Source organism: Cololabis saira, chromosome 19 (assembly GCF_033807715.1).
Source record: "Cololabis saira isolate AMF1-May2022 chromosome 19, fColSai1.1, whole genome shotgun sequence".
Taxonomy (NCBI): domain Eukaryota; kingdom Metazoa; phylum Chordata; class Actinopteri; order Beloniformes; family Belonidae; genus Cololabis; species Cololabis saira.
This window is the reverse complement of record NC_084605.1, coordinates 2,365,923-2,438,011: the sequence shown is the minus strand read 5'-3', so window position 1 is coordinate 2,438,011 and position 72,089 is coordinate 2,365,923. Positions and strand designations below refer to the sequence as shown.

The window sequence follows — 72,089 nt, the reverse complement described above, 5'->3', positions numbered from 1 at the left end:
ACGGACCGTTCCAAGTGCTTCTGGTGACGGAGACAGCAGTCAAGGTTGCAGAGAGAGCCAGGTGGATTCACACCGGTCACTGCTGATGGGTTCATGATCCACACGCACGCCATGTACCTGATCGAGAGGCTACGGCCGTACCATCCCCTTAGGCGGCTCCGATGCGGCTTAAGGGTGGCGACCAGTGTCCTGCTGGTCATCTCCATAGGGGTGGGGTTGATTCTGCTACTGTTGGAGAGACTGCACGACCACACGTCACAGGCTAACAGCACAACAATCTCCCCTCCTCCTGACTACGATTCTGATGTGGCACCTACAACTCACCGGCTGGCGAGGAGGTCTGCTGTTTACACGACCAACATGACGGCGCAGCTAGAGGACAACATGTGGTACCGTGCCATGGTCGCTGTGACGAGGAAGCTGACCAACGAGATCAATATGACACATGTTGTTGCACACCTGAATAACGTTGCATTTGCAGAAGAGCCGAGATTCCACAGGGGGCGGAGGTGATGGTTTTTGATCCTGGTTTTCCATTTCAGGGTGGCAAACTGCGCTGTTCCACCTCTCTGCCCCACTCCTGACTATTCTTTTGGGTTTGTGTGTTTTTCTGTGTTGTATTATGCCATCGGTGAAGAAACTAGTGGCTTCGGCCATCCCCACCGCACCTGGGCGGTTTGCACAGGAGATGGGCCGGGATGATGAGTGGGTTCCTCCTTTCTGTACCTGTAACCTATGATCCTTTGCCTGGGTTTTTTTTTTACTCCCAAGTTGGAGACTGGGTGTGCTAGCGTTTGGCTGGTGCGGGGCAGAGCACCGGGGTCACGGGGTAGGTCATTGCAAAATGTCCTATTTTATTATGGTTTAGCATAAAAATGCTAAAAAGGGTGGAATGTAATGGGAAATTTTGGTATAACATATACATTTTGATCTTGTATACTTTCACAATCCTGTTTTGTTGTGAACATTCCTATGCTGCCGAGGGCCGAGGTCATGCTCCTTTGACACAGAGCCTAGCATGATTGTCAGGGTGATATATATGTTTTGTCTTTGCTCCCAGCCTGGCTGAAACTATAACATAGCGTGTGCTGAAAACATCGGCAGGGCATTACAGGCTGACTGAGCGTCTGATCAGATCCGCACTGTGTGATCCTCAATTCATTGAATGTTTTTTTCTTTTATTAAAGCTCCAGAAAGACAGCTGATGTGTCCTGACTACTTTTTGAACACTTTATTGAACGAACAACAATTTTTGCCACCACAGAGGACAGCAGCTGGATGAGGGGACAGCAGCTGGATGAGGGGACAGCAGCTGGGCACAGAAGTTTCAGGTCGGTCCGAAGGCGAAAATTGAGATTTTCTTAAAATCTTTAAACACAATAAATTTAGACCGGATTTTAGAATAACCCCAATTTGGATTATCTCTAAAACAGAAAATAAAAGAGTAGCACTGCTAAATTTTAATTTTAATTTACCCTTTAACTTTAACCGGATTCCAGATGCAGCTAGAGGGAAAAAGCCGATTTGACTTTGTCAACGGGAAAAGCCGAGATTCCAACTTTAATTATTTTTCAAAATACATTTTTTGTTCTCCAGACAGTCAAAATTGTTATGCCAGACATTAACAGACAAAAACACAAACTTCTTAGTATTAATAGGCCCTAAGTGCCCCCAGACCCGGTCTGGTCACTCTAGATTCCCGGAACCCAGAGCCCCCAAGTTCCAAACTTGGAGTAAGTCTACCACTCTCTGACACAAAGCCTCCGCCTGTAAGGAAGCCGAGTATCCGGCACGTCTGCCGACACTACTGTCGATTCAGTAGGTAGCGAGGAGACTTTTGCACAATTTTCGGCCATTTCTTTCCTCAAAACTCACCCGAAAGAACAGCAAGGTGTTTCTGTAGACACCGAGTTCGCTAGACCCCAATCGTTTAGGCGACTCGTCTCAATTCTCCGGACGTCAGGCCCTCTTCTCGACCTAAACTTGATGGGAGAGTACAGGTTGTTGCGTGCACTTTAGTCACCTTCGGTCCAGAGGAAAAAAGAAAATCCGTTCACAGATGGGGTCCCTTCGTGGTCGCCAAATTGTGGTGGCAAAAATTGTTGTTCATTCAATGAGGTGTTCAAAAAAGAATGTCTTGACACGTCAGCTGTCTTTCTTGAGTTTTGATCAAAAGAGCATTCATGAATGGAGATCACACAGTGCAACTGATCACAAGAAGCATTTTATGAGTCTATGAATTTTATGAGTTCATGAGATTTTATTTGATGTTGTACGGCGACTTTGAGTGCCATGAAAGGCACCCTATAAATAAAATGTATTATTATTATTATTATTATTATTATTATTATTATTATTATTATTATTATTATTATTATTATTAAGAAGCAGTCAGTGAGTGAGTGAGCTGAAGATGTTTTGAGACACCCTGTCTTATATTTCAGCCAGGCTGGGAACAAAAGACAAAATATATGTCACCCTGACAACCAGCCTGGCTCCACCACCTGATAGTTAGAAATTCCACAGGCTCTGTGTCCAAGGAGCTTGACCTCGGCCATAGGAATGTTCACTTGAAAACAGGATTTGTGCATTAGTCAGTCTTAAAGCATACAAGACAAAATATATATGTTATACCAAAATATCTTTACATTAATTTTATCGCTTGTGGAAACAACCGTTTGTATGCTTTCTCTCTTACCATGCTTTGCCAGGTGGTGTTGATAAAAGTGGTACCGTCTAGAAACAAAAATACAAACAATACGTCCGCACAATAATGGGCAGGTAGGAACCCAAAAATACATAAATAAATGAGAATATTAAACTGACATGTGGGCAGTTAGAAGGACCAACAACATGATATTATTGAGTGAACGTCTCCCGAGGGGGAGTCACGTCGTCATGGCGACGCCACTGTATAGCCAAATTGCAAGGAGAGAACAGAGTACTATGAGCTCATGAGAAGTCCCAGTACGCCGTAAAAAGTCCCGGTACGCCGTAAAAAGTCTCAGTATGCCAGAGGCTAATATTGAGAGGTGCGATTACTCCGTACCGGTGCGTACCGGCCCACTTAAAGCACTGAGACTGATTAAAAACAAACATGGTAAACAACTCCTTAACACCTATTTAGATCTGAAGATACTGGAAGATGACCAATGCCCCTGCTTCTAGCTATTTTTATCATATTTTATTATTATAATTATATTTATTTATTTATGTTTAGTTGTTTTTTACTTTGACCCTCCTTTTGTTTATGTCCTTGCTTTACATCTTATCTGTTACATTTACTGTTGCAGTCTTACAGGGATGCAGAATGTGTTGTCTGCCTCATAAATCTACATGCTGTTTTATGTTTTATATGTTTTATATGTTTTATATGCCACAAGGATTTTTGTACAATATTCAAGTGTTCAATGAAAAAAAAATAAAAAAATATTATATATATATATAAAAAAAAAAAAAAAATATTATATATATATATATATATATATATATATATATATATATATAATACATATAGACATATAATTTACCACATCCGTCATGGCTGACGCGGTGACGTATCACAGCAATGGCCTCTAGCTCAATGAGGCGTCTACGTTTATACGTCTATGGAGGTGAGTGTCCATTCTGCCATCTGTTATAAAGAATAATTTAAAATCAAACTGAATATGTAAACTCCATGTGCTCCATGACTTTCACTGAAAGGTACCATGCTGTACCAGATACAGATAAGAGGGGCCCCAAGCCATAAACTTGGGCCACACCCCTCTCCCCTTTTCTCTAAGAGCAAAAAAACTTGTTCTCAGGACAGGAAGGGGCAGATATCAGCAGAACGATTGTACAAGCAGGCTGCAAGAGCTCTGCTCTGCTGTATCTCCCTCCCTCATGAGGCCTTCTTTAATTCTATCCCAGCCTCACGGTTTTAACAGCTAAGTAGACACTGCACATTCAACACTTAATAAATACATTTGACAATGGCACGTAGTTCGGGAGGGGGGGGGGGGGGGTCGGTGTCAAATCGATACGTGGCCCTCCCCCTCCCTGTTTTTATGGCATTAATCACATGCACTCAACACCAGGGGCGGGAGGGGGTCCCACATCACCCGCGTTCCCTCACCGGCCTGGGATAGGTGGGTCGGGATACCCGGGCCTGGCGGGGCTCGCCGTGCAGCCTGGGGTGCCTTCTGGCGGTGCTGGACCCCCCCGGGGAGGGGGAAACGGTGCGTGATTGTGTGTCTGTGTCGGTGAGAATGCGGTGTGGAAGGGTCCTGCCATGGAGGATTTGGGCCTCCATTGGCAGGACAACAACATTTAATAATTTATTGATATTATTACAAACAAAGATGGTTATTATTATTATTATTATTATTATTATTATTAGTATTATTATTATTATTATATTATTATTATTATTATTATTATTAGTATTATGAGTATTATTATTATGTATAGTATATCATATTATTATTAGTATAGATTCAGATAGGTGAATGGATGAATGAATTCAATTCAATTCAATTTTATTTATATAGCGTCTAATACAACAGAGTTGTCTCTAGACGCTTTACAGAGACCCATACCCAGAACATGACCCCCGAGCAGTTATTACATAAACAATGGCAGGTAAAAACTCCCCTAGTGGGAGAAAAACCTTAAGCCAAACAGTGGCAAGGAAAAACTCCCCTTTAGGAGGGAAGAAACCTTGAGCAGGACCAGGCTCATCAGGGGGGACCCTCCTGCCGAGGGCCAGACTGGTGGGTCAGGGACGGCAACAGCACAGCAGGCAGGTGGAAGCAGCAACGGGATGACCGGGGGTGGGGACCGCAGGCCAGCACACAGCTCCCGAAGCTCCGGCCCAATCAGCAAGTCCCAGGTTGGGGTGCAGGGTCAGGAAAAGACTTGTGCTCCGTAATGCAAGCTACAAGCCACCCACGGCCACCTGCAGGACAAAAGAGAGAAAAGGGAGGAGAAGGGGGGGCCAGCAACGGGATGACCAGGGGTGGGGACCGCAGGCCAGCACGCAGCTCCCGAAGCTCCGGCCCAATCATCAAGTCCCAGGTTGGGGTGCAGGGTCGGGGAAAGGTTGAGAAGGGGCAGGGCCAGGGAGAGGAGTCTTGAGGGACGAACATTCTCCCCCGCCCAAAAGGGGCCGTTACCCTGCCCCCCTCACTCCCACACTGCAGGTTCCGGTGTCCGGCAAAGGATGCTGCAACATGGACAAAAGAGAGAAAAGGGAGGAGAAGGGGGGGCCAGCACAAGAAACCACAGGAGCGACTCTGACACACTAAAGTTTACACTACCTAGAGATTTACCAACACCAGCTAGAGGTTTACTAAACACTAACTATAGGCTTTACTAAACAGAAATGTTTTAAGTTTAGTTTTAAAGGTGGAGGTGGTGTCAGCCCCCTTAACCCAGATTGGAAGTTGGTTCCATAGTAGTGGCGCCTGATAGCAGAACGCCCGCCCTCCAAATCTACATTTAGATACTCTAGGAACTACGAGTAAACCTGCACTCTGAGAACGGAGAGCTCTGACAGGAACATAAGGCACTATCAGGTCTTGCAAATAATGCGGAGCTAAGCCGTTTTGGGCTTTATACGCAAGTAATAAAATTTTAAATTGGATTCTGAATTTTACGGGTAACCAATGGAGCGACGCTAACACTGGAGAGACGTGGTCTCTCCTGCTAATTCCTGTCAGTACTCGTGCTGCTGCATTTTGGATCAGCTGGAGCCTATTCAGCAAATTACTTGGACATCCTGCTAACAACACATTACAGTAATCTAGTCTAGAAGATACAAACGCATGAACTAGTTTTTCTGCATCACTCTGTGAGAGGATTTTCCTAATCTTTGCAATATTACGGAGATGGAAAAAGGCTATTTTACAAACCTGATTGACATATGGTTTAAACGACAAATCCTGATCGAAAATAACACCAAGATTTCTCACAGTTGCACTGGAAGCCATCGCAACACCATCTAATCCCTTCCTAAGATGCTCTGGACCAAGAATGATAACCTCTGTTTTATCTGAATTTAGAAGCAGGAAATTTCTGGACATCCAGTCCTTGATGTCCCTAAGACATGCCTGAAGTTTAACTAACGGTTCTGTTTCATCCGGCTTCATAGACAAATAGAGCTGCGTATCATCAGCATAACAATGAAATTGTATGCCGTGATTCTGGATTATACTTCCCAACGGCTGCATGTATAAACTGAACAAGATTGGGATGCCTGGGTCTGGGGCACTCCGTTGTCGGGCCTGCACGGGTATCGCTCACTCCGGGCCCGTCTCCGGTCCCCCCCGCTGCCTCCGCCCCTCTGGTCTTGGAGGGCCACATTCGTGGGGGCGAGTGCGCCTGCCCGCGTCGGCGGCCGGGGAGGCTCTGTCTCTCCGGGCAGGCTGGCCCCCTGCCGGGTGGGGGTTGTTGGCCTGGAGGGTGAGGGCCTCCTGGCCGCGTGTCCGGCCCGGACCGGGTGGCCGGGGATTGCCTGGGTCGCGGTCCGCCGCCGCGGGATCCCTGGCTGCTTCCTTCCGTGCCGTTGGGGCCCTGCCCGCGGGCCCCCTCGGCCGCCGCCGGGGGGGGGGGGGGGGGGCCTCGCAGGCGGTGGGTTGCCTCCCTCCTACTTCTCCCCTCTGTGGGGTTGCCGGTGGCCTGGGTTCCGGGCTCTTCCGTGTCGGCCTCCGGTCTCGAGGGTGGCGGGGTTGCTCCCCCCCCTCCCCCACTATAGATACACTTCAGGTGGAGCTTTGTTTGGTTTATTACACACACACACACACACACACACACACACACACACACACACACACACACACACATATAACCACTCAGTCACATACATATACACAAACATATACATACACACACACAGCCACAAAGACATATACACACACACACACACACACACACACATAGACATACATACTGGCTTGTTCACCTGCATGCTTGCTCTGTAGTTTTTGGGGTTAGGTAGCGGTAGCGGTAGCTTAGCTCAGACTGCGATCAGATCTCAAGATTTGGGTCGATTGCTGTTCATGTTTTGGTCGGCTCCGTGCCGGTTTCGTGTTTTGTTTTGTCTGTGGTTTTTGTTGCAGATTCCCAGTGCTTGACGTGTGTTTCAGTGTGTTCCTGCTTCCTGGATTGGCAGTGGATGTCGTAACCCCCCCCGCCCCCCCCCCCCCCCAAAAAAAAAAAAAAAAAAAAATCACTGGGTTTGTATGTGTATATTTATGTATGTGTACGCATATGTATGCGTATATATATGTATGTATATATATTAAATATAGTAATAATGCACATATGTATATACCTTTGGTTTCTACCGTCATGGTATCAATCATTAATATGTGTGCAGACAAGGTAAAAAAAAAAAAAGAAAAAAAAAAAGTTCTATCCCAGTCTTTTGTGTCTTTATTAACCTTTTCCAGCTCAATCAAAGAACCCGGGGTGATTAATTTGATCACAACAATTTGGGGGCTCGTCCGGGATTTAGATCAGGAGAGAGGTAATTATGAAAAAACAGCTGGTTGCAAAAAAGGCGAGGACACGGCCGCGCGGCAAATTCAGGGTAAGCAGACCGTTTATCTGGATTGGATATCACTCAAAACAAGACCGTGTCCAAAGTCTTAAGTAAACACCCAGCTGCTGAATTTAATAATTGCTAAATTTAAGGAATGATAACTGCTGAATTTAATAACTACTAAATTTAAGGAATGATAACTGCTGAATTTAATAACTGCTAAATTTAAGGAATGACAACTGCTAAATTTAATGAAAAAAGGACGAAAGCTGGAATAGGAATTAAAGAGGAAATATATAGAAATTAAGAGGAAGTGTACAAAAGGTGTGTTTTACACAGAAAGGGTTTGAGGCCCGGAGGAATATTTATTAAGGGTTTAAGTCCCAGGATGTCGGGGTTAGGCCCTTTAGAGGGACAGGATTATGGAAGAATCCTGTTACCGTAGACATTCTAAAGTCAGAGTCGGGCGACTCCAACCGTGACGTCGACGGGCGCATGGATTTTTTGCTGGGTTAGAGGCCCTGAGGATTTGGCACCTCAGAATTCTAAGAGCTGCCAAAGAAACTTAAAAAAGTTGATGGTATGCATTTGAGGAAACTGTAGAGAGGTTTTAAAATGCCCGAGAAACTTTAAATGTTGAGGGTATTTGGCTTCGTGAAGATACTGTAAGACTCTATGTTGACATGAGCCTGAAAAATAGAAATAGAGATGGTAAGATTGTGAAATATATGTAAAAATTAAGCAGTGGCTGCTAGCCATGCTGTGAGAGAGGACGGGCTGTGATTATGTGTGTGTGCTGGTGTGTGTATGTGTGTGTGTGAGAGACAGAGAGAAAGTGAGAGATAATGTGTGTGTGTGTGTGTGTGTGTGTGTGTGTGTGTGTGTGTGTGACGGGCTGTGATTATGTGTGTGTGCTGTCTGTGTACTGTTATGTGCATTCATGAGATTTTGTGAACAGCTGAAATATATTCTGTTATTTTAAGAGAAAGAAAAGTATGATTTAATTGACTTCGTAGTTGGCTTTAAAATGGGAAATTGAATAAAGACAGAAAAGGTAAAAGAGAGATTCTGGAAGTTGCAGGTTCAGATGACAAGGTCGTAAAAGTCCACTCCTCTCCTCCTCTGTTTTAGAAAAAGGGGAGGGGTTGGTTGGGCCTTTTTTTGTAGCAACCAGAACAGTAAGGCTTTAAAAATAGAAGATTATTTAGAATAGATGGATCATTTTAGAATATATTTGGATATTATAAGATAATATGTTAAGAAGTAAAAGGTTTAAATTCATATGAGCCTCTCTCTGTTGACTTGGTTAAAATAATATGAACAATGAGCTTCTTTAAATGATACATTCTGTGTCTATAAAGGAGACTTTTTATCTGTTAAAAATACATGAACTTCAGCTTCTCTGTTGACATTTTTTAAGATAACATTAACAATGAGCTTCTTTAAATGATGCATTCTGTGTCTAATAAAGAAGACTTTTTTATTTGATAAAACATACATGAGCTTCAAGAAGAGGACTTTTTGGGAGTTTGTTTGTTTAGGTCAAGAATGTTTGTCTGTGTACTGGAGCAAACCCCCTCAGCGAAATATGGTGAATTGGTTAGGGGCGGCTCACATTCCTTAAGTTTCAAGTGAGGGAATAATAATATTAATGTCTTAGTTGATATAAAGTGTTGATGAATACAGATTTTGGAACCTGTGATAATAGGGATGTTGTAATTCTGTCTGTAATTTGTATAGTTGAGGTTACTCTCATTTTTGGGAAGAGGAAGTGCTTTTGCAATTTTCATTTTATTTAGGAAAAGGACCAGATTGAAATGATAAATTACAGATATGGGTTAGAGGTTTTACAATGTTATTTAGGAGTTTTCTTCAGTTATTAATATTAGGACAGTCAGTGGATAATTTACTTTTACATTTTTGAACAGGGTTTGTCACTTTCTGTTTACTGTATCTGTTGCTGAGAGAGGAAAAAATATATATGAGTATGCCTTCTCTATAATAGTTTGCTTCATGTTCTGATTCACACCATTATCCTTGTTTAATTACCGGTAGGTTGTTCAGGATACCCCAAGTTCCTTTTATATTATGTTTATTTTCATGTAATAACTTTTTATAATATAGCTTTAGGTTAGGTCTTATTATATCTCTAAGTACATTTTGGTAGATTTTATATCTTTGTTCGGTTTCCTTGGTTTTAACCTTAAAGAAAATATATAAAGATTATTTTCTTTTTATAAGCATTTGTTAGTCCTCCATTAGTGAACCAAGGACTTTTTAAATAAATTCGGATTAATTTGAACAAGAAAAAGGAGACTAGGGAATTTAAAGGGGGGAAGACTGAAACGCAACCTGGAAAACAGGGGGGGTCGAAAAAGATAAGATAGGACAAGAATGTAGGAGTATTGACGGACCAGTCGTAAAAAGCTAAATTACTCCCTTTCTCCACTAAACCATGTCGTAAACATGTCGGGTGAAACAGAAACAAAAAAAAAGGGAACTTTCGGAGTGGCAGGCGCAGGGTCAGGTGGCTGAGGTCAGACCAAGAGGCACTGTTAGTAAATCAGGCATTAAACACACACAAATTGTATGAACCACCTTGAGCACCAAACCCCCACTACCATTACGCACACAGAGGGATGGGTGGACGAAGGGGGAGGCCCGGGGGTGGACGAGGGGGTTGCCATAGAGGCCCAGGAAAGACACGCCCCACAAAGAGACACCAGGGGACTGGCTGCTTTGGAGGAAAGACAGACTTTAGCATTCACATGCCCCCTCAGGATGAGGGCGGGACGCAAACCCTTAGACATTTTTTCTCGTGTCACACAAGCTCCCTGTGAACTGATGGGAAGAGAGATACTATGACGATTCACTGTGGTCCCGATGGTTTGACGCTTACCTTTCTGGACGGAGGTACACAACAATGCGTGGGTTTTCCATCCAGCGGGCAGATCATGTTATCTCCTCAGCCAGGTCTGGCTGCAGCAATACAGTATGTTGGACTTTGTTTGAACCAGAAACATCGGTTACTCCTGGCCCGATATACGGTCTATCAACAGTGGCGCCCCTGAGTCGACACCTGGTGTCCTTATGCTGGTTCCCCCAATCCTTTAGATCTCACATTATTTTACGATACACCTAATGGTAACATGATGCCTTGCACTCACATTATTGACACGACTAAGGTGGTATGAACTGACGGATGAGGCTGCCCTCATGTATCATTGGCTTTGCGCCCAGGCCATCAGGCTAAGGATTTAATGCCTCCAAATAAAAATTATAATCACCACCCAATAGTTGTACGACATGGTGAAACAACTAGGCGTTAGGATTTAGATTTTTCTGTAACAGGATCATCAACAAGTGACCCTGTTTCAGAAAAGGGGGAGTAAGGTTGGTAATTATGTATGACGTGTAAACACGACCCTACATGTACACAGCATGTAGCAGCTATGGCGAAATTAATGAATCAAAAAGAAATTAATCAAAAGAAATTAAGAAAATGAAGCACCAAATATTTCGTACACACGTGAAGGATATCACAGGGGGAAAACCACACAAGTGCATGCAAAGAATCGTTCGTGACGACAAAGTCAGGGAAGACTTAGTGAAAACACCATTTGACAAAGCGATTAATTTGTTTGTAGACGGATACTGTTTTAAATACTGGAACGAAGGGTTACAATCAGCATATGCGATAGTATACGAGGAAGACGAAACATGGGTAACAGTAGATGCTAGAAGGATTGAAGGAATTAGAATCTGAATTAGAATCAGATTTATTAGTCAAGTTTGAATATTGCCCAAGGAATTTGACTCTGGTTATTTCGCTTTCCACTCAGATTTAAAAGTAGCAACAGTAAATAATAAATGTACGGTAGATAAAAGTGTGGCACGTATTAAAATATATACGATTAAAAAAGTGAAAGGTGTAACAGTATAGAGGTAGACATGGTAAAGACAGCTCTTAATAAGAAATATAAATAAGTGGCCTTGGGAAACGGAGATTGGAATGAGTAGAGTTAAACCTGAGACAACCTGATATATTGTACAAGCATTATGGGAGTAGTTTTATATTCTTTAAGGTAAAGAATACCAGAATGGGCAAACAGATGGCGATTAGATGAATTAAATTCAGTCCAGGAATGGCACGAGTAATTTTTCTTTTTTTGTAAAAGGTCAAATTTTTTAGATAGCTGGGATAAGTATTACAGTAAATAATAATACAGGAATTTAGATGTTGTCCAAACAAAGGTTTATAAAGTATAAGAAGAGCAGAGCGTGGAAGCAGGTGTCTCGGTTTGAAAAGCAGACCAACATGTTTTAGATTCTTAGATATTTAGTTTTGCAAAATTGATCTATATGACGATTAGAGTTTAGACAGTCATCAATGAGGACTCCAAGGAACTAGAGTTTACTTTCTTTATTTCTTTATCATTTATTTTGATCTGAAAGGCCAGATTTTCCATATTCTTTTGTTCTTTATTGAAACTTAATGATATATAATTTGTTTTCTTAATATTAAGAGAGGTTTTGTTCATTTTTGATCCAAATATCCACCTTAGAAAGCACATTGTTAAGGAGATTTTGAATTTCATGGATGTTGTTATGTGATACAAGAAAGGTTGTTTCACTTGGTATTCCCAGAAAACATGCCAGTGTTTAGCCCCCTGGGGCAGATCATTTTCAACTTTATTCTGTACGAAGATATGTCTTTATGTAACATTCAACAGTGAACTACGGAGGAGCTTAATAAGAAGGAATATGTTCTTCAGTTATTGAAATAATTCATTTGATCATCAACCAGTATTTTGGGGCAAATATGCCGTAGTTTCATGTGAGTGAATGATTTTTACTTTTTGTTACGTAGAAATGTCACTTTTCCATAAAGGAAATGTTAATCGTGTGGACAATCCTAAGTACCCCCTGATCGTGTAAAGGATTTAACAGAGTAATTTGCATGTCTGGATTCTTTAAGTGGGTGTACATAAAGTGCCCAAAGGGAAAGAAATCAGTAATGTTCATAAAGAAACAATTATTGCTCCACACATATCTGTATGAAATTGTAGGATAATGTATTGAATCATCTGGAGTTGAGAGTTGCGTAGTGGGTGAGATCAGGAAGGCGTTTGGGAAACGCTGGATGGGACATGCGAATATGAAGACTAAATTGGCAAAAATCTGTGCACAGACCAAAATGACATGGGTGGACGCGAAGGAGACTGACGAATAACAATTTGGTCAGAAAGCTCACTTCTCCGAACTGCAAAGTTTGGTATCTGCTTACTCCAAACAGGTCGGAGACGGACGGACGGACAGACACGGACCTCACAGACAGAATGGGTTCCCCTGTGAGTCATCAAGAGACAGTGGTCGGAGCCGAGGTGGACAGGACCCAGAAAGGACCTCCCACGTCATCCGACTCCACAGGAAAGGTGACAGCAGCAGCAGAAAGGATCTGGCACAGCAGCGTTCATAAAGGCCTTAGCTCTCAAGAAAGGGGCAGAATAATCCCCTGAGCAGGGTCCACCGGGTGATCAGAGTAGTCTACCTCTGACTCTTGAAGAGGAAGAATAAAGAAGAAAGAAGATACATAGGGTGATCTCTAATTAGAGATCAAAAGGGAGATTGTTATAAAGAATAATTTAAAATCAAACTGAATATGTAAACTCCATGTGCTGTTAACTAAATGTTTCTCTATGTGAAACTGATGTGCATTCCTCTGACTTTCACTGAAAGGTACCATGCTGTACCAGATACAGATAAGAGGGGCCCCAAGCCATAAACTTGGGCCACACCCCTCTCCCCTTTTCTCTAAGAGCAATAAAACTTGTTCTCAGGACAGGAAGGGGCAGATATCAGCAGGACAATTGTACAAGCAGGCTGCAAGAGCTCTGCTCTGCTGTATCTCCCTCCCTCATGAGGCCTTCTTTAATTCTATCCCAGTCTTTTGTGTCTTTATTTACCTTTTCCAGCTCGATCAAAGAACCCGGGGTGATTAATTCGATCACAACACATCTGGTGGTGATATGTAGTAACTGAACAAAGTGTAAAGTTAGAAGAATTACATTAAAAAATTACTTACTTATTACTTTTAATTCTTTCAAAATAAAAACAAAAACAAGAGCACGACGCTAACGAGTCTCTTTCTAGGGGAACTAGTGCAAAAACAATCTTCATCTGTCCCTGGACATTAATTCATGTAATTGCAGTCTGTAATTGATGAATACTTCTGTAATTAAGATGAATTACACACGATAATGTGGTTAAATGGAACAAACGTGTAGTTTCTAGTGTAAAGGGCAGTGTGTATTATGCTTACTTTACTATTTTATTATGTTATTTTACTTCTGTTATTATTATGACTCAGTCCACTTATAAGCTGCACCAAGACCTGAATCTGCCTTTCGTTTATCCTGAAAATGGGTCGAATGACAATAAAGAAGTCTGAGTCTGAATTTTGCTTGGAAAAACAAACTAACAACGTTTTAATGGCTGAACACCACATGAAAATTAAAAAAAAAATCACAAGAAAAGTTAGAAGTTGGTTTGATCTATTAAACGGCACTAATGAAGAAGATAATCGGGAGATATAAAACGTTAAACACTCAGCAAAGGAGGATGTTGCAGATGTGGCGCCATCCTTGGCTGCCTGAGACTGAAGTGTCATGTGACCGACGGACCATGATTTGATTGGTTGGATGCCAGTTTGACGTCATCCTGGTTGACTAGTTATCCTAGTGGCCCGGATGTTAAAAGGAACCCTGGCTATTAAGACATGTAGTCCCTAATTAGCCACAATTGTTCTCTTATACTAAAATATGTTGTTAGAAACACATAAAATAATCTAATTGCTTTAAAAATCTACAATGTTTATCACATATTTTGACCATGTTTTACCTGCGCAATGCATTCTGGGGGCGATGACGTAGAGCGGTGGCTCTGGGAAGATAAGCCACGTTAGTTTAACTGGGACAGGTATCTAAAACATAGATGAGCAGCACTCTCCCGGCCGTGGAGGCTGACGAGGGAGCCCCTAGGACGTCTCGGTTCAGGCAAACTGGATCAAAGTTCTGTGATGCACGGGAGATCTGCAAAAATTATCAATGTCGTACGCATCTTACCAGTGCATTAGGCTCCTGCGTAGACGGCGTAGCCTCCGGCGTAGACGGCGTAGCCTACGGCGTAGACGGCGTAGCCGGGGTTTTAGAGCCTGCAGCGCACCGCCATCCGCTCTCCGCTCTCGCCGCTCTGGCCGGGATGGAGACGCCACTCGGCAGGAGGCACGTTTGGGTGGGCATAACCCACCCCTGCCCCCCCTAAAACCGGCTTCGGTGCTGGGTGATGACAGACCAGAGGCTGAGGGGACTGGCCCGGGACTTTGACGAAACGGGAGGCGCAGACTTCGCTTCTAATAGGCAAGAACATCTTTATTTAATTTAATGACATCAGATCTGGCTGGGGTTTTTATTGTAGCATCGGTTATCTGCTAGTTGAAACGTGTGGTCTGTTAGTCTATCTGAGTTTTATGGTGTTTTTATAGTTCATGCTGTATGATGCTGTATGATGCTGTACTTTTTTTTTTTTTTTTTTTTTTTACTTTTTTGTAGGTGCGCCGTCACCTTAATGTTTAGTTGTGTTTTGATCTGTGTTTCTGGTGCGCCGCCACCTGTTTAGCTGTGTTTTCATCTGTTTCTGGGTGTCAAACAGTGGACGGGGGTTAGCAGGAGCCACCGTGTGACGTGACTACCCAGAATGTAAAAAACAATGGCGACCTACATGTTAAATTATATTTTCAAATTTTATAAAAACGAAGACATCAAAAAGGTTTTTTATATCACATTGTTATAATTGATACCAACATTTATCTTTTAAGACCTACATGTCTTAATAGCCAGGGTTCCTTTTAAGAGGGATTTTCTGACAGTGAACTTTAACCTCTGAATTCGGCCCGTTTAACTTGGACAATCTGAATTATTTTACTTTGAATGTCTCATCTTCAACTCTTGAAATTTAAAACACTGAAGAAATAGTGGAGAAAATAAAGTTTTGAAAATTGAAGAATTTAATTCAGGTACAGAAAAATGTATATCAATTAATTCAATACATTATTGTACATTCATTATAGTTCGGTGTAAAATCAACCAGGCTGACCCCCGGGACCCTGAACATAAAGAAGCAGTTCTAGATGATGGATGGATCATTTTATTCATACAATAAACTCACATAGAAACACACTGTGAGGGACTGGAGCGGCCTCCCCCGGCCTCACAGCAAGCTACCTCCACTCAGCGCCCAAAAGGGCTGAATGTGGCTTCTTTAAATACTGCACAGCCTGACAAACTTAATTGGGGCAAACCATTATTTGAGGGGAACACCAACAACATAACAGTCCCCAACTGCTGTACAACCTCACCCAAAATATAATATAATCAACAATAATAATTATACTTTAAACACTTTATATAATGCCCCCACATCTAATACAATTTAATATAATTATTAGTACAAACATAAACATACAAAAAAAAAACATCCAGGGCCCGGGTGGCCATAGCCCATGGTTGCCCAGGAGTGGGCAACCATGGGCTATGGCCAAACGGGCCTATGGCCACCCGGCTTGATAAAGCCCGGCCCTGCAGCGGCGCTGCCACTGCGGAGCAGGGGGGGACGTGCAGGTGAATGTGTGCATATATGCAAGTGTCTGAATGTTTGAGAGTCCGTGTGCTATATTGGCGTTGTCAACTGTGGATGGATGAAAATGAGACGGGCAGTGGGCACCTCACTACCCGCCAGGATGAATGTGGAGAGAACTGATTCAGGTGAGTTGTAGGTGTGGTGAAAGTGAGTCGGAACGCTCCGCGCTCCCGCGCCGGCACACGCCACTCACATATTTACAAAGTCCGGTGACGGTGAGAAGGGGAGGGGTTGCTCACATTCTCACATACACCCTTTACCATGACAGAGAACTGACAGTCCAGTAGTGATGTCACGGCTGGAATAGGAAGTGGTGAGAATAAAGACCAGGATGAACCCTGGCTGCACAGCAACCTTGTGCTCAGATCTGTCTGGAAACAGACGGAAGAACAACATGTGGATCCTGGAAAAACGGCAGCTTCACCTTTAAAGGACCGGAAGAGGAAGAAGTTTCCAAGGAATCATTCAGAACAGTTTCACCATTCAGGTGTTCTGGTGGGAACAGAGACAGACATGTACAGACTCAACTATCTGTCCAACAGAGACAGTTTCTCTGACAGGAGAAGACTGAACTCAACACAGAGACACTGAAGAACCAGAACCAGACCCAGAACCAGGCCAGAGCCTGAAGCCGGCATAGAGAGGTTCAGTAAATGTGGTGTTGAAGGTGTGGAGGAGGATCAGTCTGTCAGAGGAGATGCTGTAGAAGGAAAGAATTCCAGCAGGAACATCCACGTACACTGCTAATCTGTCAGAGACTGAGGAAGGGGGGGAGGAAGGTGTGTATCCGTTATTGTGACAGACGCGGTACCGACCATTACCAAAACAGTCCAGACTCCAGGAATGATCGTTCCATCCAAACCTACAGTCAGCAGACTTTCCTTTCCTGCTGATTATTTCGTAACTCACTGATATATAAACTGCTTCTCTCTTCTGGACCTCCCAATAACAGCGACCTGTCAGAACTTCTCTACACAGCAGCTGATGATAGACATCAAACCTGTCTGGATGATTAGGATATGACTGATCCTCCTTCACAAACATCATCTTCCTGTTGTTGTCAGACAGTTGGATGTTGTTGTGGACTGTGTTTGTGTCGACGGTGAGTTGACAGGAATCTGATGGAGAGAACAAACAACCCAGCTGCAGTTATTATTGATCAGTTATTGATCACTGATGGACTCATGAACGAGTGATGTGTCAGTGTGAAGATGGTTGTACGTGTGAATGAAATAGAAACAAACTTACACTTCCTCAGACCTCCTGGTGTCAGAAATCGTTGTCCAGCAGGCTTCACCCTGGAAGGAGGAGGAGGATCAGACCAGCTCAGTCTCTCTCAGGGGTGGGATGTTATTTAGAGGACCAGGGTCCTCTAAATAACATCCCACCGTCCTACCTCCCAACGTCCCAACGTCCTACCTGAGAGTGTCCTACCTGAGTGTGTCCTACCTGAGAGTGTCCTACCTGAGAGTGTCCTACCTGAGAGTGTCCTACCTGAGTGTGTCCTACCTGAGAGTGTCCTACCTGAGACTGTCCTACCTGAGAGTATCCAGTCTCCAGTGGGGATCATTCAGTCCAGACTGAAGCTCCCATGCTGACTCTCCTGGGTGGTTGTAGCTCAGGTCCAGCTCTCTCAGGTGGGAGGGGTTGGAGGTCAGAGCTGAGACCAGAGAAGCACTTCCTTCCTCTGAGATCAGACAGCCTGACAGCCTGCAGACACACAACACATATACAGAGACTCTGAGAGAACTGCTCTGACACTAAAGCTGACTCTGTCCTCGTGTTCACCTGATGATGGAGCTGAAGGAGAAGTCAGAGGATCAGCAGAAACACATCAACAATCTTCAATATCAACCGCAGTTCCAACGGTCACCAGTTGAACACTTGGTGGATTCTGACCTGAGAGACTCCAGGTGACAGTGTGGACTCTCCAGTCCAGGACACAGCTTCTCCAGTCCAGAATCCTGCAGGTCGTTGTTGCTCAGGTCCAGTTCTGTCAGACTGGAGGACTGAGAGCTGAGAACTGAGGACAGAAGTGGACAGATGTTCTCTGAGAGGTTACAGCCACTCAACCTGCAGAGGAGATTAAAGAGAGATCATTAGGTCATTTAAAAGTTGATTATGTCATTTAACAAAGATATACCTGTAAATGATATATCAATGAATACTGATCAATTCAACTATTAATCAATAAGTGTCGCTGCACTACAGTCTTGATCAAAGCTGCATTTCTCTACTCTGCATGTAAATTTTCCTGAGATGAGTCATTGAGGAGAACTGGTCCCACATCAACCTGAACTTATTTGAACAGTGAATTTAACTGGTTTCCTCCAAGAACATGTGATGGTAACTAAAACAGATCTGTCCGTGTTCGTCCTTACACAGCTTTCTTGGAGGCTTTGACCACCGGCAGCAGCCTCCGTAGTGCCTCCTCTGAAGCTGAGAACTTCTTCAGGTCAAACACCTCCAGATCTCCTGATGACAGTAAGATGAAGGCCAGAGCCGACCACTGAGCAGGAGACAGTTCATCTGTGGAGAGACGTCCAGACCTCAGGGACCGTTGGACCTCCTCCACCAGAGAACCATCGTTCAGTTCATTCAGACAGTGGAACAGGTTGATGCTTCTCTCTGCAGACAGACCCTCACTGATCTTCTCCTTGATGTATTTAACTGTTTCCTGATTGTTCTGTGAACTTCTTTGTTTTGGTTCCAACAGACCTCGTAGGAGGTTCTGATTGGTCTCCAGTGAAAGACCCAGGAGAAAGCGCAGGAACAAGTCCAGGTGTCCGTTGGGACTCTGTAAGGCCTTGTCCACAGCACTCTGATAGAGGTCAGTCTCTGTGTTTCTCTGTTCCTCCAGCAGGTTGACTCCAGACTTGATGAAGGTCAGATGGACATGAAGAGCAGCCAGAAACTCCTGGACACTCAGATGGATGAAGCAGAAGACCTGGTCCTGGACAAGGCCACTCTCCTCCCTAAAGATCTGGGTGAACACTCCTGAGTACCATGAAGCCTCTCTGACATCGATACCACACTCTCTCAGGTCTGTTTCATAGAAGATCAGGTTTCCTTTCTGCAGCTGCTCAAAAGCCAGTTTTCCCAGAGACTTGATCATCTTCCTGCTCTCTGGACTCCAGTGTGGATCCGTCTCAGCTCCTCCGTCATACTTGACCTTTTTCAGTTTGGCCTGGACCACCAGGAAGTGGATGTACATCTCAGTCAGGGTCTTGGGCAGCTCCCCTCCCTCTCTGGTTTCCAGGACATTCTCCAGGACATTCTCCAGAACGTTCTCCAGGACCGTAGCAGTGATCCAGCAGAAGACTGGGATGTGGCACATGATGTGGAGGCTCCGTGATGTCTTGATGTGGGAGATGATCGTGCTGGTCTGCTTCTTGTTTTTGATCTTCTTCCTGAAGTATTTCTCCTTCTGTGGGTCAGTGAACCCTCTGACTTCTGTCACCATGGAGACACAGTCAGGAGGGATCTGATTGGCTGCTGCGGGTCGTGTGGTGATCCAGAGACGAGCAGAAGGAAGCAGGTTCCCCCTGATGAGGTTTGTCAGCAGCACGTCCAGTGAGGTGGACTCTGTAACATCAGTCAGGTCCTTATTGTTGTGGAAGTTCAGAGGAAGTCGACTTTCATCCAGACCGTCAAAGATGAACACGACCTGGAACTCTTCAAAGCTGCAGATTCCTTTGGTTTCCGAGAAGAAGTGATGAACTAGTTCCAGCAAGCTGAACTTCTCCTCTCTCAGCACATTCAGCTGTCTGAAGGTGAATGGAAGCAGGAACTGGATGTCCTGGTTGGTTCTGCCTTTAGCCCAGTCCAGACTAAACTTCTGGGTTAGGACTGTTTTCCCGATGCCGGCCACTCCCTTCGTCATCACCGTTCTGATTGGTCCTCCTCTTCCAGGTGGGCGTTTAAAGATGTCTTCCTGTCTGATGGTTGTTTCTGCTCCGTCTGGTTTCCTGGAAGCTGCTTCAATCTGTCTGACTTCATGTTCTTCGTTGACCTCTCCGGTCCCTCCCTCTGTGATGTAGAGTTCTGTGTAGATCTGCTTTAGAAGGGTTGGGTTTCCTGCTTTACCAAGCCCCTCAAACACACACCGGGACTTCTTCTTCAGCCTAGACTTCAGCTGCTTTTTACAAACTTCAGCAAAAGTACCTTAATAAAAGTGGAAAAAAAGAAACCAATTAGTGTTTTATGAAGTTCAACTAAATTCTCCTAAAGAATCAGGATGTGAACCGACACTGATCAACTCTAACGTTACGATGAGCTGTACTATACGTGTGTATGAATGTGTATGAATGTTGGTGGTGGTGGCAGGAGATTGGAACTTGGTTCAGAACGTGGGTCTCGACAGATCATCACCCACACAAACTACTCTCTCTAAATCAGCCAATGTAGTTTTACACTACGCATCACAATTAGGCCTCTCAGACCCCTGGAGATTTACTAACCCACAAAGTAAAGCTTTTTCTTTCTTCTCACACAGACACCACACTTTCTCACGAATTGACTTTTTTTTACTGGACAACAATTTGCTACATCTAATCAACTCATGCGAATACCATCCTATAGCTGTCTCAGACCATGCTCCTACATCCGTCGACATCATTTTTTCTTCTGCTCCATCCTCCCCTCCACTCTGGAAGTTCAGTTCTGATCTACTTTCAGGTGCATTTAGAGACTTTATCTCCACGCAGATTTCCTCTTACATTGAAATAAAGGACACCTCGGACGTTGGTAGTGGTACTCTAGGGGAGGCACTTAAGGCCACTGTACGTGGGCAGGTCATTGCGTACGTTTCACATAAGAGGCGAGCAGAAAAGACTAGGCTAACAGATATTCTCAACGAACTTCGCACACTTGATGAAGCATACTCCCTTTCCCCCTCCCCCCCTCTCTATAAAAAACGCCTCTTATTACTTTCAGAGCACGACCTTCTTATGACAGGCATCGTTGAGAGACAACTGAGACAATGCAGGCAACGCTTCTTTGAACAAGGTGACAAAGCTGGGAGGCTCCTAGCTCAACAAGCTCCAGGCTAATCCCACAAATCAGATCGCCCAATGGCCAACTCACATCCAATCCTGCTGAAATTAATAGTTCTTTTTTGGAATTCTACACCAAACTCTATACTTCGGAATGTCCCTCAATCTTCACTATGACTCCCAACCCTCTTGACTTCTTAACGTACCCCAAAATTGACAAGGCCACCGCTAGTGAATTAGGCAGCCCAATCTCTACCCTTGAGATACAAAAAGCAATTAAATCTATGCAAAATGGAAAATCCCCTGGACCCGATGGCTACACTGTTGAATTTTTCAAGGCGTACTCTTCTCATTTAGCCCCGATTTTAGCCAGGATGTACAATGACTCCTTTCAGAAAGGTCAATTACCAGAAGCTCTGTCCATGGCATCTATATCCCTGCTCCTCAAGAAAGACAAAGACCCCACTTCCTGCAGCAGTTATAGACCGATTTTGTTGCTGAATGTGGACTGCAAAATACTGGCCAAAATACTGGCCCTTCGCCTTCAACGCGTATTGTCAGATATAATCTCGCCAGACCAAACAGGCTTTATGGTGGGGAGACACTCTTTTTTCAATACTAGGAGATTACTTAATATCATTTTCTCACCCTCCTCTATCACCCCTGAAATTGTAGTGACACTTGATGCTGAGAAGGCATTCGATAGGGTAGAGTGGGGCTACCTATTTTTCATTTTAGAAAAATTCGGCTTTGATTCCCAATTTATTTCCTGGATTAAATTACTTTATGCCTCTCCAACTGCCTCTGTACACACTAATGGAATTCATTCTCCGCCTTTCTCTCTCCAGCGTGGGACGCGCCAGGGCTGTCCTCTTTTGCCGCTCCTGTTCAATAAAGCCATTGAACCCCTCGCTATCTGGCTCAGAACCCATGAGGGTATTAATCGCCACGGCATGATTCATAAGCTGTCTCTTTACGCTGACGACCTGCTGCTCATGATCTCCCCATATCCTCTCTTTCCGCGATATTAGCAATTTTAGATAGGTTTGGCCGCATATCAGGCTACAAACTAAACATCCATAAGAGCAAAGTATTTTTTTTAAATGACCTGGCAAAGGCACTTCGCTTTGTTGCTCTTGTTATTGTTTTTATCATTGTCCTGTTTACAATAAACAGATTTATTGAAAAAAAAAGTTGGTGGTGGTCGGAGGGGCCGTTAGGCACGATATGGCAGCCACGCTTCTGTCAGTCTGCCCCAGGGCAGCTGTGGCTACAAATGTAGCTACCACCACCAGTGAGGATTTGGATGAATGAATAATGATTTATGTAAAGCGCTCTGGGTGCCTTGAAGGGCGCTATATAAATCTAAGTCATTATTATTATTATTATTATTATTACTGAGTAGAATCACTTTTACCACCAAAACACCTCTGAACATTCAGGACGTGGAAGTGACAACAACATCTGGAGTCCTGGAGTTTCTAGTACCAGGATGTTAGCAGTACAGCCCTGATGGGTCGTGGGTTTGTGGGTTGTTGTGTTCTTGTTATTGTTGTGGTGTCTGTGAAGTGGATTTTCCAGGTTTGGGATTTGAAAACACCAGAAGATGATCTGGTCCAATAATCTGTAGAACCATAAAGACAATCTGGAGCTCAGCAGGATTCCTGGAAGAGGAAAACCTGGACTACAATCTTCCAGTTATCTTGTGGTGTTGGTTGGTTAAACATGTTTATTGAGGTTTACTGCTTTCCTGTACACGGACGCTGCTACTGGGAGGTGCCGGGACCATGTGGGGACGACTGGTCTGCAGAAATGTTTAGCCGGGTGACAACGGTCAAAACAACCTTCATGTGGATCAAGAATGCAGATCTGATTCTACCAGAACATTGTTGGAACAACATCTTTCAGTGGGTTTAATGTTGTGCTGATCTGTGAATGTTGTTCATCTCCTGGGGCATTCTGGGTCATTTATCCAGCAGATTAAATGTTCAGAGAAATCCTCTTACTGCTCTGCAGACACTCAGCCAGCTCCTCCTGCTTCATTCTCCTCAGGAAGTTGACTGTGATCTTCACAAATGCATCTCTGCTCCTCTGCTCTTCAATCTCACCCTGCAACAGATGCTCTAGGGATTCTGGGTAATCTGGACTCAAACCCTTCTGGATCTTCTTCAGCTCGTTCTTCACAAACATTACAATGTTGTCCTCCAGCAGCTGGAACAGAAGACCACATGAAGGACACAACCAGACTGAAACCACAGAGACAAACCTCAGACCCACGTTGGACAGACTGACAGTCCACTGGTCTCCAGAGACCAGCATGAAGACAAACATCAGGTCCATGTTGGACGGACTGACAGTCCACTGGTCTCCAGAGACCAGCATGGAGACAAAAATCAGGTCCATGATGGACAGACTGACAGTCCACTGGTCTCCAGAGACCAGCATGGAGACAAACATCAGACCCATGTTGGACAGACTGACAGTCCACTGGTCTCCAGAGACCAGCATGGAGACAAACATCAGACCCATGTTGGACAGACTGACAGTCCACTGGTCTCCAGAGACCAGCATGAAGACAAACATCAGGTCCATGTTGGACGGACTGACAGTCCACTGGTCTCCAGAGACCAGCATGGAGACAAAAATCAGGTCCATGATGGACAGACTGACAGTCCACTGGTCTCCAGAGACCAGCATGGAGACAAACATCAGACCCATGTTGGACAGACTGACAGTCCACTGGTCTCCAGAGACCAGCATGGAGACAAACATCAGACCCATGTTGGACAGACTGACAGTCCACTGGTCTCCAGAGACCAGCATGGAGACAAACATCAGGTCCATGTTGGACCCATGTTATGATAGCAGGATTTTTGCTAATTGGAGTGGGGGGATTCCTGGTCTATCGTCAAATGCGTAAGTCGTCGACAGCTGTTCTGGCCCTTTCTGAACTGCCGGATGTGGCTGAGGGAATAAGCTCTGCAACCAACACTCAGACTTTAACGTTGGGGGAGCAAAACCGCAAGCTGGATGCGATTCTTGTCGCTGCCGGTGAACAGAATCGCAGGCTAGCGGCAGTCTTTGAGCTTATTGGCAAGATGGATAAGACCTTGGAGAAGTTGGAAGCTCGGCTTGGCGGGAATTGATCACAAATTCGTCTGTTTGGAGTCGCCATTGATGAACCAGAGACTTAAGGTAGACGGAAAATTACTGGAGTCTGCCTGTTTCTTTTCAATACAATTGTTGACTCTATAATCTGACCTTGACAGCTTGGCCAGCTGCTCCAGTCAATCTCCCTGGTGGAATGAAAACAAGATGCTCTGCCCCCACTAGCCCTCCCCTTCCCAGGACACCTGTGGACCTGGATCAGAACTGTACCGGGCCGTCTGATAACATCAAGGACAGCTATGGGGCGAAGTTTCACAGACTTACCGCTCACACACACACACATGCACACACCATGGAGACAAACATCAGGACAACAGATAGAGAAGCAGTTGTTGTTCATGTACAGACCTGAAAGATGGAGTCCAGCTGGGTCTGATGCTGCTGGACAGACGGACCACTGGGGGACTCTGAGATCTGCTGGTCCACTCTGTGGAGGAACCAGGAAGAATTAGCTCACATCATTTCTGCTGATCCCACTGAGAACATGTGACCTCAGTGAAAAGTTACAACAAGATCAGGAACATGGACAACTGATGGAGACATGAAGCAGCTGAGGAACTCTGGACCATCATCAGGATCAGTATGAGGAACTCTGGATCATCATCAGGATCAGTAAGAGGAACTCTGGACCATCATCAGGATCAGTAAGAGGAACTCTGGACCATCATCAGGATCAGTAAGAGGAACTCTGGACCATCATCAGGATCAGTAAGAGGAACTCTGGATCATCATCAGGACCAGTAAGAGTAACTCTGGATCATCATCAGGATCAGTAAGAGGAACTCTGGACCATCAGGATCAGTAAGAGGAACTCTGGACCATCATCAGGATCAGTAAGAGGAACTCTGGACCATCATCAGGATTAATAAGAGGAACTCTGTATCATCATCAGGAAGAGGAACTCTGGACCATCATCAGGACCAGTAAGAGGAACTCTGGACCATCATCAGGATCAGTAAGAGGAACTCTGGACCATCATCAGGATCAGTAAGAGGAACTCTGGACCATCATCAGGATCAGTAAGAGGAACTCTGGACCATCACCAGGATCAGTAAGAGGAACTCTGGACCATCATCAGGATCAGTCCTCTGGAAGGTGAGACCTCCAGAAGTGTCGACCAGAGGAAAAAGCTCCTGACAGGAGATGAAGATCTATGAGGAGGAAGCTCACATCACCATCAGGTGACAGAGGACCACAGGGGTCCAGGACTACATGATCTACTCAGGAAGAAACATGTGGACATTTCCTAACATTTAAATACATCTCACCTCTCTGAAGGAGAATGTTGGTCTCCTTTAAAGTCCATTAACCTGCCGAATGACTGGTCGCTCTTCAAGGACAAACAGCTGGGTCCAGGTTCAAGAGAGTCTTTTTTCTGATGGACACTGATAGAAGACAAAAGTTCAAAATGTAAATATTCTATTTATATGAAAAAGAAGGTTTACAGATGAAAAAATGTAGTCTATTTAAAAAGCATTACATTAAAATCATTGGCAGTGTTTGGACACACTCACCTCTTTACAGCAGAACACTGGTCTCCTTTGAATTTAATATGAAGGTCCTTTGACTTGTTGCTCTTTAAGGACACACAGCTGGGTCCAGGTCCGGGTCCAGGTCCGGGTCCAGGTCCGGGTCCGGGTCCGGGTCCAGGTCCAGGTTTAGGTTTAGGTTTAGGTTTAAGTTTAAGTTTAGGTCCGGGTCCGGGTCCGGGTCCGGGTCCGGGTCCAGGTCCAGGTTTAGGTTTAGGTTTAGGTTTAAGTTTAAGTTTAGGTCCAGGTCCGGGTCCGGGTCCAGGTCCAGGGCCAGGTCCAGGTTGATTCCTGTAATAATGGTGTTTGGTGATGTGAGTCTTGAGCTCTGACATGCAGAAGAGTCAGGGACAGTTAGAGATGCTCATCTCACCTCTGATCTTTGCTCCGACTCTCATGTTCCCCACACAGAGAGGTTTTAGAGGGAGGGACTCCGTCCTCTCCGTCCTCACACTGGTCCATTCTGCTGAATTCACGTCCACATCAGCTCACACACACACCTTCATCTGCAGAGGAAACACACATCACTGGTGTTGGACAGAGATCAGCTGATCCTGCTCTGGTTTGCTCCTCTCTTTAGTGTTAATGTCACTTGAATGCAGTCAGAAACCAGTGGGAGGTGGAGGAAGTCACTGATACAGCCGTATCTGCTGATCCGAGCTGCTCTGGAGCAGGTTTTTACTCAGTTGCTCCCTTTTCAAACATGCACAACATTGTAGAACCTTTTCAGTCTGGTTTTAGAACCCTTCACAGGACCGAAACAGCCTAACTTACGGTGACTAATGGTCTGATGCACACTTTAGATCCAGGGGAAAATGCAACCCTGATCTTATTAGATCTTAGTGCTGCATTCGACACCGTGGATCATAACATTCTTCTCACTCCCCTTGAACAGTGTTTAGGCATTAAGGGGACAGCCCTGGACTGGATCAATTCCTATCTTAAACATAGGACATTATCTGTGTCCATTGACCGTTTCTCCTCATCTATTGAATCTGCGTCCTATGGGGCCCCTCAGGGGTCCATACTAGGCCCATTGCTCTTCTGCCTCTACATGCCTCCCCTTGACGACATCATCAGAAAATACAATATCTCTTTTCATTTATATGCAGATGACTCTCAACTGTACCTCCCACTGAAATCCACCAACTCTGTACAGATATCAAAGTCTGGATGTCAAACAACTATCTCCAGTTTAATAGTGGTAAAACAGAAGTCATCATCTTTGGTCCTCCTAAATCAACAAACACTGTTGCAAGTAAACTAGCTCACCTGGACCCGCATGTTAAATCCCACGCAAGAAACCTGGGGGTTCTACTGGATTCAGGGCTAAGTCTTATCAAACAGATAAGCTCTGTGGTTAAAAACAGTTTTTATCAGCTACGTAACATCTCCCACCTGAAATCGTTTTGAACCTATAATGACTTGGAAAAAGTAATCCGTGCATTCTGATGAAGCATTGTGACAGCACATGGCCCCCCTGCAGGGACAACGACGCCTTGCAGGTTGCCCCAGTCTCATACCCCCGCTTGACCCATTGTCAATCAAGTTCCAGCTTCCTACCTCCTGCAGGGCTTTGAACTAGGACCCAACACATTTGTGTTAGCTTCAACTTCCTACCCAGCTCCCTACCCACCCCCCCTGCAGACGACACCTGGAAGTTGGTTCAAACAGACTTGAATCACGAGAACACCCTATGGGGTAATTTAGAAGTTAGTGACAGTCAGGCCAAATGCCAGATAATGGCCGGGTTTCCCAGATCAGTTAAGTAGTTCTTAACAGCGAAAGACTTCTTTCAAACCTTCTTAAGGAGCCTGTGAAAGAAAATCGCGTTTCCCAGAGTTGCTCTTAGCTTAAGAATCTCTTTCATTAAGAAGGAAAAGAAAGATGCTGCTGACCCAGTCTTTACAACCATCTTAGTGAACAAAGACTCACAGATCCAGCCCGCGTCAGGCAAATCAATATCACACCAAGCAATGACATATTAAAACAATGCACCCTGCACAAATTTTGATCTATTTTATACTTTAGATTTATATTGTTTAGCATTCATTGGTGACAGCAAAGGGAAAATAAAGAAAAATAAGGAATAACAAGTGTGTTCCTGTATATGCTTTATGCATTACGCACAAATAAAACGATCATCATGAGTATCATTTATTTGATAATTTGGCTGCTATACAGCATGTTCTCACTGCAAATCAACCGCGTCGCCGTGTGCGAAGCAGAACTGTTTTTATGAACGCATTCGTGCGTCAGCACTTCAGTCCCCTGGACGTGCTGTCGGACCGGGCTGTCCAGGCAGCCGTGACACCGATCCTCCTGCCCGAGCCCGAGCCCGAGCACCTACATGTGTGGTGACAGGGAAGCAGCAGCTGAAGAACGGGATCCTTTGATGAATCGTTCATTACAGTCTCAAATATAATCAATGGTGTCGGTTTATATTAAAGAATCTTTTTGCCCAGAAGAAAAAAGAGCGACAACAACGACCCATAACTATTTTCTTCTCTTGAAAAAACCCACCTGCACCGCGGACTTTAGGATAAAAAGACGCTACGGAGTCGGGATGCAGCGGCTCAGAAGAGCAGTGGAATACGTGCGAGGCGGGGCTGATCTCCGCAATTTGAAGCGCTCTATAGCCTAATTGTAAAAATAATTTCACTTATCACGGGTTCTTTTTGGAACATAACCCCTGCGAAAAACCAGGGATTGCTGTAATTCCACGTTGCGATTTGCGAAACTCGCCTTCTTTTGGCTCTTGACCGTCATGTTTTTGAACGCACACACAATACGTTCCCTCCCAGTCTCTGCGTGTGGGGGAAAAAAGCCTCACTGTAGCCAGAAATAACGGAGTAACGCACCGTTTGGTATCGGTAATTGCGTTACTGAATTTAAAAAGTAATGTGTTAGATAGCCTACTCTAACGCATTACTTTTTATTATTTTGCGGTATTAGTTACCGCAAAACTAACGGCGTTACTGTAACCTGTTACTAAATAACGTTAGTCCCAACACTGGTCTCCACACCCGCTGTGTCTCCAAACATCCGCAAATACAACGTTGATAAATGCAATAGTGAAAACGGTCAAGCAGCTAAATAAACTTCAGAATATTTTTTTGAGGTGAAGGATTCTGTTTTACTAGTCAGGAGGATACAATGTGGTCCAATATGCTGAATGGTCGTTAATTTAATTTCTCCTTTCGTCCATCTTTCACATTTAATCAAAACAATACATTTCCTCATTATTCTCTTACCAAGACTACTTCTTATTTAGTTCCAGTCTTGTTTTCATCATGAAAAAGGGTCATTTAATTATATTTATCATCTTAGTTTTTCATTATAACACACACAACGCACAGGCAGCAGGAATTAGTGCGTTAGGTAGCAGTGCTGCGTGTGAAAATGCGCTGATAGTGATCGGTGATCGATTTGCCTGGCATCGATTGATTTGGTTTCAGAACCGGACAGCTCCTCCAAAGAGCTTCTGAAAGAGCGGAACTAAAGGACGGTGTTAAGAAGTCATCTGGGAAACACCCGTATCTTAGGGTTCTCTCTTAGTTGAAACCTTCTTTGAACCTCTCTTAAATCCTTAAGAGAGGTTGGATCTGGGAAACCCGGCCAATGACATTTGGCCACAGATCACATCTGATTGTAAATGACTTTTTTCTCTCACTTGGTTTGTGTATTTCCTGCCTTCTGTACCTTGAAGCTTACTGTATAAAAAGTCATGACACAATCACCCAGGCTCGACACACCAACTCAGACATGATCGGTGCTGGTCCTGCTGACCGCCGGCTACTGAATAAAAACTCACTATACCACAAAGCGGACTTCTGAACTGGTTTTGATAAATTCCTCAACAATTTGGTGCTGTGACCCGGATGACAATAGACCTTTGATGGGAACTCCTTTTTCAGAACAACGGCACAACCAGTGACTTCCAGCTAAATTTTCAGAGGTAAAGGATCCACTTGCAAAATCCCAAATTATTGTTGCTGAGTTGTTGTCGAAAGTCTGTGGACTGGAGTACCAGAAAAAAGGTTCACGTCATCCTAAAATTTTAGGTAAGTCCGCTGTGTGGTTGTGAGCAAGGGGTTATTGGGAAGGTTATTGTAGAGATGTTTAGGAATGCTGACAATTTCATAACACTTGAATTTGATTGTGTTGTGAGAATGCTTTGCTTATCCTGCCTTAGAATTTGACTCGCTCTTCTAAAAAGGTTTAATATCTCGGGTAACATTAAAGAGAGAAATGGCCAGAACGCCATGGTTGGTCTGAGTACCAAAAGAATAGTCCAGTGGGACTTAAAGCATATGCAGGACTTGAGGTCCATAAGAAGTGTTGGAACACTGAGATATTTGTGAGAAATAGACGTATACTGTATGTAGAGGAACTGTTTTTTTTAATAAAAGGGGATGATTCGCTCTCCCAAATACTTGAGGTATATTTCATTTCAGTAAGAATTGACTCGCTCTCCTTACATTAACAGGAATGATTTGTATGCTCTGAAGTAGACTGATGTTTGGAAGAATTAGCAAGTGATTTGTGGGTAAAAGTAAGTGTAATTGAAAGTTTTTTGGAGGGATCTTACAGAAAGAAAAATGGAAAGTTTTTGGGAAGTTTTTCAGTAAGAGAGTCAGAGAAAGAGTTGACTGGTCCTATTAAAATACATGTATGGTAATTACAGTACCAATAGTTTTATTTGTTAGTTTTATTTGTTACTTAGTTAGTAATAAATATGGTTAAAATAACTAAAGCACTTCAAACTCCCTCAGATCTTTGGAGGGATGAAAGTAGACGCCGTAATGCAGAATCCCAAATAGCTTCGCTTACTGATCAAAATAAAAAAGCTGATGGCTCTACTAGAAGGATTTAAAAACACAACGCAGACAAAAATGAAATTAGAGAACCAGTTAAATGATAAGAGATTTTAAATAAATAAACAAAAATGGCTAGAGGAAACAGCTGTTAAACTAACTTTGCCACATGATTTGAAAAGTAAAGTACTTGATGCTTGTAGAATTCCCTTTAATCCCACAGCTGTTGCCAAAATCACACCAGAGCAAGCTCAGACCTTTTTACAATATTTATTGCCTTAACAGTTCAAAGGGAAGTAGTTGATAATCCCAGGGAGCTTTATGCTAAAATAATGTTGACAGCAAAAGAGAATTGTGGTCTGTCACGAGATCAGATTGATGGATTTCCTCCAGGGTACATGCAAAATATATATTTGCTAATTGCCCTCAACAAAGGGTAGGGCTGGATAACAAAAAAAAAAGGAATCTGAAATGTATGAAAATACTAATGCTTGCCAAAGTGTTTCCTACAACAGGTTGAGCACAAAGAGGAGGCACAGTGGAACCAGCCAATTCATTAATTCACACCAATTAACAAAAGGGTCACACGTCTCAAATAAAGAAAATGGGAACTGCTGATGAGCCCACATAATCTTTCTCCTGCCTATGGTAACTTCATCATGTAAGTGCATGGAAATCTTTCTCTGAGCCAACTATAGTGTCTATAAGCCTTTTCTGAAAGCATGTCCAACTAATCTTTAACTAGAGGTGTCAAGTAACAAAGTACAAATACTTCATTACCTTACTTAAGTAGAAATTTTGGTTACGTATACTTCACTGGAGTAATTATTTTTCAGACGACCTTTTTACTTTTACTCCTTACATTTTCACGCAATTATCTGTACTTTTTACTCCTTACATTTTAAAAACAGCCTTACTCTATTTCATTTCGGCCTTTTAAAAAAAACTATCCAGTTAAATTGTGCCATCCGGATAGAGTGAATTTGGTTGTGGTTGGATGAGAAGTATAAACATAATACCATTCCGACACCCTATTGGTTTGTACGTGTCTGCTCTCTGAAACACATGTTAATGCTCAATAGTGCACATATATGGTTCTTTAATATATTTGCATTATACTACGAGGCATTCATTTTCAATGGCTTTTAGCTTTAATGGCTTTTCCCCCCCTTATATTACTTTTACTTTTAATAATAATAATGACTTGGATTTATATAGCACCCTTCAAGGCACCCAGAGCGCTTTACAGAAATCATTATTCATTCATACACATTCTCTCTGGTGGTGGTAAGCTACGTTTGTAGCCACAGCTGCCCTGGGGCAGACTGACGGAAGCGTGGCTGCCATATCGCGCCTAACGGCCCCTCCGACCACCACCAACATTCATACACATTCACACGGGGCAAGGTGGGTAAGGTGTCTTGCCCAAGGACACTACGACAGCAAACTGGGACAGAGCGGGATTCGAACCGCCGACCTTCCGATCATTGGACGACCCGCTCTGCCACCTGAGCTACTGCCGCCCCTACTTTTATACTTTAAGTAGTTTTGAAACCAGTACTTTTATACTTTTACTTGAAAAAAAAATAAAAAATTTAGTTGATACTTCAACTTCTACAGGAGTATTTTTGAACTCTAATATCTATACTTCTACCTGAGTTATGAATGTGAATACTTTTGACACCTCTTTCTTTAACACTCATTCTGACTTTTCCTGTTTTCTTCACTGACGGCTCTGCTTATAAAAGTGGAATACCATACGCAGGTTATACAATTTGTGATAATTCTTAATTGTTGAAAGCACCGCCTTGCCCTCCTCCAGCTCCACCCAAGTAGATGAAACTATATACACTGATCAAAAGGTAAAACTGTTACAATATATTAAGATTCCAGATATGCTTTTGGTTGTGTACATGATTTTATATATTGTGGGCGAACCGAGGATTTATCACATCCTCGGAGACACCCGGTAGACATGGTAAATTGATTGGTGAACTGTTAGAAGCATGTCAACTACCTTCATCTACTGCTTTGTTAAATGTGAAGCCCACACCCAGTCGAAGGACCCTGTTTCACCAGGCAATGCTTCGGCTGACCATGCAGCAAAAGAAACTGCCAAATTTGGCTTACCTGTCTATGTAAAGCTCGGCTCTTCTATACCCGCTAACGACCTGGTTTCTCCCAATGATGTAGCCCTCTTACAACAGACTACTGATGTGAAGAAACACAGATTGTAGCATTCCCATGGTTGTAAAAATGTAAATAATTTGTGGGTCAGCAACGACGGCCGCGATGTGAAACCCACATCCTTGTACCCGTTAATAGCACGCGTGTCGCATAGTTGTCCACATGTTAGCAAAGGGGGAATGTGTCAGATAGTGTTGAAAGACTGATAAGCTCCAAGATTTGCATCCTATGAAAAAATATTGCAAACATTATCAACACTTCCCCCCACTGTGACTTTTTTTTGAAGCTCTGCAAATAGACTTTATTCATATACCAAAATGTGAGGGATGTGAAAATGTTCTTGTATGAAAATGTTCTTGTATGTGTAGATAATTTTTAAACTGGACTTAAATGGACAATGTTGACACCCGCCAACACCCACTAGGAAGCACAAACTCACGCCTCATGAAAGGATTACGGGTAGACCTATGACTATACCAAGCAATTCAGTTCTATATATGAAGAAGATGGACTTCCATGCCATGGATGAATCCATGATATAATTTTGTTCTACTCTAACCTCTGCCGTTCAGTCAATCCACAGAAAAGTAAAAGCTGTCCAGTCTCCTCCTAGTGGCAAACCATGCCACAACCCGGAGACTGGGTTTGTGTCAGAGAAAACCTCGCTGGTCCAAGGCTCAACACGTCCTGCCCACCACTGGAGTCAAGAGTGAGGGCTGGATCTAAGCTGGATCCACGCATCGCACTGCAAGAACACAACTCCTCGACCATGCACCGGAAACCAGCCAATTCCTTCTTCTTCCTGTGGCTCCTCGGTGGAGCCATTGAAAGAAACAACGCAGGCAAGAAAAGCCCAGAAGCAGATGCATTGTACATGCCAAGACACTCACATCTGTCACAGGCCACACACACTCTCCTTCTGAAGAACCGTTTGTTAAGCCTAAAACAAGCCAAAATCCACTGCCCGATTCCATTGAGGATTATAGCTACCTTGCTACAATGGTTAATCACTGTTCCATACCTCTACCAAAGGGTGTTTACTGGATTTGTGGCATGAAGGCTTATGAATATCTTCCAAACGGCTGGTCTGGAATATGTGGTCTGGGCCATGTGGTACCAGCCATGAGAATCGTTACTGTACCACCGAAAGTTTACACACACACACAAACAAACACCAAGGACAACATTTTTTGGTGCCCTCGTTCCAAATTACGGAGTCATGGCAGCTTTGGACCAGATATGGGATATATCCCATGCAGTTGAAGATTTAGCAAACACCACTGCAAAAGGCATGCCTATGCTCTCACAAGAAATGACTGCTGTGAGGATGATTGATTTACTAGCTTCTCAAGGGGGAACTTGTGCTGTCATTAAAACTGAATATTGTACATTTATACCCGCAATGAATCACGAGAACACCCTATGGGGTCAGTTAGAAGTTAGTGACAGTCAGGCCAAATGCCAGATAATGACATTTGGCCACAGATCACATCTGATTGTAAATTACTTTTTGTCTCTCACTTGGTTTGTGTATTTCCTGCCTTCTGTACCTTGAAGCTTACTGTATAAAAAGTCGTGACACAATCACCCGGGGTCGACACACCAACTCAGACACGATCTGTGCTGGTCCTGCTGACCGCCGGCTACTGAATAAAAACTCACTATACCACAAAGCGGACTTCTGAACTGGTTTTGATAAATTCCACAACAATTCATTACATCTCTCTTTGATTACTGCAGTTGCCTCCCCAGTCTTTATGAACACGCCTGCAGTTGGTCCACAACGCTGCAGCAAGACTGCTGACTGGTACGAGGAACCGGGGACATGTCCCGCTGTCTTGGCTTCCCTGCATTGGCTGTTTTAGAATCAAGTTGAAAGTTTTACTCATGGATTTTTAGGCTCTAAAAGGGCGGCCCTGCTTATATCACTGACCTTCTCCAGTTCCAGTCAGCCAGCGGTCCCTGAGCTCCTCTAGTCAGAGAAAACTACCTGTGGTCACAGCTGGAGCTGAAAGGTGATAGGGCCGTTGCTGTGGAACCAGTTACCTCAAACATCCCATGTGCCCCCACTATCTCCACCTTTAAGATTAAAAACTCTCCTCAGTGCCACAGAGCGGCTGTATTCTATAGAACAACCAACCAGTTGCTCAGTGATGACTGTTGGGGCCTGAAAATAACGTGTGAGAGAGACCTGGATGTTTGATGGATAAAGACGAGTGGCTGACAATCATATCTAACAATGGGAAATACATTAGGGAAGCTAAAGGGAAATGTACACGATATAAAATAACACACAGGTTTTACTGGACTCCACATAGACTCAACAGAGCAGGTATAATAAATAATAACTTTGTTGGAAATGTCAAACACACATTATTTTTCATTCCAATATATATACTGTTTATATTTCCTAATTATATATTTTTTTTTACTTTTTTACCCTTTTAAGATAAGACAATCTAATCTAATGTTAAAGCCTGTATAAGGAATAAACATCTTGTTTCCTGGTACAAAAGGGCAGCCCCCCCATAAAACCACAGTCCTCATTCAGCTAATCTGACGTAGACTCTCTCATCGGGATCAGATCCTTTTATTTCCACCACACTAACAACATTGTTCAAACAAAAATAACACAAATATAAATGTGTTTTAGTGGAATTCTGTGTCTGGATTGAGGCGGTTTGAAGCAGAAGTGTTGCAGAACCGTTTCAGTCGGCTGGTCTAGTTTATCCCCCAAACTAGTGGACACATCCGTCATTAAACAAATCAATACGGTTTTATTTCATTTTATCTGGAAAAACAAATGTCATTATCTCAATAAAAACATCCTGAGTAACTCCTACAATCAAGGAGGATTAAAGGTTCCTGGTTTTGAAACTTCAAATGTTATTTATTATCTGAACTAAATAAAATAAAATCTAAGTAAAATTCGACTATCACACTTGATACCAAATGTAGTTTTTCAACAAATTGTAGTATTTTCTACTAAAATGTGGTTTAGCGTTTAATAAACCATCCAGTTATCAAATGTTCATAAACAGACATAACTGTGCTGGCCTCTGATCTATAAAAATCATAATTTAATCTGGAATAACCAGTATTAAATATCAGAATAAATGATTCTTTGATTAAAAACAAGGCTCCACAGGAAACAGCAGTCTGACTTTAATGCTGGAGACGACAGCTTCATTCCAGGAAATAAAAACTCCAACGTTTGATCGATGAAGAAAACTAATCACCGGCTGATCATCACAGTGTTTCTGATCAATAATAACACCAATACAAGTGTTGTCATTAACAATCATGTAGATTTGTCTTTAGATACAAAAATGATCAAAGTTTGCAGGAAAATCAGAAGTGAGAACGAGTTCCTACCGTCACCTGTTAGAGCAGAATGAACGTTAGGGAGGAGTGTGTGTGTGTGTGTGTGTGTGTGTGTGTGTGTGTGTGTGTGTGTGTGTGTGTGTGTGTGTGTGTGTGTGTGTGTGTGTGTGTGTGTGTGTGTGTGTGTGAGAGTTTATGAGTGAGTGTGCGTGTGTGTGTGTGTGTGTGTGTGTGTGTGTGTGTGTGTGTGTGTGTGTGTGTGTGTGTGTGTGTGTGTGTGTGTGTGTGTGTGAGAGTTTATGAGTGTGAGTGTGTGTGTGTGTGTGTGTGTGTGTGTGTGTGTGTGTGTGTGTGTGTGTGTGTGTGTGTGTGTGTGTGTGTGTGTGGAGCAAAAACTCCTTTAACACGACCAGACAATAAACGACATTATACAACATTATACATCAATAAACATCAATATACAACAATATACAACAATATTCAACAAAGACAGAACTAGTGGAAACTACTGAGTAAAGCTAAACCAGAACTAATGTGGAGGAAGTTTTTCATGTCTTATTCAACTTTAGTGGGGTGTGATTTTATTCGTTTTAACTTTAGTGTGTTACTTTCATTGTTTTACTCATCTTGTATTTTTATTTTCTTTATTCATGTACATTAATCTATGTCCAAGGTTACAAGTAACTTTTGTTCTTTCTTAACAGAGCAAAGCACATTCCCACAGAGAACCACAGCTACTGTCTGAAAAAGGTCTGGTGGACTTTGATCAAGGAAACACTCCTTAATTCAATTCCCTCAGCTGAGAAAATCACCTTTGATTCCTCCTCACCTGCTGGAACCTTTATATTTATTATTATTATTATTATTATTATTATTATTACTATTATTATTATTATTATTATTATTATTATTATTATTATTATTATTATTATTATTATTATTATACTTTATATTCCAAACATGTGCAATATCTGTCCACCTCACGCACATCCTACCTGCTTCTTTTGCAGTTTTTCCTTTCTTTCCCGTACTGCACTACTTTTTATTTTTCATTCCAATGTATATACTGTTCATATTTCGTAATTATATATTTTTTACCTTTTTTACCCTTTTAAGATAAGACAATCTAATCTATTCTTAAAGCCTGTATAAGGAATAAACATCTTGTTTCCTGGTACAAAAGGGCAGCCCCCCCATAAAACCACAGTCCTCATTCAACTAATCTGACGTAGACTCTCTCATCGGGATAAGATCCTTTTATTTCCACCACACTAACGACATTGTTCAAACAAAAATAACACAAATATAAATGTTTTTAGTGGAATTCTGTGTCTGGATTGAAGCGGTTTGAGCTGGACTCTGTATGGACCTCATGAAGCAGAAGTGTTGCAGCTCCGTTTCAGTCTGGTCGAGTTTATCCCCCAAACTACTGGACACATCCGTCATTAAACTAATGTCTAGTTTATCCCCCAAACTACTGGACACATCCGTCATTAAACTAATGTCTAGTTTATCCCCCAAACTACTGGACACATCCCTCATTAAACTAATGTGTAGTTTATCCCCCAAACTACTGGACACATCCGTCATTAAACTAATGTCTAGTTTATCCCCCAAACTACTGGACACATCCCACATTAAACTAATGTCTAGTTTATCCCCCAAACTACTGGACACATCCCTCATTAAACTAATGTCTAGTTTATCCCCCAAACTACTGGACACATCTGTCAATAAACTAATGTCTAGTTTATCCCCCAAACTACTGGACACATCCCTCATTAAACTAATGTCTAGTTTATCCCCCAAACTACTGGACACATCTGTCAATAAACTAATGTCTAGTTTATCCCCCAAACTACTGGACACATCCGTCATTAAACTAATGTGTAGTTTATCCCCCAAACTACTGGACACATCCGTCATTAAACTAATGTGTAGTTTATCCCCCAAACTACTGGACACATCTCTCATTAAACTAATGTCTAGTTTATCCCCCAAACTACTGGACACATCCGTCATTAAACTAATGTGTAGTTTATCCCCCAAACTACTGGACACATCCGTCATTAAACTAATGTCTAGTTTATCCCCCAAACTACTGGACACATCCCTCATTAAACTAATGTCTAGTTTATCCCCCAAACTACTGGACACATCCATCATTAAACTGATGTCTAGTTTATCCCCCAAACTACTGGACACATCCCTAATTAAACTAATGTCTAAAACAGTGAAAGTAACACACTAAAGTTAAAACGAATAAAATCACACCCCACTAAAGTTGAATAAGACATGAAACATTTCCTCCACATTAGTTCTGGTTTAGCTTTACTCAGTAGTTTCCACCAGTTCTGTTTTTCTTGAATTTTGTTGTATATTGTTGTATATTGATGTATATTGTAATATAATGTTGTATAATTTTGTATATTGTTGTATATTGTTGTATAATGTCGTTTATTGTTTGGTCTTGTCAAAGGAGTTTTTGCTCCACACACACACACACACACACACACACACACACACACACACACACACACTCTCTCTAAACTAATCCATTGTTGAGCTACAGAGGGGCTGCTGGTTCAGTTATCAAAGAGTTATTAATGGTTGTCCTTTGACAATCATTAATAATTAATAAAGTAGATTATTTATCAAATTGAATTATCAGAATGAATTAATCAAAACAGGGCTGAAAACCACCTGATGTGATCAGGAAAATGATGAACTAAACAGCAAAATCAGTCTCTAGGTAACAGTTAGTGAAGGAAGGAGTCCGAGCTCAGACCTTTAAACCAGCAGTTGTGAATGTGTAAAATAAAGACAAACAACTTCTCTCATTCAAATTAATCAGAATTTATTTACACAAGTGTTAAAAGATGATGAAACAACACTCAGGATAAATTCTGATGGCTAAACTACACAAAAACAACTAACAGTAGACACAAACTTCAGATGACTTGTGTGTGTGTATGTATATGTCTGTGTGTATGTGTGTGTGTGTGTGTGTATGTGTGTGTGTGTGTGTATGTATATGTCTGTGTGTATGTGTGTGTGTGTGTGTGTATGTGTGTGTGTGTGTATGTATATGTCTGTGTGTATGTGTGCGTGCGTGCGAGCGAGGGAGCGTGCGTGCGTGCGAGGGAGCGTGCGTGCGTGCGTGCGTGCGTGTGTGTGGGGAGGGGGGGGGGTTAGTAGGAGAGAGGTGAGGAGAAAAACAATAAAATGAACAAACACAGCTCATACTCGCAATGACAAGAAACCCATTTCCATACAATCCGGGTCAAATACAGTATCACAAAAGTCATCTGTAACCATTCGAATGGTGAATCAACCCAATTTGACAATTCTACGTCACCAAGCCTCAATTCAGGGCCTAGAAAAAAAATCTCCCTCGTCAGACACAGACCACACCACATCAAGAAGCCAGTTATTTGTATCATCTGGGGGATTCTGGGATCTGGAGGGGGGTACTGGTCCAGAACACGGCTCCTGGTTAGCATAAATATGTGTGTATATATACATATATATATATATATATATATATATATATATATATATATATATATATATATATATATATATATATATATATACATAAATATGCTCCTGGTTAGCGGTTAGCATAAATATGTGTGTGTATATATATATATATAGCAGGAACACACGGAAACACACGTCAGGCACTGGAAATCTGCAACAAAAACCACAAACAAAACACAAAACCGACACGGAGCCGACCAAAACACGAGCAGCGATCGACCCAAATCTCAAGATCTGATCACAGTCTGAGCTAAGCTACCGCTAACTAACCCCAAAAACTACAGACCAAGCATGCAGGTGAACAAGCCAGTGTGTATGTCTATGTGTGTGTGTGTGTGTGTGTGTGTGTGTGTGTGTGTGTGTGTGTGTGTGTGTGTGTGTGTGTGTGTGTGTGTGTGTGTGTGTGTGTGTGTGTGTGTGTGTGTGTGTGTGTGTGTGTGTGTAATAATCCTATCAGAGCTCCACCTGAAGTGTATCTATAGTGGGGGAGGGGGGAGTGCAACCCCGCCACCCGCGGGCCGGACACGTGGCCAGGAGGCCCTCAACCGGCGAGGGAGAGACAGAGCCGCCCCGGCCGCCGACGCGGGCAGGTGCACCCGTCCCCACGAAAGTGCCCTCCAAGACCAGAGGGGCGCCCCGCCGCAGAGGCAGCGGGGGGGACCGGAGACGGGCCCGGAGAGAGGGAACCCCCCAACACTGCGACACCCGCGCGGGCCCGACAACGGAGGGCACCAGACCCAGGCATCCCATTCATTCATCCATTCACCTATCCCCTATCTATAATAATAATAATAATAATATAATATACTAACCATAATAATAATAATGATAACAATAATAATTATAATAATATAATAATAATATTAATAGCCATCTTTGTATGACATAATATCAATAAATTATGAATTTTGTTGTCCTGCCAATGAACGCCCAAATCCTCCATGGCAGGACCCTTCCACACCACATTCTCACCGACAAAGACGCACAATCACGCACCGTTTCCCCCTCCCGGGGGGGTCCAGCACCGCCAGAAGGCACCCCAGGCTGCGCGGCGAGCCCCGCCAGGCCCGAGCATCACAACCCACCCATCCCAGGCCGGCGAGGGAACACGGGTGATGTGGGACCCCCTCCCGACCCTGGTGTGGTGACCCATGTGATTAATGCCATAAAAAACAGGGAGGGGGAGGACAGGGTATCAATTTGACACTGACCCCCCCCCCTCCCGAACTAAGTGTCCTTGTTGAATTTTTTTTAATTTAATTTATTAAATGTTGAATGTGCAGTGTCTAGTGTTATTAAAACCGTGCGGCGGGGACTTCCGGGCCACGCGGGACAATGCCCCCCACGCCCCGGACCCCCCGCCCTTCGCCTATGTGCGTATGAGTCATGTAAGGGGGGGAAGGAGGGGGAGCGGAGGCCGAAGCCAGGAGGCAGGACCAGCGGAGCCGGCCCTGGAAGGACGCCCACGCTCCCCCACCGGCCATCCAGTTCACGGGGGGCAGCCTTCCGAGCCGGGCCAGGGCCCCACCGTACCTCCAGGGGCGCCCCCGGCGCCACCGGAGACCCCAGACGGAGGGGGAAACGGTCCAACATCCCCCCATTCATACTGACAACATAAGACATAGACACCTGGGAATGGTGCCACCCCGCCGCCGCGCCCCCCTGCGCACCCCCCTCCCCTAACTATTATAGTCTTGTTCTATAGCTGCAACTATGACTACTGACTCTAACACACTAGAGTTTACACTACCTAGAGATTTACCAACACCAGCTAGAGGTTTACTAAACACTAACTATAGGCTTTACTAAACAGAAAGGTTTTAAGTTTAGTTTTAAAGGTGGAGGTGGTGTCAGCCTCCTTAACCCAGATTGGAAGTTGGTTCCATAGTAATGGTGCCTGATAGAAGAACGCCCACCCTCCAAATCTACATTTGGATACTCTAGGAACTACGAGTAAACCTGCACTCCGAGAACGGAGAGCTCTGCGAGGAACATAAGGCACTATCAGGTCTTGTAAATAATGTGGAGCCAGCCCAACACACCGTCAAAGTTCAGGGGGCCGTCCTCGGGACTGAGCAGAAGGATACGAGCGGCCGGCTTCGGGGGACTAAGGATACGAGCGGCCGGCTTCGGGGGACTAAGGATACGAGGGGGCGGCTTCGGGGGACTAAGGATACGAGGGGCCGGCTTCGGGGGACTAAGGATACAAGGGGCCGGCTTCGGGGGACTAAGGATACGAGCGGCCGGCTTCGGGGGACTAAGGATACGAGGGGGCGGCTTCGGGGGACTAAGGATACGAGCGGCCGGCTTCGGGGGACTAAGGATACGAGCGGCCGGCTTCGGGGGACTAAGGATACGAGGGGCCGGCTTCGGGGGACTAAGGATCCAAGGGACCGGCTTCGGGGGACTAAGAATCCGAGGGGCCGGCTTCAGGGGACTAAGGATACGAGGGGCCGGCTTCGGGGGACTAAGGATACGAGGTGCCGGCAGATGGAGTGAGGAGGAGAGAGATGAGTGGAAAACCACTGAAGGCTGGAGGACCAACCATGACATGTTGTACGTTATGTTTGAATCAGTGAAGTTTTTCTAAGCTTTTAGATTTATGTAAAACATACAGAGTGGCAATTATTTTGTTAATTGTTTTCTTTTTAAAAAGAAAAACAACAATGCAAACATACAAAAAAGTACATTCAAGTCCCTTGATTATATTTCTGAATAACAAGTCAAACGCCACTCCCTGCTGATAAGAACATGTAAATCTATCTGTTGACGTCAGTAAATTTAATAGGTGAAACTCAAAGTTCATTCTTGTGACTGAACGGAGCTGAGACGCCATTTCAGGTGGAGGTTATGAACTAAAAACCTGAAATAAAAGGACTTAAATCTGTGATTCAGAGGGACATTTAACTGGTGAGTTTACCGATTGAAGAATACTTCAAAGATTTGAAGAAATGGATGAAAAAACTCTTAAAGATTACCTGAGCTGCCACGTTTGTTTAGAGACGTTGAAAGATCCGGTGTCTCTGAGCTGCAACCACAACTTCTGTTCAAGCTGCCTGAAAGAGTTCTGGGAACAAAATAAAAACAGAAACTGTCCCATCTGTAAAAGAAAAGATTCTAAAGATCTTGATGTGAACTTTTCACTGAAGAGACTTGCCAACTCTTTTGCTGGAAGACAGACAGGTGGATCGTCTGAGACTGAAAAAGAAGAAAAGAGGGAGGAGGAAGTTTGTAAGAAACATCCAGGAACAACTCCACTGTTCTGTAGAGACGAACAGAGAGCATTCTGTTCTGTCTGTGAGTTTTCTCTGCACCAGAACCACAAAGTGGTTCCTGTAGAAGAAGCAGTCGGTGAGCTGAAGGAGCTGCTGAAATCTGACTTAAAGTCTCTGCAGGACAAGAGGAACAAATACAAACAAGTGGAGGAAACATATAAAGATCTGGTTCAACACTCGGAGAAGCAGCTGCTGTCCACAGAGAAGCAGATCAGAGCAGAGTTCAACAAACTCCAGCAGTTCCTGAAGGAGGAAGAGGAGTCCAGACTGGCATCTCTGAGGGAGGAAGAGGAGCAGAAGGGGAGGAGGATCAGCGGGGAGAGGAAGAGGATCCAGGAGCAGATCTCCTCTCTGTCAGACAGCATCTCTGCTGTGGAAGAAGAGCTGCAGAAAGACAACATGTCGTTCCTCAGCAGGTACAAACCCACCCGGGACAGAGCCAGAGAGCAGAGCTCAGTGTCAGATCCACGGCTGCTCTCAGGAACTCTGGTAGACGAGGCCAAACACCTGGGAAACCTGGCCTTCAGAGTCTGGGAGAAGATGGGGGACCAGGTCCACTTCAGCCCGGTGGTTCTGGACCCAAACACTGCAAAACGCTGTCTCTATCTGTCTGCTGATCTGACCAGTGTGAGATGTGGAGATACATACCAGCAGCTTCCTGATAATCCAGAGAGAAACGTCTACGGAGCCATTGTTTTTGGTTGTGAGGGTTTGACCTCAGGGAAACACAGCTGGGAGGTGGAGGTGGGAGATCATCCTGTCTGGAATATTGGTTTGGTTAAAGATTCAGTTGACAGGAAGGGAAAGGTGTTTGCTTCACCTAAATATGGAATCTGGTGTTTGTCGTATCATGATGGAAAATACACCAATGGTGTTGGTAAGACCGTCACGGTGGAGACGAGTCTCCGGAGGATCAGAGTCCAGCTGGACTATGACGGGGGGACGGTTTCCTTCTACAACGCTGAAGACATGACACACATCTACACTTACAGAGACACTTTCACTGAGAAACTCTTCCCTTATTTCAATGTTTCACAGTCTGGTGATGCAAAAACTTCTGAGATCAGAATCTGTCAGACAAAAAATAGATTAACCTGAGATAAAGAAAATATATGTATGTGCACACACACACACACACACACACACACACACACACACACACACACACACACACACACACACACACACACATAGCCACATAGACATACACACTGGCTTGTTCACCTGCTCTGTAGTTTTTGGGGTTAGTTAGCGGTAGCTTAGCCTAGCCTAGCTTAGCTTAGACTGTGATCAGACCTGGAGATTTGGGTCGATTGCTGCTCGTGTTTTGTTCGGCTCCGTGTCGGTTTTGTGTTTTGTTTGTAGTTTTTGTTGCAGATTTCCAGTGCTTGACGTGTGTTTGTATGTGTATATTTATGTATGTGTATGCGTATGTATGCGTATATATATGTATATATATCTTAAATATAGTAACAATGCACATATATATATGCCTTAGGTTTTTACCGGCATGGTATCAACCATTAATATGTGTGCAGACAAGGTAAAAAAAAAAGAAAAAAGAAAATATATGTATGTGTCTTTAATGTTTTGATGGAATAACTTTTCAAAGATCAGGATTATTTTAAGTAAAAAGTTCACATGTAAAAAACAAATCTCAAATCTAAGATATCAAAATATAAAAGTTTGTAAAGTTGTGAGACATTTTATCCAAGTTTGTATTCATGTTATAAATTTGCTGGAATCACTGGGATTAGATTTTATGTTTTACTTTCAAACTTTACTGTTTAAATAAATGTAGTAACCAGTTAAAAATATGACATAAAAATCAACCACGTTCCTAAATGTGAGAGCTATTTTTAATCAACCTGCTGATTTTATAACAGAAAAGAGTAAAAATCAAATCAAATCAATACTAAAGAACATATTTCTGTGTAAATGTAAGTGTTCAAATGTCAGAGTTTATAAGTCGTTTTTAAACAAACTGCAACTAAAAGATACTAAAACATGGAAAACTGTTTAAACGTCTAGAAACACAGCTGGTTCTCATGTGAGAAAATGTTTTATAATTGTTGATTCATATCGTTTTAACCTTTTTTAAATGTTTAAATGTTTTTAACTGTGGTTCATAAAACCTTCAGATGTAAAACATTGATGTGTTTCTTTCAATCAAACATCTGTAAACAAACATGATCATGATTTATTTTAATTATTTGATATCCTGATTTTAAATAACTCTGCATGTAATTTCTTTTTGGGGAAAATAAAACATTAATGAAGTGAACTGACTTCGGTTTAATGAGTCTGTAAAAACAGGGAGACACAGGTTTCTATTTAAATGGTAATTTTATTGATAACAGCTGAACACATTTTCTTGAAGTTAGAGAAACGCGTGTAGCACGTTAAGCAAACGCAGCAACAATCCCAAGAATCAGAGAAGTAGAGGATTAATATTATAATACAGAATAAAAGCCAAACTGACAAAATGAGACAAGTGAAAACTAAAACTGCATGCAGCGATGAACGGGCACTCGCTCGTGCAATGGTGAAGTTATTACATTATTGGGTTTTATTACATTTTCGATTGAGTTTAGTGCAAATTGTATTATATTTTCAGGAAATTACTAGATTATAGTAAATTATTAGATTATAGGAAATTATTACATTATAGGTTATTATTACATCATAGGAAATTATTACATTACAGGAAATTATTACATTATAGGAATGCCGTCGGTGCTGAGTGTCGGGTTCTGCTCTCTGTTCTGATGCTAAAAGCAGCGGCTGCAATTCCTCTCTCCGCCACCAGAGGGCGGCCTAGAGTCGGACACCAGTAGAACAGCAGAGAACTTGTGACTCTGCACTTACTGTGGAGACTTGGTGGAGTTGGGTCCGCAATTAATTAATATGTCATGAATTAATCAAAATACAATTCATTTTAAGTAAACAAAATATATTTATTATTTCAGTATTTAATTAATTAAAGAAACATTTAATTAATTAATGACATATTTCATTCCAATTTTAATTAATTAATGACACATTTGATTAATTAATGATATATTTAATTAATTAATGACACATTTCATTAATGATGTATTTATTTATTCAATTTTGGCACTAAAAGTCCTCTATAACCCCACGCACTGGTTCTGATGCTAAAAGCAGCGGCTGCAGTTCCTCTCTCCGCCACCAGAGGGAGACATAGAGTCGGACACCATTGGAACAAACAGGGAACTTGTGACTCTGCACTTACTGTGGAGACTCGGGGGTGGAACCAGCAGGAACTGTCCCCGGGGGGGGGGCAGGGGGGCTCAGGTGGGACCACAGGTGACCAGTCCTGGTCCAGGTGACATCCTGGAGACGATACGTTACCATGGAAACCAAGTGATGATGGATGAGAGCTGTCGCAGGAGCCGAGGAAAGTTTGAGTCCAGAGAGGATTGATCAGCCCTGGGGGGGGACTGCCAAAATAAAAGCCTGGGATGGAAAGAGAGAGAGAGGACAGGAAGTGGGTCCAACAAAATAAAAGCCTGGGATGGAAGGAGAGAGAGAGAGGACAGGAAGTGGGTCCACCAAAATAAAAGCCTGGGATGGAAGGAGAGAGAGGACAGGAAGTGGGTCCAACAAAATAAAAGCCTGGGATGGAAGGGGAGAGGGAGGACAGGAAGTGGGTCCACCAAAATAAAAGCCTGCGATGGAAGGAGAGAGGGAGAGGACAGGAAGTGGGTCCACCAAAATAAAAGCCTGGGATGGAAGGAGAGAGAGGACAGGAAGTGGGTCCAACAAAATAAAAGCCTGGGATGGAAGGGGAGAGGGAGGACAGGAAGTGGGTCAACCAAAATAAAAGCCTAGGAAGGAAGTGGATCTTCCTGCACGAGACAGACGAAAGTCCTATAAATGTTTCCTTCTGAGGATTTCTGTCCAAAAACCACCAAAACAAAATATCCATTAAAATAATAGACCAGGAACCAAAGAGAAGGGTACTAAGTAGGCTACACATAGACATATACACATAGACATATATATATATATATATATATATATATATATATATATATATATATATATATATATATATATATATATATATATATATATATACACACATATGTACATGGACATAAACACATAGACATATACACTTAAACATATATTTATATACATATATACATGGACATATTTTGTGCCACAAGGTATATGCTGTTCAGTTATCAAGAGTTATTAATAATTGTCCTTCAACAGTTATTAATAATTAATAAAGTAGATTATTTAAAAACAAAAACAAAAAACAAATCGGGTCACAACAACCAAAGAACGTTCAGTTCAAGCACCGCAACAGGTGGCCAGCCCGGGAAAAACACAAACTTCTTAGTATTAATAGGCCCTAAGTGCCCCCAGACCCGGTCTGGTCACTCTAGATTCCCGGAACCCAGAGCCCCCAAGTTCCAAACTTGGAGTAAGTCTACCACTCTCTGACACAAAGCCTCCGCCTGTAGGGAAGCCAAGTATCCGGCACGTCTGCCGACACTACTGTCGATTCAGTAGGTAGCGAGGAGACTTTTGCACAATTTTCGGCCATTTCTTTCCTCAAAACTCACCCGAAAGAACAGCAAGATGTTTTCTGTAGCCACCGAGTTCGCTAGACCCCAATCGGTGAGGGGACTCGTCTCAATTCTCTGGACGTCAGGCCCTCTTCTCAACCTTTCTTGATGGGGGAGTACAGGTTGTTGCGTGCACTTTAGTCACCTTCGATCCAGAGGAAAAAAGAAAATCCGCTCACAGATGGGGTCCCTTCGTGGTCACCAAATTGTGGTGGCAAAAATTGTTGTTCGTTCGCTGAAGTGTTCAAAAAAGAATGTCTTGACACGTCAGCTGTCTTTCTTGAGTTTTGATAAAAAAGAGCATTCATGAATGGAGGTCACACAGTGCAACTGATCACAAGAAGCATTTTATGAGTCTATGAATTTTATGAGTTGACGAGATTTTATTTGATGTTGTACGGCAACCTTGAGTGCCATGAAAGGCACCCTATAAATAAAATGTATTATTATTATTATTATTATTATTAAGAAGCAGTCAGTGAGTGAGTGAGCTGAAGATGTTTTGAGACATCCTGTCTTATATTTCAGCCAAGCTGGGAACAAAAGACAAAATATATGTCACCCTGACAACCAGCCTGGCTCCACCGCCTGATAGTTAGAAATTCCACAGGCTCTGTGTCCAAGGAGCTTGACCTCGTCCATAGGAATGTTCACTTGAAAACAGGATTTGTGCATTAGTCAGTCTTAAAGCATACAAGACAAAATATATATGTTATACCAAAATTTCCCATTACAATATTTAGTGTTGTTACTATTTATCTTTACATTAATTTTATCGCTTGTGGAAACAACCGTTTGTATGCTTTCTCTCTTACCATGCTTTGCCAGGTGGTGTTGATAAAAGTGGTACCGTCTAGAAACAAAAGTACAAACAATACGTCCGCACAATAATGGGCAGGTAGGAACCCAAAAATACATAAATAAATGAGAATATTAAACTGACATGTGGGCAGTGAGAAGGACCAACAACATGATATTATTGAGTGAACGTCTCCCGAGGGGGAGTCACGTCGTCATGGCGACGCCACTGTATAGCCAAATTGCAAGGAGAGAACAGAGTACTATGAGCTCATGAGAAGTCCCAGTACGCCGTAAAAAGTCCCGGTACGCCGTAAAAAGTCTCAGTATGCCAGAGGCTAATATTGAGAGGTGCGGGTACTCCGTACCGGTGCGTACCGGCCCACTTAAAGCACTGAGACTGATTAAAAACAAACATGGTAAACAACTCCTTAACACCTATTTAGATCTGAAGATACTGGAAGATGACCAATGCCCCTGCTTCTAGCTATTTTTATCACATTTTATTATTATAATTATATTTATTTATTTATCTTTAGTTGTTTTTTACTTTTGACCCTCCTTTTGTTTATGTCCTTGTTTTACATCTTATCTGTTACATTTACTGTTGCAGTCTTACAGGGATGCAGAATGTGTTGTCTGCCTCATAAATCTACATGCTGTTTTATGTTTTAGATGTTTTATATGTTTTATATGCCACAAGGATTTTTGTACAATATTCAAGTGTTCAATGAAAAAAAAGAAAAAAAAAAAAAAATTTATATATATATATATATATATATATATATATATATATATATATATATATATATATATATATATAAACATATAATTTACCACATCCGTCATGGCTGACGCGGTGACGTATCACAGCAATGGCCTCTAGCTCAATGAGGCGTCTACGTTTATATGTCTATGGAGGTGAGTGTCCATTCTGCCATCTGTTGTAAAGAATAATTTAAAATCAAACTGAATATGTAAACTCCATGTGCTGTTAACTAAATGTTTCTCTATGTGAAACTGATGTGCATTCCTCTGACTTTCACTGAAAGGTACCATGCTGTACCAGATACAGATAAGAGGGGCCCCAAGCCATAAACTTGGGCCACACCCCTCTCCCCTTTTCTCTAAGAGCAATAAAACTTGTTCTCAGGACAGGAAGGGGCAGATATCAGCAGAACGATTGTACAAGCAGGCTGCAAGAGCTCTGCTCTGCTGTATCTCCCTCCCTCATGAGGCCTTCTTTAATTCTATCCCAGCCTCACGGTTTTAACAGCTAAGTAGACACTGCACATTCAACACTTAATAAATACATTTGACAATGGCACGTAGTTTGGGAGGGGGGGGTCGGTGTCAAATCGATACTTGGCCCTCCCCCTCCCTGTTTTTATGGCATTAATCACATGCACTCAACACCAGGGGCACACACACACACACACACACACACACACACACACACACACGCATGATTATATACATACACGCATACACACACATAGACATACATACTGGCTTGGTCACCTGCATGCTTGCTCTGGTCGGCTCCGTGCCGGTTTCGTGTTTTGTTTGTGGTTTTTTGTTGCAGATTCCCAGTGCTTGACGTGTGTTTCAGTGTGTTCCTGCTTCCTGGATTGGCAGTGAATGTCGTCACTCCCCCCCCCCCCAAAAAAAAAAAAAAAAAAAAAAATCACTGGGTTTGTATGTGTATATTTATGTATGTGTACGCATATGTATGCGTATATATATGTATATATATTAAATATAGTAATAATGCACATATATATATACCTTTGGTTTCTACCGTCATGGTATCAATCATTAATATGTGTGCAGACAAGGTAAAAAAAAAAAAAAAAAAAAAAAGAAAAGTTCTATCCCAGTCTTTTGTGTCTTTATTTACCTTTTCCAGCTCAATCAAAGAACCCGGGGTGATTAATTTGATCACAACAATTTGGGGGCTCGTCCGGGATTGAGATCAGGAGAGAGGTAATTATGAAAAAACAGCTGGTTGCGAAAAAGGCGAGGACACGGCCGCGCGGCAAATTCAGGGTAAGCAGACCGTTTATCTGCATTGGATATCACTCAAAACAAGACTGTGTCCAAAGTCTTAAGTAAACACCCAGCTGCTGAATTTAATAATTGCTAAATTTAAGGAATGATAACTGCTGAATTTAATAACTGCTAAATTTAAGGAATGATAACTACTGAATTTAATAACTGCTAAATTTAAGGAATGACAACTGCTAAATTTAATGAAAAAAGGACGAAAGCTGGAATAGGAATTAAAGAGGAAATATATAGAAATTAAGAGGAAGTGTACAAAAGGTGTGTTTTACACAGAAAGGGTTTGAGGCCCGGAGGAATATTTATTAAGGGTTTAAGTCCCAGGATGTCGGGGTTAGGCCCTTTAGAGGGACAGGATTATGGAAGAATCCTGTTACCGTAGACATTCTAAAGTCAGAGTTGGGCGACTCCAACTGTGACGTCGACGGGCGCATGGATTTTTTGCTGGGTTAGAGGCCCTGAGGATTTGGCACCTCAGAATTCTAAGAGCTGCCAAAGAAACTTCAAAAAGTTGATGGTATGCATTTGAGGAAACTGTAGAGAGGTTTTAAAATGCCCGAAAAACTTTAAATGTTGAGGGTATTTGGCTTCGTGAAGATACTGTAAGACTCTATGTTGACATGAGCCTGAAAAATAGAAATAGAGATGGTAAGATTGTGAAATATATGTAAACATTAAGCAGTGGTTGCTAGCCTTGCTGTGAGAGAGGACGGGCTGTGATTATGTGTGTGTGCTGTCTGTGTACTGTTATGTGCATTCATGAGATTTTGTGAACAGCTGAAATATATTCTGTTATTTTAAGAGAAAGAAAATTATGATTTAATTGAGTTCGTAGTTGGCTTTAAAATGGGAAATTGAATAAAGACAGAAAAGGTAAAAGAGAGATTCTGGAAGTTGCAGGTTCAGATGACAAGGTCGTAAAAGTCCACTCCTCTCCTCCTCTGTTTTAGAAAAAGGAGAGGGGTTGGTTGGGCCTTTTTTTGTAGCAACCAGAACAGTAAGGCTTTAAAAATAGAAGATTATTTAGAATAGATGGATCATTTTAGAATATATTTGGATATTATAAGATAATATGTTAAGAAGTAAAAGGTTTAAATTCATATGAGCCTCTCTCTGTTGACTCGGTTAAAATAATATGAACAATGAGCTTCTTTAAATGATACATTCTGTGTCTATAAAGGAGACTTTTTATCTGTTAAAAATACATGAACTTCAGCTTCTCTGTTGACATTTTTTAAGATAACATTAACAATGAGCTTCTTTAAATGATGCATTCTGTGTCTAATAAAGAAGACCTTTTTATTTGATAAAACATACATGAGCTTCAAGAAGAGGACTTTTTGGGAGTTTGTTTGTTTAGGTCAAGAATGTTTGTCTGTGTACTGGAGCGCCCCCCCCTCAGCGAAATATGGTGAATTGGTTAGGGGCGGCTCACATTCCTTAAGTTTCAAGTGAGGGAATAATAATATTAACGTCTTAGTTGATATAAAGTGTTGATGAATACAGATTTTGGAACCTGTGATAATAGGGATGTTGTAATTCTGTCTGTAATTTGTATAGTTGAGGTTACTCTCATTTTTGGGAAGAGGAAGTGCTTTTGCAATTTTCATTTTATTTAGGAAAAGGACCAGATTGAAATGATAAATTACAGATATGGGTTAGAGGCTTTACAATGTTATTTAGGAGTTTTCTTCAGTTATTAATATTAGGACAGTCAGTGGATAATTTACTTTTACATTTTTGAACAGGGTTTGTCACTTTCTGTTTACTGTATCTGTTGCTGAGAGAGGAAAATATATATATGAGTATGCCTTCTCTATAATAGTTTGCTTCATGTTCTGATTCACACCATTATCCTTGTTTAATTACCGGTAGGTTGTTCAGGATACCCCAAGTTCCTTTTATATTATGTTTATTTTCATGTAATAACTTTTTATAATATAGCTTTAGGTTAGGTCTTATTATATCTCTTAGTATATTTTGGTAGATTTTATATCTTTGTTCGGTTTCCTTGGTTTTAACCTTAAAGACAATATATAAACATTATTTTCTTTTTACAAGCATTTGTTAGTCCTCCATTAGTGAACCAAGGACTTTTTAAATAAATTCGGATTAATTTGAACAAGAAAAAAGGAGACTAGGGAATTTAAAGGGGGGAAGACTGAAATGCAACCTGGAAAACAGGGGGGTCGAAAAAGATAAGATAGGACAAGAATGTAGGAGTATTGACGGATCAGTCGTAAAAAGCAAAATTACTCCCTTTCTCCACTAAACCATGTCGTAAACATGTCGGGTGAAACAGAAAAAAAAAAAAAAGGGAACTTTCGGAGTGCCAGGCGCAGGGTCAGGTGGCTGAGGTCAGGCCAAGTAAATCTAGATTTACTAATAAATGAGTAAATCAGGCATTAAACACACACAAATTGTATGAACCACCTTGAGCACCAAACCCCCACTACCATTACGCACACAGAGGGATGGGTGGACGAAGGGGGAGGCCCGGGGGTGGACGAGGGGGTTGCCATAGAGGCCCAGGAAAGACACGCCCCACAAAGAGACACCAGGGGACTGGCTGCTTTGGAGGAAAGACAGATTTTAGCATTCACATGCCCCCTCAGGATGAGGGTGGGACGCAAACCCTTAGACATTTTTTCTCGTGTCACACAAGCTCCCTGTGAACTGATGGGAAGAGAGATACTATGACGATTCACTGTGGTCCCGATGGTTTGACGCTTACCTTTCTGGACGGAGGTACACAAAAATGCGTGGGTTTTCCATCCAGCGGACAGATCATGTTATCTCCTCAGCCAGGTCTGGCTGCAGCAATACAGTATGTTGGACTTTGTTTGAACCAGAAACATCGGTTTTTAGTTTTTAGCTCCAGTGTTTCCTCAGGGGGGTCGTTCACACTGGGAGGTGTGCCTGCTCCGCCCATGGGGGTGTCGTCATGGGGATCCCTCAGGCCTGGGTAGCTGGGGGAGGGCTCCACCTTCTGTGTGGGGTCTGCCCCGGTCTGTCCGGGTTGGGGGGGTCTCTGTGGCGATGCTTCTGGTGGTCGTGGTCGGTGGAGCTTCTCAGTGTGGACGGCCACCCATAGGTAGTGTTTTCCTCACCTGGATCGTTAGTGCTAAGCCATGTCACCAGTCCACTTATTGTGTGTGTGTGTGTGTGTGTGTGTGTGTGTGTGTGTGTGTGTGTGTGTGTGTGTGTGTGTGTGTGGGTGTGGGCGTGTGAGTGTGTGCACATGTATATGAGTGTGAGTGAGTGTGTGTGTACGCGTGGGGGGTTGGGTCGTATAGAATGTTTTAAATTGTGTTTTTTATTGTTATTTTATTCTGCATGTAAAGCACCATGTGTTGCATTTTATATTGTATGATTTGGCGCTATACAAATAAATAAATAAAGTATAAATAAAGTTACTCCTGGCCCGATATACGGTCTATCAACAGTGGCGCCCCTGGTGTCCTTATGCTGGTTCCCCCAATCCTTTAGATCTCACATTATTTTATGATACAGCACCTAATGGTAACATGATGCCTTGCACTCACATTATTGACACGACTAAGGTGGTATGAACTGACGGATGAGGCTGCCCTCATGTATCATTGGCTTTGCGCCCAGGCCATCAGGCTAAGGATTTAATGCCTCCAAAGAAAAATTATAATCACCACCCAATAGTTGTACGACATGGTGAAACAACTAGGCGTTAGGATTTAGATTTTTCTGTAACAGGATCATCAACAAGTGACCCTGTTTCAGAAAAGGGGGAGTAAGGTTGGTAATTATGTATGACGTGTAAACACAACGCTACATGTACACAGCATGTAGCAGCTATGGCGAAATTAATGAATCAAAAAGAAATTAATCAAAAGAAATTAAGAAAATGAAGCACCAAATATTTCGTACACACGTGAAGGATATCACAGGCGGAAAACCACACAAGTGCATGCAAAGAATCGTTCGTGACGACAAAGTCAGGGAAGACTTAGTGAAAACACCATTTGACAAAGCGATTAATTTGTTTGTAGACGGATACTGTTTTAAATACTGGAACGAAGGGTTACAATCAGCATATGCGATAGTATACGAGGAAGACGAAACATGGGTAACAGTAGATGCTAGAAGGATTGAAGGAATTAGAATCTGAATTAGAATCAGATTTATTAGTCAAGTTTGAATATTGCCCAAGGAATTTGACTCCGGTTATTTCGCTTTCCACTCAGATTTAAAAGTAGCAACAGTAAATAATAAATGTACGGTAGATAAAAGTGTGGCACGTATTAAAATATATACGATTAAAAAAGTGAAAGGTGTAACAGTATAGAGGTAGACATGGTAAAGACAGCTCTTAATAAGAAATATAAATAGTAAGTGGCCTTGAGATGGGAAACGGAGATTGGGATGAGTTGAGTTAAACCTGAGACAACCTGATATATTGTACAAGCATTATGGGAGTAGTTATATTCTTTAAGGTAAAGAATACCAGAATGGGCAAACAGATGGCGATTAGATGAATTAAATTCAGTCCAGGAATGGCACGAGTAATTTTTCTTTTTTTGTAAAAGGTCAAATTTTTTAGATAGCTGGGATAAGTATTACAGTAAATAATAATACAGGAATTTAGATGTTGTCCAAACAAAGGTTTATAAAGTATAAGAAGAGCAGAGCGTGGAAGCAGGTGTCTCGGTTTGAAAAGCAGACCGACATTTTTTAGATTCTTAGATATTTAGTTTTGCAAAATTGATCTATATGATGATTAGAGTTTAGACAGTCATCAATGAGGACTCCAAGGAACTCTGTAGAGTTTACTTTCTTTATTTCTTTATCATTTATTTTGATCTGAAAGGCCAGATTTTCCATATTCTTTTGTTCTTTATTGAAACTTAATGATATATAATTTGTTTTCTTAATATTAAGAGAGGTTTTGTTCATTTTTGATCCAAATATCCACCTTAGAAAGCACATTGTTAAGGAGATTTTGAATTTCATGGATGTTGTTATGTGATACAAGAAAGGTTGTTTCACTTGGTATTCCCAGAAAACATGCCAGTGTTTAGCCCCCTGGGGCAGATCATTTTCAACTTTATTCTGTACGAAGATATGTCTTTATGTAACATTCAACAGTGAACTACGGAGGAGCTTAATAAGAAGGAATATGTTCTTCAGTTATTGAAATAATTCATTTGATCATCAACCAGTATTTTGGGGCAAATATGCCGTAGTTTCATATGAGTGAATGATTTTTACTTTTTGTTACGTAGAAATGTCACTTTTCCATAAAGGAAATGTTAATCGTGTGGACAATCCTAAGTACCCCCTGATCGTGTAAAGGATTTAACAGAGTAATTTGCATGTCTGGATTCTTTAAGTGGGTGTACATAAAGTGCCCAAAGGGAAAGAAATCAGTAATGTTCATAAAGAAACAATTATTGCTCCACACATATCTGTATGAAATTGTAGGATAATGTATTGAATCATCTGGAGTTGAGAGTTGCGTAGTGGGTGAGATCAGGAAGGCGTTTGGGAAACGCTGGATGGGACATGCGAATATGAAGACTAAATTGGCAAAAATCTGTGCACAGACCAAAATGACATGGGTGGACGCGAAGGAGACTGACGAATAACAATTTGGTCAGAAAGCTCACTTCTCCGAACTGCAAAGTTTGGTATCTGCTTACTCCAAACAGGTCGGAGACGGACGGACAGACACGGACCTCACAGACAGAATGGGTTCCCCTGTGAGTCATCAAGAGACAGTGGTCGGAGCCGAGGTGGACAGGACCCAGAACGGACCTCCCACGTCATCCGACTCCACAGGAAAGGTGACAGCAGCAGCAGAAAGGATCTGGCACAGCAGCGTTCATAAAGGCCTTAGCTCTCAAGAAAGGGGCAGAATAATCCCCTGAGCAGGGTCCACCAGGTGATCAGAATAGTCTACCTCTGACTCCTGAAGAGGAAGAATAAAGAAGAAAGAAGATACATAGGGTGATCTCTGATTAGAGATCAAAAGGGAGATTGTTATAAAGAATAATTTAAAATCAAACTGAATATGTAAACTCCATGTGCTGTTAACTAAATGTTTCTCTATGTGAAACTGATGTGCATTCCTCTGACTTTCACTGAAAGGTACCATGCTGTACCAGATACAGATAAGAGGGGCCCCAAGCCATAAACTTGGGCCACACCCCTCTCCCCTTTTCTCTAAGAGCAATAAAACTTGTTCTCAGGACAGGAAGGGGCAGATATCAGCAGGACGATTGTACGAGCAGGCTGCAAGAGCTCTGCTCTGCTGTATCTCCCTCCCTCATGAGGCCTTCTTTAATTCTATCCCAGTCTTTTGTGTCTTTATTTACCTTTTCCAGCTCAATCAAAGAACCCGGGGTGATTAATTCGATCACAACACATCTGGTGGTGATATGTAGTAACTGAACAAAGTGTAAAGTTAGAAGAATTACATTAAAAAATTACTTACTTATTACTTTTAATTCTTTCAAAATAAAAACAAAAACAAGAGCACGACGCTAACGAGTCTCTTTCTAGAGGAACTAGTGCAAAAACAATCTTCATCTGTCCCTGGACATTAATTCATGTAATTGCAGTCTGTAATTGATGAATACTTCTGTAATTAAGATGAATTACACACGATAATGTGGTTAAATGGAACAAACGTGTAGTTTCTAGTGTAAAGGGCAGTGTGCATTATGGTTACTTTACTATTTTATTATGTTATTTTACTTCTGTTATTATTATGACTCAGTCCACTTATAAGCTGCACCAAGACCTGAATCTGCCTTTCGTTTATCCTGAAAATGGGTCGAATGACAATAAAGAAGTCTGAGTCTGAATTTTGCTTGGAAAAACAAACTAACAACGTTTTAATGGCTGAACACCACATGAAAATTAAAAAAAAAATCACAAGAAAAGTTAGAAGTTGGTTTGATCTATTAAACGGCACTAATGAAGAAGATAATCGGGAGATATAAAACGTTAAACACTCAGCAAAGGAGGATGTTGCAGATGTGGCGCCATCCTTGGCTGCCTGAGACTGAAGTGTCATGTGACCGACGGACCATGATTTGATTGGTTGGATGCCAGTTTGACGTCATCCTGGTTGACTAGTTATCCTAGTGGCCCGGATGTTAAAAGGAACCCTGGCTATTAAGACATGTAGTCCCTAATTAGCCACAATTGTTCTCTTATACTAAAATATGTTGTTAGAAACACATAAAATAATCTAATTGCTTTAAAAATCTACAATGTTTATCACATATTTTGACCATGTTTTACCTGCGCAATGCATTCTGGGGGCGATGACGTAGAGCGGTGGCTCTGGGAAGATAAGCCACGTTAGTTTAACTGGGACAGGTATCTAAAACATAGATGAGCAGCACTCTCCCGGCCGTGGAGGCTGACGAGGGAGCCCCTAGGACGTCTCGGTTCAGGCAAACTGGATCAAAGTTCTGTGATGCACGGGAGATCTGCAAAAATTATCAATGTCGTACGCATCTTACCAGTGCATTAGGCTCCTGCGTAGACGGCGTAGCCTCCGGCGTAGACGGCGTAGCCTACGGCGTAGACGGCGTAGCCGGGGTTTTAGAGCCTGCAGCGCACCGCCATCCGCTCTCGCCGCTCTGGCCGGGATGGAGACGCCACTCGGCAGGAGGCACGTTTGGGTGGGCATAACCCACCCCTGCCCCCCCTAAAACCGGCTTCGGTGCTGGGTGATGACAGACCAGAGGCTGAGGGGACTGGCCCGGGACTTTGACGAAACGGGAGGCGCAGACTTCGCTTCTAATAGGCAAGAACATCTTTATTTAATTTAATGACATCAGATCTGGCTGGGGTTTTTATTGTAGCATCGGTTATCTGCTAGTTGAAACGTGTGGTCTGTTAGTCTCTGAATTTTATGGTGTTTTTATAGTTCATGCTGTATGATGCTGTACTTTTTTTTTTTTTTTTTTTTTTAACTTTTTTGTAGGTGCGCCTAGGTCTAGGTTTTGTAGGTCACCTTAATGTTTAGTTGTGTTTTGATCTGTGTTTCTGGTGCGCCGCCACCTGTTTAGCTGTGTTTTCATCTGTTTCTGGGTGTCAAACAGTGGACGGGGGTTAGCAGGAGCCACCGTGTGACGTGACTACCCAGAATGTAAAAAACAATGGCGACCTACATGTTAAATTATATTTTCAAATTTTATAAAAACGAAGACATCAAAAAGGTTTTTTATATCACATTGTTATAATTGATACCAACATTTATCTTTTAAGACCTACATGTCTTAATAGCCAGGGTTCCTTTTAAGAGGGATTTTCTGACAGTGAACTTTAACCTCTGAATTCGGCCCGTTTAACTTGGACAATCTGAATTATTTTACTTTGAATGTCTCATCTTCAACTCTTGAAATTTAAAACACTGAAGAAATAGTGGAGAAAATAAAGTTTTGAAAATTGAAGAATTTAATTCAGGTACAGAAAAATGTATATCAATTAATTCAATACATTATTTTACATTCATTATAGTTCGGTGTAAAATCAACCAGGCTGACCCCCGGGACCCTGAACATAAAGAAGCAGTTCTAGATGATGGATGGATCATTTTATTCATACAATAAACTCACATAGAAACACACTGTGAGGGACTGGAGCGGCCTCCCCCGGCCTCACAGCAAGCTACCTCCACTCAGCGCCCAAAAGGGCTGAATGTGGCTTCTTTAAATACTGCACAGCCTGACAAACTTAATTGGGGCAAACCATTATTTGAGGGGAACACCAACAACATAACAGTCCCCAACTGCTGTACAACCTCACCCAAAATATAATATAATCAACAATAATAATTATACTTTAAACACTTTATATAATGCCCCCACATCTAATACAATTTAATATAATTATTAGTACAAACATAAACAGACAAAAAAAAAACAACCAGGGCCCGGGTGGCCATAGCCCATGGTTGCCCAGGAGTGGGCAACCATGGGCTATGGCGGGCCTATGGCCACCCGGCTTGATAAAGCCCGGCCCTGCAGCGGCGCTGCCACTGCGGAGCAGGGGGGGACGTGCAGGTGAATGTGTGCATATATGCAAGTGTCTGAATGTTTGAGAGTCCGTGTGCTATATTGGCGTTGTCAACTGTGGATGGATGAAAATGAGACGGGCAGTGGGCACCTCACTACCCGCCAGGATGAATGTGGAGAGAACTGATTCAGGTGAGTTGTAGGTGTGGTGAAAGTGAGTCGGAACGCTCCGCGCTCCCGCGCCGGCACACGCCACTCACATATTTACAAAGTCCGGTGACGGTGAGAAGGGGAGGGGTTGCTCACATTCTCACATACACCCTTTACCATGACAGAGAACTGACAGTCCAGTAGTGATGTCACGGCTGGAATAGGAAGTGGTGAGAATAAAGACCAGGATGAACCCTGGCTGCACAGCAACCTTGTGCTCAGATCTGTCTGGAAACAGACGGAAGAACAACATGTGGATCCTGGAAAAACGGCAGCTTCACCTTTAAAGGACCGGAAGAGGAAGAAGTTTCCAAGGAATCATTCAGAACAGTTTCACCATTCAGGTGTTCTGGTGGGAACAGAGACAGACATGTACAGACTCAACTATCTGTCCAACAGAGACAGTTTCTCTGACAGGAGAAGACTGAACTCAACACAGAGACACTGAAGAACCAGAACCAGACCCAGAACCAGGCCAGAGCCTGAAGCCGGCATAGAGAGGTTCAGTAAATGTGGTGTTGAAGGTGTGGAGGAGGATCAGTCTGTCAGAGGAGATGCTGTAGAAGGAAAGAATTCCAGCAGGAACATCCACGTACACTGCTAATCTGTCAGAGACTGAGGAAGGGGGGGAGGAAGGTGTGTATCCGTTATTGTGACAGACGCGGTACCGACCATTACCAAAACAGTCCAGACTCCAGGAATGATCGTTCCATCCAAACCTACAGTCAGCAGACTTTCCTTTCCTGCTGATTATTTCGTAACTCACTGATATATAAACTGCTTCTCTCTTCTGGACCTCCCAATAACAGCGACCTGTCAGAACTTCTCTACACAGCAGCTGATGATAGACATCAAACCTGTCTGGATGATTAGGATATGACTGATCCTCCTTCACAAACATCATCTTCCTGTTGTTGTCAGACAGTTGGATGTTGTTGTGGACTGTGTTTGTGTCGACGGTGAGTTGACAGGAATCTGATGGAGAGAACAAACAACCCAGCTGCAGTTATTATTGATCAGTTATTGATCACTGATGGACTCATGAACAAGTGATGTGTCAGTGTGAAGATGGTTGAATGTGTGAATGAAATAGAAACAAACTTACACTTCCTCAGACCTCCTGGTGTCAGAAATCGTTGTCCAGCAGGCTTCACCCTGGAAGGAGGAGGAGTATCAGACCAGCTCAGTCTCTCTCAGGGGTGGGATGTTATTTAGAGGACCAGGGTCCTCTAAATAACATCCCACCGTCCTACCTCCCAACGTCCCAACTTCCTACCTGAGAGTGTCCTACCTGAGAGTATCCAGTCTCCAGTGGGGATCATTCAGTCCAGACTGAAGCTCCCATGCTGACTCTCCTGGGTGGTTGTAGCTCAGGTCCAGCTCTCTCAGGTGGGAGGGGTTGGAGGTCAGAGCTGAGACCAGAGAAGCACTTCCTTCCTCTGAGATCAGACAGCCTGACAGCCTGCAGACACACAACACATATACAGAGACTCTGAGAGAACTGCTCTGACACTAAAGCTGACTCTGTCCTCGTGTTCACCTGATGATGGAGCTGAAGGAGAAGTCAGAGGATCAGCAGAAACACATCAACAATCTTCAATATCAACCACAGTTGTAACGGTGACCAGTTGAACACTTGGTGGATTCTGACCTGAGAGACTCCAAGTGACAGTGTGGGCTCTCCAGTCCAGGACACAGCTGCTCCAGTCCAGAATCCTGCAGGTCGTTGTTGCTCAGGTCCAGTTCTGTCAGACTGGAGGACTGAGAGCTGAGAACTGAGGACAGAAGTGGACAGATGTTCTCTGAGAGGTTACAGCCACTCAACCTGCAGAGGAGATTAAAAAGAGATCATTAGGTCATTTAAAAGTTGATTATGTCATTTAACAAAGATATACCTGTAAATGATATATCAATGAATACTGATCAATTCAACTATTAATCAATAAGTGTCGCTGCACTACAGTCTTGATCAAAGCTGCATTTCTCTTCTCTGCATGTAAATTTTCCTGAGATGAGTCATTGAGGAGAACTGGTCCCACATCAACCTGAACTTATTTGAACAGTGAATTTAACTGGTTTCCTCCAAGAACATGTGATGGTAACTAAAACAGATCTGTCCGTGTTCGTCCTTACACAGCTTTCTTGGAGGCTTTGACCACCGGCAGCAGCCTCCGTAGTGCCTCCTCTGAAGCTGAGAACTTCTTCAGGTCAAACACCTCCAGATCTCCTGATGACAGTAAGATGAAGGCCAGAGCCGACCACTGAGCAGGAGACAGTTCATCTGTGGAGAGACGTCCAGACCTCAGGGACCGTTGGACCTCCTCCACCAGAGAACCATCGTTCAGTTCATTCAGACAGTGGAACAGGTTGATGCTTCTCTCTGCAGACAGACCCTCACTGATCTTCTCCTTGATGTATTTAACTGTTTCCTGATTGTTCTGTGAACTTCTTTGTTTTGGTTCCAACAGACCTCGTAGGAGGTTCTGATTGGTCTCCAGTGAAAGACCCAGGAGAAAGCGCAGGAACAAGTCCAGGTGTCCGTTGGGACTCTGTAAGGCCTTGTCCACAGCACTCTGATAGAGGTCAGTCTCTGTGTTTCTCTGTTCCTCCAGCAGGTTGACTCCAGACTTGATGAAGGTCAGATGGACATGAAGAGCAGCCAGAAACTCCTGGACACTCAGATGGATGAAGCAGAAGACCTGGTCCTGGACAAGGCCACTCTCCTCCCTAAAGATCTGGGTGAACACTCCTGAGTACCATGAAGCCTCTCTGACATCGATACCACACTCTCTCAGGTCTGTTTCATAGAAGATCAGGTTTCCTTTCTGCAGCTGCTCAAAAGCCAGTTTTCCCAGAGACTTGATCATCTTCCTGCTCTCTGGACTCCAGTGTGGATCCGTCTCAGCTCCTCCGTCATACTTGACCTTTTTCAGTTTGGCCTGGACCACCAGGAAGTGGATGTACATCTCAGTCAGGGTCTTGGGCAGCTCCCCTCCCTCTCTGGTTTCCAGGACATTCTCCAGGACATTCTCCAGAACGTTCTCCATGACCGTAGCAGTGATCCAGCAGAAGACTGGGATGTGGCACATGATGTGGAGGCTCCGTGATGTCTTGATGTGGGAGATGATCGTGCTGGTCTGCTTCTTGTTTTTGATCTTCTTCCTGAAGTATTTCTCCTTCTGTGGGTCAGTGAACCCTCTGACTTCTGTCACCATGGAGACACAGTCAGGAGGGATCTGATTGGCTGCTGCGGGTCGTGTGGTGATCCAGAGACGAGCAGAAGGAAGCAGGTTCCCCCTGATGAGGTTTGTCAGCAGCACGTCCAGTGAGGTGGACTCTGTAACATCAGTCAGGTCCTTATTGTTGTGGAAGTTCAGAGGAAGTCGACTTTCATCCAGACCGTCAAAGATGAACACGACCTGGAACTCTTCAAAGCTGCAGATTCCTTTGGTTTCCGAGAAGAAGTGATGAACTAGTTCCAGCAAGCTGAACTTCTCCTCTCTCAGCACATTCAGCTGTCTGAAGGTGAATGGAAGCAGGAACTGGATGTCCTGGTTGGTTCTGCCTTTAGCCCAGTCCAGACTAAACTTCTGGGTTAGGACTGTTTTCCCGATGCCGGCCACTCCCTTCGTCATCACCGTTCTGATTGGTCCTCCTCTTCCAGGTGGGCGTTTAAAGATGTCTTCCTGTCTGATGGTTGTTTCTGCTCCGTCTGGTTTCCTGGAAGCTGCTTCAATCTGTCTGACTTCATGTTCTTCGTTGACCTCTCCGGTCCCTCCCTCTGTGATGTAGAGTTCTGTGTAGATCTGCTTTAGAAGGGTTGGGTTTCCTGCTTTACCAAGCCCCTCAAACACACACCGGGACTTCTTCTTCAGCCTAGACTTCAGCTGCTTTTTACAAATTTCAGCAAAAGTACCTTAATAAAAGTGGAAAAAAAGAAACCAATTAGTGTTTTATGAAGTTCAACTAAATTCTCCTAAAGAATCAGGATGTGAACCGACACTGATCAACTCTAACGTTACGATGAGCTGTACTGTACGTGTGAATGTGTATGAATGTGTATGAATGTTGGTGGTGGTGGCAGGAGATTGGAACTTGGTTCAGAAGGTGGGTCTCGACAGATCATCACCCACACAAACTACTCTCTCTAAATCAGCCAATGTAGTTTTACACTACGCATCACAATTAGGCCTCTCAGACCCCTGGAGATTTACTAACCCACAAAGTAAAGCTTTTTCTTTCTTCTCACACAGACACCACACTTTCTCACGAATTGACTTTTTTTTACTGGACAACAATTTGCTACATCTAATCAACTCATGCGAATACCATCCTATAGCTGTCTCAGACCATGCTCCTACATCCGTCGACATCATTTTTTCTTCTGCTCCATCCTCCCCTCCACTCTGGAAGTTCAGTTCTGATCTACTTTCAGATAGTGCACTTAGAGACTTTATCTCCACGCAGATTTCCTCTTACATTGAAATAAAGGACACCTCGGACGTTGGTAGTGGTACTCTAGGGGAGGCACTTAAGGCCACTGTACGTGGGCAGGTCATTGCGTACGTTTCACATAAGAGGCGAGCAGAAAAGACTAGGCTAACAGATATTCTCAACGAACTTCGCACACTTGATGAAGCATACTCCGTTTCCCCCTCCCCCCCTCTCTATAAAAAACGCCTCTTATTACTTTCAGAGCACGACCTTCTTATGACAGGCATCGTTGAGAGACAACTGAGACAATGCAGGCAACGCTTCTTTGAACAAGGTGACAAAGCTGGGAGGCTCCTAGCTCAACAAGCTCCAGGCTAATCCCACAAATCAGATCGCCCAATGGCCAACTCACATCCAATCCTGCTGAAATTAATAGTTCTTTTTTGGAATTCTACACCAAACTCTATACTTCGGAATGTCCCTCAATCTTCACTATGACTCCCAACCCTCTTGACTTCTTAACGTACCCCAAAATTGACAAGGCCACCGCTAGTGAATTAGGCAGCCCAATCTCTACCCTTGAGATACAAAAAGCAATTAAATCTATGCAAAATGGAAAATCCCCTGGACCCGATGGCTACACTGTTGAATTTTTCAAGGCGTACTCTTCTCATTTAGCCCCGATTTTAGCCAGGATGTACAATGACTCCTTTCAGAAAGGTCAATTACCAGAAGCTCTGTCCATGGCATCTATATCCCTGCTCCTCAAGAAAGACAAAGACCCCACTTCCTGCAGCAGTTATAGACCGATTTCGTTGCTGAATGTGGACTGCAAAATACTGGCCAAAATACTGGCCCTTCGCCTTCAACGCGTATTGTCAGATATAATCTCGCCAGACCAAACAGGATTTATGGTGGGGAGACACTCTTTTTTCAATACTAGGAGATTACTTAATATCATTTTCTCACCCTCCTCTATCACCCCTGAAATTGTAGTGACACTTGATGCTGAGAAGGCATTCGATAGGGTAGAGTGGGGCTACCTATTTTTCATTTTAGAAAAATTCGGCTTTGATTCCCAATTTATTTCCTGGATTAAATTACTTTATGCCTCTCCAACTGCCTCTGTACACACTAATGGAATTCATTCTCCGCCTTTCTCTCTCCAGCGTGGGACGCGCCAGGGCTGTCCTCTTTTGCCGCTCCTGTTCAATAAAGCCATTGAACCCCTCGCTATCTGGCTCAGAACCCATGAGGGTATTAATCGCCACGGCATGATTCATAAGCTGTCTCTTTACGCTGACGACCTGCTGCTCATGATCTCCAACGCCATATCCTCTCTTTCCGCGATATTAGCAATTTTAGATAGGTTTGGCCGCATATCAGGCTACAAACTAAACATCCATAAGAGCAAAGTATTTTTTTTAAATGACCTGGCAAAGGCACTTCGCTTTGTTGCTCTTGTTATTGTTTTTATCATTGTCCTGTTTACAATAAACAGATTTATTAAAAAAAAAATGTTGGTGGTGGTCGGAGGGGCCGTTAGGCACGATATGGCAGCCACGCTTCTGTCAGTCTGCCCCAGAGCAGCTGTGGCTACAAATGTAGCTACCACCACCAGTGAGGATTTGGATGAATGAATAATGATTTATGTAAAGCGCTCTGGGTGCCTTGAAGGGCGCTATATAAATCTAAGTCATTATTATTATTATTATTATTACTGAGTAGAATCACTTTTACCACCAAAACACCTCTGAACATTCAGGACGTGGAAGTGACAACAACATCTGGAGTCCTGGAGTTTCTAGTACCAGGATGTTAGCAGTACAGCCCTGATGGGTCGTGGGTTTGTGGGTTGTTGTGTTCTTGTTATTGTTGTGGTGTCTGTGAAGTGGATTTTCCAGGTTTGGGATTTGAAAACACCAGAAGATGATCTGGTCCAATAATCTGTAGAACCATAAAGACAATCTGGAGCTCAGCAGGATTCCTGGAAGAGGAAAACCTGGACTACAATCTTCCAGTTATCTTGTGGTGTTGGTTGGTTAAACATGTTTATTGAGGTTTACTGCTTTCCTGTACACGGACGCTGCTACTGGGAGGTGCCGGGACCATGTGGGGACGACTGGTCTGCAGAAATGTTTAGCCGGGTGACAACGGTCAAAACAACCTTCATGTGGATCAAGAATGCAGATCTGATTCTACCAGAACATTGTTGGAACAACATCTTTCAGTGGGTTTAATGTTGTGCTGATCTGTGAATGTTGTTCATCTCCTGGGGCATTCTGGGTCATTTATCCAGCAGATTAAATGTTCAGAGAAATCCTCTTACTGCTCTGCAGACACTCAGCCAGCTCCTCCTGCTTCATTCTCCTCAGGAAGTTGACTGTGATCTTCACAAATGCATCTCTGCTCCTCTGCTCTTCAATCTCACCCTGCAACAGATGCTCTAGGGATTCTGGGTAATCTGGACTCAAACCCTTCTGGATCTTCTTCAGCTCGTTCTTCACAAACATTACAATGTTGTCCTCCAGCAGCTGGAACAGAAGACCACATGAAGGACACAACCAGACTGAAACCACAGAGACAAACCTCAGACCCACGTTGGACAGACTGACAGTCCACTGGTCTCCAGAGACCAGCATGGAGACAAACAGCAGGTCCATGATGGACAGACTGACAGTCCACTCGTCTCCAGAGACCAGCATGGAGACAAACATCAGACCCATGTTGGACAGACTGACAGTCCACTGGTCTCCAGAGACCAGCATGAAGAGAAACAGCAGGTCCATGTTGGACGGACTGACAGTCCACTGGTCTCCAGAGACCAGCATGGAGACAAAAATCAGGTCCATGATGGACAGACTGACAGTCCACTGGTCTCCAGAGACCAGCATGGATACAAACATCAGACCCATGTTGGACAGACTGACAGTCCACTGGTCTCCAGAGACCAGCATGGAGACAAACATCAGACCCATGTTGGACAGACTGACAGTCCACTGGTCTCCAGAGACCAGCATGGAGACAAACATCAGGTCCATGTTGGACCCATGTTATGATAGCAGGATTTTTGCTAATTGGAGTGGGGGGATTCCTGGTCTATCGTCAAATGCGTAAGTCGTCGACAGCTGTTCTGGCCCTTTCTGAACTGCCGGATGTGGCTGAGGGAATAAGCTCTGCAACCAACACTCAGACTTTAACGTTGGGGGAGCAAAACCGCAAGCTGGATGCGATTCTTGTCGCTGCCGGTGAACAGAATCGCAGGCTAGCGGCGGTCTTTGAGCTCATTGGCAAGATGGATAAGACCTTGGAGAAGTTGGAAGCTCGGCTTGGCGGGAATTGATCACAAATTCGTCTGTTTGGAGTCGCCATTGATGAACCAGAGACTTAAGGTAGACGGAAAATTACTGGAGTCTGCCTGTTTCTTTTCAATACAATTGTTGACTCTATAATCTCGTTCTTCACAAAGCACTAATGGCTTTTCCCCATTAGTGCCCCCCCCCCCCCCTGTCGTTTTGTCCCGTTGGTGTTTTGTTTTGTTTGTTCTTCCTTGGTTTTCCTTTTTCAAGGCATCCCTTGAAAAGGCCTATGATCTGTTAAGCGACCTTGGGTTCTTTGAAAGGCGCTATATAAATGCAATTTATTATTATTATTATTATTATTATAATCTGACCTTGACAGCTTGGCCAGCTGCTCCAGTCAATCTCCCTGGTGGAATGAAAACAAGATGCTCTGCCCCCACTAGCCCTCCCCTTCCCAGGACACCTGTGGACCTGGATCAGAACTGTACCGGGCCGTCTGATAACATCAAGGACAGCTATGGGGCGAAGTTTCACAGACTTACCGCTCACACACACACACATGCACACACCATGGAGACAAACATCAGGACAACAGATAGAGAAGCAGTTGTTGTTCATGTACAGACCTGAAAGATGGAGTCCAGCTGGGTCTGATGCTGCTGGACAGACGGACCACTGGGGGACTCTGAGATCTGCTGGTCCACTCTGTGGAGGAACCAGGAAGAATTAGCTCACATCATTTCTGCTGATCCCACTGAGAACATGTGACCTCAGTGAAAAGTTACAACAAGATCAGGAACATGGACAACTGATGGAGACATGAAGCAGCTGAGGAACTCTGGACCATCATCATCACCAGTAAGAGGAACTCTGGACCATCATCAGGATCAGTATGAGGAACTCTGGATCATCATCAGGATCAGTAAGAGGAACTCTGGACCACCATCAGGATCAGTAAGAGGAACTCTGGACCATCATCAGGATCAGTAAGAGAAACTCTGGATCATCATCAGGATCAGTAAGAGGAACTCTGGATCATCATCAGGACCAGTAAGAGTAACTCTGGATCATCATCAGGATCAGTAAGAGGAACTCTGGACCATCAGGATCAGTAAGAGGAACTCTGGATCATCATCAGGACCAGTAAGAGGAACTCTGGACCATCATCAGGATCAGTAAGAGGAACTCTGGACCATCATCAGGATTAATAAGAGGAACTCTGGACCATCATCAGGATTAATAAGAGGAACTCTGTATCATCATCAGGAAGAGGAACTCTGGACCATCACCAGGATCAGTAAGAGGAACTCTGGACCATCATCAGGATCAGTCCTCTGGAAGGTGAGACCTCCAGAAGTGTCGACCAGAGGAAAAAGCTCCTGACAGGAGATGAAGATCTATGAGGAGGAAGCTCAGATCACCATCAGGTGACGGAGGACCACAGGAGTCCAGGACTACACGATCTACTCAGGAAGAAACATGTGGACATTTCCTAACATTTAAATACATCTCACCTCTCTGAAGGAGAATGTTGGTCTCCTTTAAAGTCCATTAACCTGCCGAATGACTGGTCGCTCTTCAAGGACAAACAGCTGGGTCCAGGTTCAAGAGAGTCTTTTTTCTGATGGACACTGATAGAAGACAAAAGTTCAAAATGTAAATATTCTATTTATATGAAAAAGAAGGTTTACAGATGAAAAAATGTAATCTATTTAAAAAGCATTACATTAAAATCATTGGCAGTGTTTGGACACACTCACCTCTTTACAGCAGAACATTGGTCTCCTTTGAATTTAATATGAAGGTCCTTTGACTTGTTGCTCTTTAAGGACACACAGCTGGGTCCAGGTCTGGGTCCAGGTCCGGGTCCAGGTCCGGGTCCGGGTCCGGGTCCAGGTCCAGGTTTAGGTTTAGGTTTAGGTTTAAGTTTAAGTTTAGGTCCGGGTCCGGGTCCGGGTCCAGGTCCAGGTTTAGGTTTAGGTTTAAGTTTAAGTTTAGGTCCAGGTCCAGGTCCAGGTTCCGGTCCAGATCCAGCTCCAGGTCCAGGTTGATTCCTGTAATAATGATGTTTGGTGATGTGAGTCTTGAGCTCTGACATGCAGAAGAGTCAGGGACAGTTAGAGATTCTCATCTCACCTCTGAGCTTTGCTCCGACTCTCATGTTCCCCACACAGAGAGGTTTTAGAGGGAGGGACTCCGTCCTCTCCCTCCTCACACCGGTCCATTCTGCTGAATTCACGTCCACATCAGCTCACACACACACCTTCATCTGCAGAGGAAACACACATCACTGGTGTTGGACAGAGATCAGCTGATCCTGCACTGGTTTGCTCCTCTCTTTAGTGTTAATGTCACTTGAATGCAGTCAGAAACCAGTGGGAGGTGGAGGAAGTCACTGATACAGCCATATCTGCTGACTCAGTTGCTCCCTTTTCAAACATGCACAACATTGTAGAACCGTTTCTGGTTTTAGAACCCTTCACAGAACCGAAACAGCCTAACTTACGGGGAATAATGACCTGCTGCACACTTTAGATCAAGGGGAAAATGCAACCCTGATCTTATTAGATCTTAGTGCTGCATTCGACACTGTGGATCACAACATTCTTCTCACTCCCCTTGAACAGTGTTTAGGCATTAAGGGGACAGCCCTGGACTGGATCAATTCCTATCTTAAACATAGGACATTATCTGTGTCCATTGACCGTTTCTCCTCATCTATTGAATCTGCGTCCTATGGGGCCCCTCAGGGGTCCATACTAGGCCCATTGCTCTTCTGCCTCTACATGCTTCCCCTTGACGACATCATCAGAAAATACAATATCTCTTTTCATTTATATGCAGATGACTCTCAACTGTACCTCCCACTGAAATCCACCAACTCTGTACAGATATCAAAGTCTGGATGTCAAACAACTATCTCCAGTTTAATAGTGGTAAAACAGAAGTCATCATCTTTGGTCCTCCTAAATCAACAAACACTGTTGCAAGTAAACTAGCTCACCTGGACCCGCATGTTAAATCCCACGCAAGAAACCTGGGGGTTCTACTGGATTCAGGGCTAAGTCTTATCAAACAGATAAGCTCTGTGGTTAAAAACAGTTTTTATCAGCTACGTAACATCTCCCACCTGAAATCGTTTTGAACCTATAATGACTTGGAAAAAGTAATCCGTGCATTCTGATGAAGCATTGTGACAGCACATGGCCCCCCTGCAGGGACAACGACGCCTTGCAGGTTGCCCCAGTCTCATACCCCCGCTTGACCCATTGTCAATCAAGTTCCAGCTTCCTACCTCCTGCAGGGCTTTGAACTAGGACCCAAAACATTTGTGTTAGCTTCAACTTCCTACCCAGCTCCCTACCCACCCCCCCTGCATACAACACCTGGAAGTTGGTTCAAACAAACTTGAATCACGAGAACACCCTATGGGGTAATTTAGAAGTTAGTGACAGTCAGGCCAAATGCCAGATAATGGCCGGGTTTCCCAGATCAGTTAAGTAGTTCTTAACAGCGAAAGACTTCTTTCAAACCTTCTTAAGGAGCCTGTGAAAGAAAATCGCGTTTCCCAGAGTTGCTCTTAGCTTAAGAATCTCTTTCATTAGGAAGGAAATGTAAGATGCTGCTGACCCAGTCTTTACAACCATCTTAGTGAACAAAGACTCACAGATCCAGCCGCGTCAGGCAAATCAATATCACACCAAGCAATGACATATTAAAACAATGCACCCTGCACAAATTTTGATCTATTTTATACTTTAGATTTATATTGTTTAGCATTCATTGGTGACAGCAAAGGGAAAATAAAGAAAAATAAGGAATAACAAGTGTGTTCCTGTATATGCTTTATGCATTACGCACAAATAAAACGATCATCATGAATATCATGTATTTGATAATTTGGCTGCTATACAGCATGTTCTCACTGCAAATCAACCGCGTCGCCGTGTGCGAAGCAGAACTGTTTTGATGAACGCATTCGTGCGTCAGCACTTCAGTCCCCTGGACGTGCTGTCGGACCGGGCTGTCCAGGCAGCCGTGACACCGATCCTCCTGCCCGAGCCCGAGCCCGAGCACCTACATGTGTGGTGACAGGGAAGCAGCAGCTGAAGAACGGGATCCTTTGATGAATCGTTCATTACAGTCTCAAATATAATCAATGGTGTCGGTTTATATTAAACAATCTTTTTGCCCAGAAGAAAAAAGAGCGACAACAACGACCCATAACTATTTTCTTCTCTTGAAAAAACCCACCTGCACCGCGGACTTTAGGATAAAAAGACGCTACGGAGTCGGGATGCAGCGGCTCAGAAGAGCAGTGGAATACGTGCGAGGCGGGGCTGATCTCCGCAATTTGAAGCGCTCTATAGCCTAATTGTAAAAAGAATTTCACTTATCACGGGTTCTTTTTGGAACATAACCCCTGCGAAAAACCAGGGATTGCTGTAATTCCACGTTGCGATTTGCGAAACTCGCCTTCTTTTGGCTCTTGACCGTCATGTTTTTGAACGCACACACAATACGTTCCCTCCCAGTCTCTGCGTGTGGGGGAAAAAAGCCTCACTGTAGCCAGAAATAACGGAGTAACGCACCGTTTGGTATCGGTAATT

At 43.2% G+C, this 72,089-nt stretch overlaps 3 protein-coding genes across 4 annotated transcripts; 1 reads left to right on the top strand and 2 right to left on the bottom strand.

Moving 5' to 3' along the window:
- Positions 1–16,131: 16,131 nt before the first annotated feature.
- LOC133419836 (NACHT, LRR and PYD domains-containing protein 5-like) lies at positions 16,132–25,757 on the bottom strand. Of its 2 annotated transcripts, XM_061709290.1 has the most exons (8): positions 25,653–25,757; positions 24,733–24,811; positions 23,223–23,427; positions 18,604–20,386; positions 18,122–18,295; positions 17,762–17,932; positions 17,471–17,520; positions 16,132–17,340 (listed from the first exon to the last, which is right to left on the bottom strand). In XM_061709290.1, the coding sequence occupies exons 1-8, from the start codon at positions 25,688–25,690 to the stop codon at positions 16,796–16,798; spliced, it is 3,045 nt and encodes a 1,014-aa protein (XP_061565274.1). In that variant the 5' UTR covers positions 25,691–25,757; the 3' UTR covers positions 16,132–16,795. The 2 variants fall into 2 exon arrangements, with proteins under 2 accessions (XP_061565274.1, XP_061565276.1); XM_061709292.1 differs by lacking the exons at positions 16,132–17,340; positions 17,471–17,520 and adding an exon at positions 17,563–17,686.
- A 16,803-nt stretch (positions 25,758–42,560) lies between these two features.
- On the top strand, positions 42,561–44,242 carry LOC133419264 (nuclear factor 7, brain-like). The gene has a single exon (XM_061708332.1). It carries the CDS (start codon positions 42,736–42,738, stop codon positions 44,155–44,157), a length of 1,422 nt encoding a protein of 473 aa, XP_061564316.1. The 5' UTR covers positions 42,561–42,735; the 3' UTR covers positions 44,158–44,242.
- A 15,268-nt stretch (positions 44,243–59,510) lies between these two features.
- On the bottom strand, positions 59,511–69,355 carry LOC133419835 (NACHT, LRR and PYD domains-containing protein 5-like). Its single transcript, XM_061709289.1, has 9 exons — positions 69,240–69,355; positions 68,994–69,110; positions 68,106–68,184; positions 66,507–66,711; positions 61,877–63,659; positions 61,395–61,568; positions 61,035–61,205; positions 60,849–60,898; positions 59,511–60,718 (listed from the first exon to the last, which is right to left on the bottom strand). Exons 2-9 carry the CDS (start codon positions 69,029–69,031, stop codon positions 60,174–60,176), a joined length of 3,045 nt encoding a protein of 1,014 aa, XP_061565273.1. The 5' UTR covers positions 69,032–69,110; positions 69,240–69,355; the 3' UTR covers positions 59,511–60,173.
- Positions 69,356–72,089: the final 2,734 nt, after the last annotated feature.

Bases quoted from the DNA above. Each gene is read 5' to 3' on its own strand.
- LOC133419836 (XM_061709290.1), bottom strand. From the start codon at position 25,690: ATGGACTTTAAAGGAGACCAACATTCTCCTTCAGAGAG. The intron at 20,387-23,222 runs GTAAGAGGATTT...ACTTTTATTAAG, and splicing joins GGCTGAGTGTCTGCAGAGCA to GTACTTTTGCTGAAGTTTGT. The intron at 17,933-18,121 runs GTCAGAATCCAC...GTGTGTCTGCAG, and splicing joins TGTCACCTGGAGTCTCTCAG to GCTGTCAGGCTGTCTGATCT.
- LOC133419264 (XM_061708332.1), top strand. From the start codon at position 42,736: ATGGATGAAAAAACTCTTAAAGATTACCTGAGCTGCCACGTTTGTTTA.
- LOC133419835 (XM_061709289.1), bottom strand. From the start codon at position 69,031: ATGGACTTTAAAGGAGACCAACATTCTCCTTCAGAGAG. The intron at 68,185-68,993 runs GTGAGATGTATT...GTTCCTCCACAG, and splicing joins CAACATTCTCCTTCAGAGAG to AGTGGACCAGCAGATCTCAG. The intron at 66,712-68,105 runs GTCTGTACATGA...CTTCTGTTCCAG, and splicing joins AGCTGGACTCCATCTTTCAG to CTGCTGGAGGACAACATTGT.